This window comes from Oppia nitens, unplaced genomic scaffold, assembly GCF_028296485.1.
Source record: "Oppia nitens isolate AA-2021 unplaced genomic scaffold, nextdenovo-longstitch-racon4-pilon3 scaffold12_pilon_pilon_pilon, whole genome shotgun sequence".
NCBI classification, from domain to species: Eukaryota; Metazoa; Arthropoda; class Arachnida; order Sarcoptiformes; family Oppiidae; genus Oppia; species Oppia nitens.
Window position 1 is genome coordinate 507551 of NW_026533191.1, and position 72089 is coordinate 579639.

Genomic DNA, 72089 nt, shown 5'->3' on the forward strand with positions numbered 1-72089 from the left:
AAAAGTCAATAATTTTCTATTTAAATAATAAATAGTTTAACAAAATAAATAAATAATTTATTTTTTAAGCTAAATATTACTGAATATTGAAACTTATGCTTAAAACAAAACTTAAACATAAAATATAATTAAATCGTGTATTTTGTARATATATATATATATATATTATTTTTTTAATTAAATCAAAACTGTTTACGCACTTAGTTTTATTATTTTTTTTAATTAAAATAGTTTTTACAAAATATTACAACAAAATGTTGGGTAAATGTATCACATTTTTAAAAAAATAAATAAAAATTATTTATTTAATATTTAATCAAATATAACAAACATATAGTCAATAGCCTAAAAATATTAATAATAAGTTACAATATATTTTTCAATTGAAGTCTAAACTATAAGTATCARTAATAACTGTTTTAATAGTTTTTTAAAGTATCTAAATTTTTATTTTATTTCATCCAATCAATTTGAAATAATATGATTAATTAATTTTATTTATTAAAAAAAATTATATATATATATATCAAATAACAATATTATTCAGTTTAATATTACATTTATATTTATGCCATTTTTTTAATTATTTTTATATATATAAAGTATAGTTTAATACAGATATTTAATAAATTTAAGTCAGATTTTTAAAACAAATAGAGTTTTAATTTCAGTAATATTATGTTAAATAATAAAAAATAATTATATATAAAATAAAATACTTTAAATATATTGCTTAATATTTGGTCTATAATTTATTTGTAGTATCAGTGATACACAAAATACAGTGATTGAAAAATACAAAAAAATATTTAATTTATGAAAAACATTAGTTTTTTTAATTATATATATATTTATTTAATTATATTATTTTTTAAAGAAATTAATAATAACTTTTTTAGTTTTGTAGATATTATACAGTATTAGTAAAATTATTTTAGTATTATAATAGTAACAAAAAATATATATAATCTTTAATTAATTACTTATTTTTTGTAGTTTATTTTGGTAAATGTTTTTTTTATAAATTATAATTGATTGTTAAATATAAATATTAATAATAATTTATATTTTTATAGATAAACAATTAGAAAAATAATATATATATAAGTAGACTATAAAACCAGAGATATTTAATTTAAATAGTCATCAATAGATAATTGCAAAAAAATAATAATTTAGTTATAAATATAATAATATATGATATTAAATAGTCTCAAAAAATATGAGATCAAACTACTGTATATTAAATACATTAGATGTGAAAAAATATTTAAATTTTTATATTATTACAATTTAAAGCAAAAAAAATTATTAATATATTAGCTATTTTTTAATATGATTTTTTGATATTATATAATTTATTATATAAATACAAATGTATGTATAAAAAAAATTATATATGTATTTAATACACATAAAACATGTTTTAAAGGCCTACAATATATCTATAATTTTTTATATATATATATTAATTGATAGGCCTTATAGACAAAGAAACCACCAAAAAAATACAAAAAAAAATTAAACAAAAAATTGACCTAAATATTAGTGATATCTTTTTTTGTTGTTGTTGATGTCTACTAAAATCAAGGGCACAAATAGTAATTATATAATACACTACTATAAAAAAAATTTATGTAATTATACATTAAGAAAAAAATTGAAATATTTATATATATTTTATATATATTTATATAATAAGTAATGATTTTCATCAAAAAACTTCCCTTAAAAGACAAAAGCATTTATAGTACAGTTATTATCTAAAAAAATAATAATTTTTTTTTGTGTGTGTATTAATATGATATATAGATGACATTTGAACTTTTTTTTGAAGTTTTTACACATTTTTTTTTTGGTTTGTTTTTGTTATATAATATATAACTTATATAATTCAATGACAAAAAACACTCCCAACTGATAAACAAACAAAAAATAAATTTGCATTTTTTGATCAAAAATTTTTTTTTGGTTGTTTAAACAGTATATAAATGGCACACAAATTTCACTTTCATTCAAAATCAAATTCATTGCTTATTTGAAATTGTTTTAAATAACTTTCAATTTTGTTGAATAAAAAAAACTTTTTTTGACCAAAAAAAAATGTTGAGAGTATGTGTAATATATGCCTATTAAATGCTATTTAAAAAAAATAATGTTTAAAATATAATACTAAAAAATTATTTATTATTTTTTTTTTAATTTTCATTTACATTACAAAAACAGTTGACTGTCTTAGCCCTAACCGTTTGCTACGTATGCGCCTATGGAGGCGCACCAGTATTCAGAGCCAGTGCTGGCTATGGTGGAGGCGCTCCTCTATTTAGAGGAGGTGTTGGCTATGGTTTAGGAGGTGGTCTACCGGTTGGTCGGGTGCTCAACAATTTCGGTGGTCCGATCAATGCTGCCGTCCACTCCACCCGTACCTACGAAGTACTGCCCGTCCCCGTCCACTACGAGGCTGCCATTCCCCAGACCATCGAAATACCGGCCAATGTCCAGCCAGTAAACATGATCTTCCGAACCCAATCGAGTCCATTGAACTTACAACAAGTGCACACACCGTCCGCTCCCGTCTACCAGAGTAGCCGTTCCGAAGATCAGCCGTCGGTGTTGACCCACGAAAACTATAAGCCCGTGATTCAGGAATATCGGGAAACTATTCAGCCGTTCCGCCGAATTGAACAACGCATACAACCGGTCATCGAGACAGTACATACCGTAGTGGCCAAAGGTGACCACTATAGACAACCCGAACCCCAACTGTTGGCCGGACCCGCAGTCCTACCGTTTGCTGGCGGCAGAGCTGACTACAAATAATTAAATATTTTAATATTTAATTTTATAAAAAAACATTGAATTTTTTCGACACTAAATTTGTTATTGTTTTTTATAAAAAAAAAATATTTTCATATTATATACAAGTTAATAGTATATATATATTTTTATAAAATTAATTTTACAAATATTTTTATATTATTATATTATATATATAAAACAAAAATATCTAATTGAAAGAAATAAAATATATTTGATTTAAAAAAATCTAATTTCTATTTTTATTTACTTAAAATTTAAAGATTATTAATAATATTAAAAATGATTTGATTAAACCAATTGATTTATCTTTTTTTTATTAATAATTGAATATATATATGATCATATATAAAAATATTAAACAATAAAAATAACATCATCAAATAATACAGTAATAATATTTTTATCATTAGTAATTTACTGTATATATATATAAAAATTTACTATTAATTATCACTCAATATAAATTAATGTATTTAAAAGTACAGTTATATTGTACAGTATTGTAATAATAATAGTAATGACATTAGATTATGTAAATTATAACTAAAAACTTAATTATTATTATTATTTCTACACATATTTCAATTTAATAATTTGTTAATGTATTTTAGAGTAATAGTAATAGTTATAAATTTTTTGAAGCATAACTATTAATATAGATATAACAATTTATGCATATTTTTATAATTTGATGATAATAGCAATAATAATAATACTTTATATTATAATTAAATTTATTTTATTACTTTTTTTATATTATATAATTTTAAAAATTAAAATATAGAAATATTTCAAAAACAATTGATACTTTTTATATTGTATTTTTTACATAAATTTTATATATTAAATAATATATATATATATATAATAAGTAATGATTTTCATCAAAAAACTTCCCTTAAAAGACAAAAGCATTTATAGTACAGTTATTATCTAAATAAATAATAATTTTTTTCTGTGTATTAATATGATATATAGATGACATTTGAACTATTTTTGTTGTTGAAGTTATCACAAAATTTTGTTATATAATAAATTCAATGACAAAAAACACTCCCAACTGATAAACAAAAAAAAATTAAAAAAATAAATTTGCATTTTTTGATCAAAAATTTTTTTTGGTTGTTTGAACAGTATATAAATGGCACACAAATTTCACTTTCATTCAAATCAAATTCATTGCTTATTTGAAATTGTTTTTAATAACTTTCAATTTTGTTTAAAAAAAATTTTATCAAAAAAAAATGTTGAGAGTATGTGTAATATATGCCTATTAAATGCTATTTTTGAATTTTTTTTGATTAATGTTTAAAATATAATACTAATAAATTTATTTATTATTTTTTTTAAATTTTCATTTACATTACAAAAACAGTTGACTGTCTTAGCCCTAACCGTTTGCTACGTATGTGCCTATGGAGGCGCACCAGTATTGAGAGCCAGTGCCGGCTATGGTGGAGGCGCTCCTCTATTTAGAGGAGGTCCAGGCTATGGTTTAGGTGGTGGTCTACCAGTCGGTGGTCGGGTGTTCAACAATTTCGGTGGTCCGATCAATGCTGCCGTCCACTCCACCCGTACCTACGAAGTACTGCCCGTCCCCGTCCACTACGAGGCTGCCATTCCCCAGACCATCGAAGTACCGGCCAATGTCCAGCCAGTAAACATGATCTTCCGAACCCAATCGAGTCCATTGAACTTACAACAAGTTCACACACCGTCGGCACCCGTCTACCAGAGTAGCCGATCCGAAGATCAGCCGTCGGTGTTGACCCACGAAAACTATAAGCCCGTGATTCAGGAATATCGGGAAACTATTCAGCCGTTCCGCCGAATCGAACAACGCATCCAACCGGTCATCGAGACAGTACATACCGTAGTGGCCAAAGGTGACCACTATAGACAACCCGAACCCCAATTGTTGGCCGGACCCGCAGTTGGTCTACCATTTGCTGGCGGCAGAGCTGACTATAAATAATATGTTTTGTTATAATTAATTAATGAAAAAAACATTTTTTCGACACTAAATTTGTTATTGTTTTTTATAAAAAAAATAATTTTTAATTATTTTTTTACAAAAATATTTTCATATTATATACAAATTATTAGTATATATATAAATATATTTTTATAAAATTAATTTTACAAATATTTTTATATCATTATATTATATAAAAAAATATCTAATTGAAAGAAATAAAATATATTTGATTTAAAAAAAACTAATTTCTAATTTTATTTACTTAAAATTTAAAGATTATTAATAATATTAAAAATGATTAATTTTTGAACACTAAATTTGTTATTGTTTTTTTAAAAATATTTTTTATATATAAATATTTTTATATTATATACAAGTTAATAGTATATATATATATTTATAAAGTTAATTTTACAAATATTTTTATATTGAGAAAATATCTAATTGAAAAAATAAAATATATTTGATTTAAAAAAAACTAATTTCTAATTTTATTTACTTAAAATTTAAAGATTATTAATAATATTAAAAATGATTAATTTTTGAACACTAAATTTGTTATTGTTTTTTTAAAAATATTTTTTATATATAAATATTTTTATATTATATACAAGTTAATAGTATATATATATGTTTATAAAGTTAATTTTACAAATATTTTTATATTGAGAAAATATCTAATTGAAAAAATAAAATATATTTGATTTAAAAAAAACTAATTTCTCTTTTATTTAATTAAAATTAAAGATTATTCATAAATGTTAAAATGATTTGATTAAACCAATTGATTTATTTTTTTTATTAATAATTTAATATGTATATATGATTATATATAAAAAAATATTAAACAATAAAAATAAAATCAAATAATACAGTTATAATATTTTTATCATTAGTAATTTACTATTAATAGATATATATATAAATTTACTATTAATTATCACTCAATATAAATTACTGTATTTATATGTACAGTTATATTGTACAGTACAGTATAATAGTAATAATAATAGTAATGATATTAGATTATTTAAATTATATTTAAAAACTTAATTAATAATATTATTTCTACACATATTTCATTAATAATTAATCTCTGATTTGTATTTTAGTGTAATAGTAATAGTTATAATTTTTTTGAAATATAACTATTAATATATAAATTTATATAAAAATTTATACATATTTTTATAATTAAATGATAATAATAATAAAATTGTATTTTATAATTAAATTTATTTTATTACGTTTTTTATATTATATAGATTTTTAAAATTAAAATATAAAAGTATTTCACATACTATTGATTATATCTATATTGTATTTTATGCTTAAATTTTATATGTTAAATAATATATATTTATTTATTGAAAATAATTAAATTAAATTGTTATTTAAATAAAATTTACAACAAATAATAAACAAATTTAAACAAAAATAATGTTATATACAATTAATTAGACAATAATTGACTTTTTAATTTTAGTAAATATATATTGGATATTATTTTAACAAAATAAAAATTGCCAAATAAATAGATTAATTAGTAATAAATTTTAATATATTAATAAAAATACTAATTTTTAGTTTTTTTATATAAAAATAATAGGTGTATTATCTAATATATATATATATTAATCATTATATAATACATATTTTGATAACTAATTTACAGTTTAATAATTTATTTAATGATCAGATATATAATATATTATAAGTAAAGTAAAGACACAAAAAAACAATATTATTATTGGCATCAAAACAAGTATTTTTAAAAATATTATTATTATTATTATTATTAATGTACTGTATATGACGTCTATGAAAATTATATAATAATATATTAATATATATTAATTATAGTTTAAATTATTTAAATGATAGACAAAAAAAATTAAAATAATAAATTATTCAAAAAACAAAAAAATTATACTGTATATTAAAACTAATAATTATAATTATTTATTAATATTATATTATATTTTTTAATGCATTAAGTTAGAAAATAATTAATAAAAATTATTGATTTTATAGCCATATAATATATATATGCAAAATAGTAAACAATTTTTTTATATATAACAATATACTGTATATAGATACAGTATATTATGTATATTTTTATGTACCTAATAAATAATTATCTTTTTTTAGGTAAAATATTTATTGACGATATATATATATAAAACAATTAATATATTTTAACTTTTATTATTATTATTATTATTATTAGTAAACATAATAATTACAAGATATAAATACAATATTTTATTTATCAATAATGTCATTATATTAATAATATAAATGTTTTCAATAATATACTATAAATAACAATTTTATTTACAATATTTTTACACAAAAAACTGATAATACAATAAAACACAAAAATAAATAAATAATTTGTTAATAATAATATTTTTATGTAATATAGTTAACTATTTATAAATAAATAGTTTTTTATATCGTTTATCTATAACAACAAATTGATTTTTATTAATTATATAATTACTACTATTATTATTATTAGTAGATTTATTAAATTTATGACATATATATTGTAAAATTATCTTGAACATATTTTTACAATAGCGTCGCCATATATAACTAAATATTGATATTTTCAACAACAAAAAAAAAAATTATAATTAACTTTATTATTGAATTAATTAATTTTTTAAATAATGAAAAATATATAAATACTTAATATAAAATTGCAAAATAGGTTTACGTAATTCCCATAAAAACAATATCATAGCAATAGTATAGCCTAGAAATATAGTCGATAGACATCCCCTATAAAAGTCGCCTAAAGTTATAATATTATTATCATCTAATGAAATGTCAGTCAATTGAAACTCATTTCCATCTAATATTTCCTTAACATATGTTTGAATGATTAGACTTAATATTATTGATCGCAACTGTGTTTGATGTCCTATTAGTTGACATTCAAATGATCGATGCATACTATGATATATAAATATATAGCATATTATATATATATATAATATTAATTTTATACCAACAAAAACAAAATTATTTAATAAACATATATATATATACAGTAGTATTGCAAGTATTGGTATATATATATACCCTATGTTGTATACATTTTGGGGGAGACTATTAGGGTTAGAGACAGGTATTACATTCAATTAGTTTATATATTAATAAATATCTTGATAAACCATATATACTGTATATTGAATTTAAAATTGATCAAGGGCATAATTTGTATAGATAATATTTAATAACTCAACATTATTCTAATTAATCAATTTTTTTTAAAAAAAATTAATTAATTAATAGTAAAATTATAATTAGATAATATAGCATCGACATAGAAAATAGTTGACTATTATCTAGTTAATTTTTCAATTAATTTAAAAAATGACAATTTTTTTACAAATTATGTACTTGGTCATTTTTTCAACAACAAAAAAATTGAATGTATGTTTAATTAAGATATTTAATATATATATATATATATATAAACTCCAATACCTGTCTCTAACCCTAAAAACTATTCCCCAAAAAATACATACACCATATCTATACCCATACTTGCAATACTATATACAGTACAACACCAAAAAAAAAATGATAAAATTTATAATACATTTTCCTAATGATTGGCCAATAGTTGCTACGTTTAGATACCGGATAATTGCCATACGTTTGCATATATTTCCGATCACTTCGGACCAAATGCGAGCCACGGAAACAGTCGACATACATCTGTGCCAATTCGGATGACATCAACAAAACCGTCCGACCATTAAACAGATCCATAAGCAGCTGATTGTTAATCCAATCCATATAACCGGTTTTCGTATCGATTTCTATGGATTCCTCGTAAGGTATGAGCCGAAAATATATGGATGCATATAAGTTAATGTCTAACGATCTGAGATCGGCCAGCGATGGTCGGCCGGCAATCATCAGACTATCGTCGGCTACCAAATCATCCAATGTATCGACCAATCGGTTGGGTTTTAGTTTGAAAAACGAGTTCAATAAAACACTTGAATAGGATTTGGCCATAAAATTGGCACAAATTATCCACAGAAATACCAGACAGTATAGCGCCTGGCGTTTGTAGACTAACTGAGTCCTGAAATGGGAAAACCGTTTCAAATGGACGTCCGTTTGGTTCAATAGTGTCCGATAAAACTCCATAAATATACTAATAAATGTTAAACGATTATTGCATAATAGTTTGATTAGATAGGCGTAAATTGTTTGTAACATTATTAGCATAATCCAACACTATAAAACAAATAAATTAATTAATTAAAAATAATAATTTTAATAATAATAATGTACTAATAATAATATACTAATAATAATGTACTAATAATAATGTACTAATAATAATGTATTATTAATAATAATGTAATAATAATAATACTGTAATAATAATAATAATTTAATAAAAAAATTTTATTTATAATATACTATATAATTATAATATTATTAAAAAAATTATATACATATATATATATAATATATAACAATAATTGTTTTTAACGTGTTTTTTAAAAAAAATTATAATTTTAATTTACAATACAATATATTTAGTTAGACAATGATTAGTTAATTATTATTATAAGTTAATTTGACTAATATATATATTATATATAATAAATATTTTAATAATTAATTTTTTTATTTATTTACCGTAATTGATAGCATAGTAAAATAGCTGAAATATGTGCGATCCTCTGTATAAATCAATGCTGAAATCATTTCAATTTGAAAATATTCATCAAACTGTATCATATCTGTATCTGAATAATTGAACTGGCTAAATTTTGTTGTAGATAAACAAGTACCATTTGCCTGGGGGTGGTGGGGGGGGGTAATTAAAATTTTATTATTACAAAAAAAACAAATTTTTATATAATATAAAATAAATATTAAATACAGTAATTATCAATATGAAATTATTAGCAATATTTTTAAATAATAATAATAATAATTAGTATTATTTATTAGGGGGTGGAAAATAAATATTAAATACAGTAATTATCAATATCAAATTAATTATTAATATTTTAAAAAAATAATAATAATAATTAGTATTAGTATTATTTATTAAGGGGGAATAAATATTAAATACAGTAAATATCAAAATATTATTAATATTTTAAAATAATAATAATAATAATTAGTATTATTTATTAAGGGGAAAATTTTTTTAATTAATTAATTATCAATACATACATGTATAGCATCGGCACAATGTTTTTCAATTGTAACATTCAATTTGTTTTCGCACATTAAATATTTTAGAAATGTTGCATCAAATGATGTAAAATGAACTTGCTAAATTATTTTTTTAATTTAAAAAAAATTAAATAAATAAATAAAAATAAAAATTATACATAATTGAAAAATATATATATATAGCAATTAATTACTTTTAGCATTATTTCTATATTAACAAAAAATATAATAATAATAATATCATACATCATGTCTGGCCATTGCACCGACAGCTATATTATCTATACATTCAATATGTTTGCCGCAAATTTCATCGATATTATAATTTTCATATGTTATCCATTCAATTGAAAATTTATTAAATAATGGTCGGGCATGACGTTCAAAATAACCCATTATTTATTATATGATATATATATACTATATATATATATATATATATTAATAATAAAATTTATTTAATTAATTTAAATTTAAATAAATAGTATGTTTTATTTTAAAAAGTAATGCAAAAAAATAATAATATTAGTAATAGTAGTAAATAAAAAATTATTATACAAGATATTTATAGGATTTATATAAATAGTTATTATTTTATTTATAATAATTATTTTTATAATAATAATACTTTTAGATTTATATTTTCTATTATCATATGATTAGTATTTTTTGAATATCAAACAATAAATTCATTGAATAAAAAATTATAATATTATGTAAAAATAAAGTTACATTTTTTTATGATACTGTACTCTACGGTACAATACATTGATTTAATATATAAACTTATAACTGAAAACCGATAAATTGATTTTATTTTTAGTTTATTTTAAATAGATTTATTTAATCATTTATTTTATACAATAATCATTAAATTCAAACAACAATTATAACAATAATATTAATCATAATATTAAAAAAATATATTAAGTAATAAAATCATTTAATTAACATAAATTTTACTAAAATATTATATATTTGAATAATTTCATTGAATGATTAAATATATGTATTGCTATATAATAAATAATTAATAAATATATATTATTATTGCAAAAATAAAAATAAAATGGATATTCAATATTAAAATACTAAATTATATTATTATAAATATTTTAATTTAATAGTAATTAAAATAATAGATTATTTTTATAATTAAAACTACTATACTGTATTATACTGTACAATATTTTTTTATTATTAAATAATTATAGTAACTTTAAGTATAGCAATATTATTATTATTACTTTATTAAAAATGTAATTAAAAAAAATATGTAATTAAATAAATACTTTTTCAACTAAAAGTCATGTGACTTAATATATAATTTTAATTACATATACTCGTAATATACTGTATATATATATATATATCGTATATATAAATATAAATAATAATAATAATAATAATGTCTGTAATTTTTTTCAAATCAAGTCATGCATTCAAAACATTTATTGATAAAATGCACAATAACTACATTAATGTTTACGATAGGTATCGGTATTTAATAGATATATATATATATATTATTTGCTATTTTAAAAAATAAATTAGATATATTACAAAACAATAAAGATAATTATTATAAAAAAAATAATTATATGCTATCCTAATTAGCTCAGGTATATGGCTATCGACAGGAAACACTGGAGGACAGGATGATTGATGACAATGATATCATTGATTATAGATATTCAAACGGTTAGCAAACAATATATATATATATATATATATATATATATATATATCTGTATATATATATCTGTGTATATATATCTGTATATATATCTGTGTATATATATCTGTGTATATATATCTATATATATATCTGTGTATATATATCTATATATATATATATATATATATATATATATATCTGTATATATATCTGTATAATATCTGTATAATATCTGTATAATATCTGGATATATATATATATATCTATATATATATATCTGTATAATATCTGGATATATATATATATCTGTATAATATCTGGATATATATATATATATATATATATATATATATATATCTGTATATATATACCATTAAATTTTAAACCTAACTGTTCATCCATAGATAAGTAAACTTTTTTGTTTTGTTTAATTGTTTTTGTTTTGTTTGTTAAATAAAAGGGATAAATAATAATAATAATATCAATGATATACCAGTGATTGATATATTCAATGATAACGGTTGCAACAATCAGGAGGGGGAGGACTGCTATAGTAGTATAAAGTCGTCGACAATTGTTTCATCAGATTGTCTGACAATCGATTCAATTGATGATAAATTGGTGACAACTACTACTACTACTACTAGTAGTAGTAGTAGTAGTACTGATTATATTGAACTTGGTGCAAAATCAATTACCAAAAGTATTTATAATTTTTTTTTTATATAAATAAAATTAATTTTAAAAAAAACTGTATTTAATTAACTAATTGAAGAAAAAAACTCTTCAACAGAATCTTCGACTGGAAAAGAGTTGACAACAACTGAGAAATTGTCGACAGATATGACAACAACTGAAGAATTGTCTGCAAGTATAACAACAACTGAAGAATTATCGACAGATATGACAACAACTGAAGAATTGTTGGCAGATATAAGAAAAACTGAAGAATTGTCGGCAGATATAACAACAACTGAAGAATTGTCTGCAAGTATAACAACAACTGAAGAATTATCGACAGATATGACAACAACTGAAGAATTGTTGGCAGATATAAGAAAAACTGAAGAATTGTCGGCAGATATAACAACAACTGAAGAATTGTCTGCAAGTATAACAACAACTGAAGAATTATCGACAGATATGACAACAACTGAAGAATTGTTGGCAGATATAAGAAAAACTGAAGAATTGTCGGCAGATATAACAACAACTGAAGAATTGTCTGCAAGTATAACAACAACTGAAGAATTATCGACAGATATGACAACAACTGAAGAATTGTTGGCAGATATAAGAAAAACTGAAGAATTGTCGGCAGATATAACAACAACTGAAGAATTGTCTGCAAGTATAACAACAACTGAAGAATTATCGACAGATATGACAACAACTGAAGAATTGTCGACAGAAATAACAACTGAAGAATTGTYGGCAGATATAACAAAATCTGAAGAATTATCTGCAGGTATAGGAAAAACTAAAGAATTGTCGACAGATATAATAACAACAGAAATAACAACAACTCAAGAATTGTCGACAGATATAACAAATTCTGAAGAATTGTCGACAACTGAGTCGACAACAGCAGAAGTGTCCGATCTTATGGCTGAAAACAAGAAGAAATCAGTGGAAAAACAGTCAAACAGTGACAGTGAGAGTGACATCAATACCACAGTGACAGTCAGTAGTGAACAGTAAGAAAATTATTAATATTATATAATATAAAGTATATTAATATATAGATAATAAAATAATTTTTTTAAATTTTTTTTTAAATATATATACTTTTAGAGACATAACAACAACAACAGATCAGTCATCAGACATCAGTGGTGTCTTAACAAAGAAGAAATCACTAGAAAATTACTTAATTAGTGAACAGTAATTAATTAATTTAAAAAAATTTATTTCAACCAAAAAAAATTACTAAATAATTGATTTAAAATAATTTTTTTGTGTATATTTAGTGAGACATCAACAACAACGACAACAACAATTGAATCGCTGATAACAACAGCAACTGATGAGACAAATGGTTTTATGGCAGTAGTCGTGAAAAAATCGGTGGAAAATCAAACCGGAAGTGATATCGTTGATGATATTACAGCCACTGATATTGAACAGTAAAAAACACAGACAAAACTTATATTAGTTATCAAAAAAAAATTTTTATACAAAAAATATACATATTTTTTAGAGACATAACAACACCAACAGATGAGTCGTCAGACATCAGTGGTATCTTAACGACGAAAAAGAAGAAATCACTAAAAAATTATTTAATTACTGATAGCGAAGAGTAATTAATTAATTAAAATTTTATTTCAAAAAAAAATTATTAAATAATTGATTTAATATTTTTTTTGAGTATATTTAGTGAGACAACAACAACAACAAAGACACCAACAATTGAACCGATGATAACAACAGCAACTGATGAGACAAATGGTTTTATGGCTGTAGTCGTGAAAAAATCAGTGGAAAATCAAACCGGAAGTGATATCGTTGATGATATTACAACCATTGATGATAAACAGTAAAAAACACAGACAAAACTTATATTAGTTATCAAAAAAAAATTTTTATACAAAAAATATACATATTTTTTAGAGACATAACAACACCAACAGATGAGTCGTCAGACATCAGTGGTATCTTAACGACGAAAAAGAAGAAATCACTAAAAAATTATTTAATTACTGATAGCGAAGAGTAATTAATTAATTAAAATTTTATTTCAAAAAAAAAAATTATTAAATAATTGATTTAATATTTTTTTTGAGTATATTTAGTGAGACAACAACAACAACAACAACAACAAAGACACCAACAATTGAACCGATGATAACAACAGCAACTGATGAGACAAATGGTTTTATGGCAGTAGTCGTGAAAAAATCAGTAGAAAATCAAACCGGAAGTGATATCGTTGATGATATTACAACCATTGATGATAAACAGTAAAAAACACATACAAAACTTATAATATGATAATAAAAATTAAAATAATTAAATTGTATTAAAAAATATATATTATTTTAGAGACATAACAACACCAACAGATGAGTCATCAGACATCAGTGGTGTCTTAACAATGAAGAAGAAGAAGAAGAAATCACTAAAAAATTACTTAATTACTGAAAGCGAAGAGTAATTAATTAATTAATTAATTAATTAAAATTTTATTTTTTAAAAAATACTAAATAATTAATTTAATAATATTTTTTGCATATTTAGTGAGACATCAACAACAAAGTCACCAACAATTGAACCGATGATAACAACAGCAACTGATGAGACAAATGGTTTTATGGCTGTAGTCGTAAAAAAATCAGTGGAAAATCAAACTGGAAGTGATATCGTTGATGATATTACAACCATTGATGATAAACAGTAAAAAACACAGACAAAACTTATATTAGTTATCAAAAAAAAATTTTATACAAAAAATATACATATTTTTTAGAGACATAACAACACCAACAGATGAGTCGTCAGACATCAGTGGTATCTTAACGACGAAAAAGAAGAAATCACTAAAAAATTATTTAATTACTGATAGCGAAGAGTAATTAATTAATTAAAATTTTATTTCAAAAAAAAAATTATTAAATAATTGATTTAATATTTTTTTTGTGTATATTTAGTGAGACAACAACAACAACAACGACAACAACAAAGACACCAACAATTGAACCGATGATAACAACAGCAACTGATGAGACAAATGGTTTTATGGCAGTAGTCGTGAAAAAATCAGTAGAAAATCAAACCGGAAGTGATATCGTTGATGATATTACAGCCATTGATGATAAACAGTAAAAACAGAAAAAACATATTAGTTATCAACAAAAATATTTATAATTTTATTTTTATTTAGAGATTTAATAACAACAACAATAAAAACCAGTGAAACATTGATAACAGATTTATCGACAAATCAATTGACAAATTGTATATATTTTTTAAGTTTTTAATTTTTGTTTGTTTGTATTTCTATTGTATATATCATTTAAAATGTACACAAAAAATATGATAATTAATTAATTTTTATAAAATAATATATTTTTAGCCATCGATGAGATAACCACCACAACAACAGATCAGACAAGTCTTATAATAGCTTTAGTGAAGAAAAAGTCAAGAAAAAGACATTCAGGCTATGATAAGACCACCGATGATGACGACGAAGACGACAACAACAACCGTGAGGACAGTCAACAGTAAACTAAACTAAAAAAATTAATTTAATTAAAAAAAATTATATTTTTTTTCTTTTGTTTTTAGAGACTTAACAACTATTGAACCACTGATGACAACAACGACAACAACGACAGATGAAACTGAATTTATTGTTAAAATGAAGAAAAAATCCATAAGAAGTTATAGCACTTCCGATGACGACAACACCGATACCGGCGAAGGTATTGAAGATATTACAGATCTTACAGATATAACAGCTATTGTTGGACTAAAAAGTAAAAAGTGTGTTATAATTAATAATAATAATAATACTAATAATATTGTATATAATTAGTTATTTTTATATATATATAAAAAATCAAATGATTTTTTTGTTGTTGATATAATAATACACTTATAATTATTATTATTATTATTATTATTATTATAACTCTCAGAAAATCTAAAACCATTTCGACAGATGATTCAACTGTAGAGTCAATTGAAGAGTCAATTGAAATAACGACTGAAATCTCAACCGAAGAGTTTAGTCACGAATCAACTGAAGACTCAACTGAAGAGTTAACTCAAGAGTCGACTAAAACATCAGCTGAAGAGTCGACTAAAACATCAGCTGAAGAGTCGACGACTAAAACAACGGAAAGTATGTATGAATTAATGTTAAATATATTTATATATAATTTTTTTTTTGATAATTATTTTAATTATTAATAATTTTTATGATAATTTATTATAAAAAACAAAAATTATAGCTAAAATAGACATTAAAACAATGACTACTACTACCGATGAATCAAATATTATGGCCATAATCGGCGACAAGTCATCAAATAAAAGTCATCATTTARACAATGATATACATAACGACATCAATGCCCTAAACCAGTAAATTATTAATAATTAATTATTATATATATATAWATATATACTTTCATTAAGAGATTTTTTTCTCCACCTAATAATAATAATTATAATTATATATATATATCAGGGTTAAGCAAGGTTTTGGATTTTATGGGAGGGGGGGGTGGTAGATTTTTATTGGATTTTTAAACAGCAATTTTTTCAAAAAAAAAATCAAGGGGGTGTCATTAGAAAATTCCCGAATATTCCCGTATAAATTCCCAGGAAAACTAGATAAATTTTCTCAAAATATAAATAATTTTTAAAAATTTTGATCTTAGGGGTGGGTATTTTCGACCTTCCCCCCCCCCCCCCCAATGCTTAACACTGATATACTGTATATATATATACTTTTATTTAATTATGAAATTTTTTTCGCCACCTAAATAATAACAATACTGTATATATATATATATATATATATATATATATAATAGTAATTCAACGACTAATGCGGAATCGTTACATAACGTATCAGTTGATGACATTGTCGTCGCTGACGATGACGGCGGAAGCGCTGATGGAAATACTACCACAACATCGACAACAACAACAACAGAGCCTCAAAGCAAGTTTGAAAAGTTAAAGAAATTATTTAATCAAAACAAACAACAAAAACAAACTGAWAAWMAAWTACMAGAAACTAATGATAATATCGCCAACAAAGACAATAATAACAATATTATAGATAAGCTGAAGACAAAAATCAATAAACTGAGTAACAGTATCATCGGTGGTGGTGTCGGCGGTGCTGGTGGTATAGGTGGCAGCAAATTGATGCCATCGTTGATGAGACGATCGCTGCTGGACTTCATCCGCCGACTCTATCATATCATGAAGAATGTCGTACTTCAGGATCTGAAACATATCGACAAACTAACSAAACATAAGAAGACATCGCCGGCCGCATTGGTGGCCGCMCGAAAAAAATGGCCAACAATTACGTACAGATGGCCAATGTTTCCYTRCAAATGGTCGAAAGTATTGACATCACTGATAAACGTTATCTACCGTCGCTGACCGTCTCGGTTAACGATACTATCGGTGCATTGAGAGCCGTCCGACGGGCCATCGAAACATCTGTCGGTAGTCTACGGCTGCARTTGAARGAAGCGCTGATCGRTAGCGATATCTTGGCCCAGGAAGGCGTCCAATTGGTGGCCGCCGTCTCGAAATTGATGTCCAAATCRCCGAAAGAATGGAAAGCCTCAGCCGACGGTACAGATCTGGTCGACCAGTTGTGCGAAGTATGCGATCAGCTGAAGGTGACAATGATTAACGAAGGAGTGGCCGAAAGTTGGATCAATTTGATGGCAAAACGTAGAGAAGAGTTGGATTTTTTGTAAAATAATAAATAAATTTTTTTGTAAAAAAATAATAATTTTTATAATAATATATTTTATAAGTATTTATTTTTTAGTATATATATATACAGTATATATTGATATTATATGCGATAAAACTGGTAATACTGTTAGTTAGTATTTAATTAATTATATAAAAATTATTTAGAGTTAAAATTTAAAAAATAATTTTTATAATAATTTTTAAAGTATTTATTTATAGTATATATTGATATTATATGCGATAAAAGTGGTAATACTGTTARTTAGTAATTAAGTAATTATATAAAAATTATTTAGAATTAAAATTTTATAAAAAAAATTAATTATTAATTTATTTTTTTCAATCAATAACTTATATATGATATTATTTGTTAATATACCGTAAGATCAATATATATTGTTTGATATATTAGCAGTTACTGTATATATATATATATATATATATATATATWTTTTAATTATCCAAATTAAATATATTTACAGTATATACTGTATATATATGAAATTTTAATCATTTTCATAAAACAATTAAAATGTTTATTGGATTTTTAATTATTAAATGTTTGAAATTAAATCGATAATAAAAATAATAGAAAAAAATTAATTATATTTAAATTATTTTCATAAATCATTTAATGTATATAAATGAAAAAATATTTTTGCATATAAACAATAATATTGAAACAAAATAGTAGTAGATAAAGGTGCTGATTGACCTTGAACTTGACCTCTAAGCCACGCCCCAAGGTCGTCAAGGTCATTCAAGTCCTATAAGAATGACGTCACTTTGATAAGGTACTCACATAAATAATGTGACATTGGAATTAACGATGACGACATCCTAATGACCATCACGGTCATCACTTTCTAATTTTAAATTTAATATAGTACTAATAATACTTCTATTGCATAATTGATTAATAATTACAACTACTTCTACTACTACTACTACTAAATAGCTTATTTCATTAATAATAAAACTACTACTACATTTCTTTTATTTCATTAATAATTACTACTACTATTACTATTACTATATATACCATATTTCATTAGCAATAAATACTATTATTATAAAAACTACTAAGCTTTTAATTCCTATTACTTATACTACATTGCTTACAATAAAGTAATAAAGTTATAAATTTTTGATACATTCTATATATTTACTTAAAATTATTATAAATTCTACTATTGTGTGTATATTTTATTAATAATAATTTAGATTCGTACTAAATTGCTTATAATTCATTATTTATATATAAAAGAATACTATAATAATGCCAAATGTATTTCATTTATAAATATATATACTAACAATAAAACACATGTATTTTACTAAAACTTATTTTAGACTAATATTTATTAATTTTACTATAATAATGTTTATATTTTATTAAAGATAACTTACAATTCTTATTCTTATTATATTATAATTATAATCATTTAATACTAATATTTTACATTTATTTAATAAATATTAATTATTCCATTGCAATACTTATATTTTAATAAATTTTTATTAAATATTACTACTACAGTCTCTATATTTTTCAATATACTACTAAAAATATTAAGATAATGTTTACATTTCAATAATAATTACTAATATAGTCTCTATTTAATTAAAGTTACTAATACATTTTTAAGTTATCTTATATTTTATTTATATTAATCTTTTAAATACTAATAAATTTTCTATATTTATTTTAAAAAATCAATAATATTAATATAATCCTTATATTTTAATAAAAATTATTAGTACATTGTTAATTTATTAAATATTTCTAATATTTGACTTATATTTACTAATTACTGATATGCAATTACTGTTATGTTAATTATTATTATACTTTAAGAACTACTAATGATAATAGAATGATTATATTTTATTAATTATTAATTAATTAATACTATTACTTCAACTACATAGTTTAAATCTAACTAATAATTACTATAAATAATTATAAAATAAGTATATTTTTAAATATTTATTATTAATGCTATTATATTGATTATATTTTTATTAAAAATTACTTATACTTAATTAATTTTACTATTAAATTACTTGACTTATACAGTACTAATAGTAAATTACTTTATTTTTTAGATTATTAAACACAATTACTACATCTAAATAACATATATTTTACTTAAAATTATTATAAATAGTAATAACTTCATTATAAATAATCTACTTTTTAAATAATAATAAATAAATAGTTTATATTTGTTTACAAAAATGTAAACAAACCATAAAAATAGTTTGTTATTGTATCCAAAAATGTAAACAAACCATAAAAATAGTTTGTTATTGTATCCAAAAATGTAAACAAACCATAAAAATAGTTTGTTATTGTATCCAAAAATGTAAACAAACCATAAAAATAGTTTGTTATTGTATTCAAAAATGTAAACAAACCATAAAAATAGTTTGTTATTGTATCCAAAAATGTAAAAAAAACCTTAAAAATAGTTTGTTATTGTATTCAAAAATGTAAACAAACCTTAAAAATAGTTTGTTATTGTATTCAAAAATGTTAACAAACCTTAAAAATAGTTTGTTATTGTATCCAAAAATGTAAACCATAAAAATAGTTTGTTATTGTATTCAAAAATGTAAACAAACCTTAAAAAAATAGTTTGTTATTGTATTCAAAAATGTAAACAAACCATAAAAATAGTTTATTATTGTATTAAAAAATGTAAACAAACCATAAAAATAGTTTGTTATTGTATTAAAAAATGTAAACAAACTAACCCTACTTTATAACTACTCGTAAACAAACTACCCTACTGTATAACTACTTGTAAACAAAACATATAAATAGTTTGTTATTGTATTCAAAAATGTAAACAAACCATAAAAATAGTTTGTTATTGTATTCAAAAATGTAAACAAACCTTAAAAATAGTTTGTTATTGTATTCAAAAATGTAAACAAACTACCCTACTTTATAACTACTCGTAAACAAACTACCCTACTGTATAACTACTTGTAAACAAAACATATAAATAGTTTATATTTGTTTACAAAAATGTAAACAAACCATAAAAATAGTTTGCTTTTGTATTAAAAAATGTAAACAAACCATAAAAATAGTTTGTTATTGTATTCAAAATCGTAAACAAACTACCCTACTTTATAACTACTCGTAAACAAACYACCCTACTGTATAACTACTTGTAAACAAAACATATAAATAGTTTGTTATTGTATCCAAAAATGTAAACAAACCATAAAAATAGTTTGTTATTGTATTCAAAAATGTAAACAAACCATAAAAATAGTTTGTTATTGTATTCAAAAATGTAAACAAACCTTAAAAATAGTTTGTTATTGTATTCAAAAATGTAAACAAACCTTAAAAATAGTTTGTTATTGTATTCAAAAATGTAAACAAACCTTAAAAATAGTTTGTTATTGTATTCAAAAATGTAAACAAACCTTAAAAATAGTTTGTTATTGTATCCAAAAATGTAAACAAACCATAAAAATAGTTTATTATTGTATCCAAAAATGTAAACAAACCATAAATATATTTGTTATTGTATTCAAAAAYGTAAACAAACCATAAAAATAGTTTATTATTGTATTCAAAAATGTAAACAAACCATAAATATAGTTTGTTATTGTATCCAAAAATGTAAAMAAACCATAAAAATAGTTTATTATTGTATCCAAAAATGTAAACAAACCATAAATATAGTTTATTATTGTATCCAAAAATGTAAACAAACCCTAAAAATAGTTTGTTATTGTATCCAAAAATGTAAACAAACCTTAAAAATAGTTTGTTATTGTATCCAAAAATGTAAACAAACCATAAAAATAGTTTGTTATTGTATTCAAAAATGTAAATAAAAACGTTAATTAACTATAAAAAAATTCATTGGTTATAAAAATGTATAAAGTATTTTATAATATAAATAAAGAAATTTTAATTAATTTGATAATTTTATTTATAAACAATAGCCATAAGGAATAGTTTGGTATACATCATGTGATTGTACTATTATACGTTTATCGGATACTGCTTGATATTTTTTATTAAATACTGCTGTGTTAATGTTATGAAATTTATCGCATCTAAATTGTTGTTGTGGTACTTGACGACTATCATAAATACCTCTACTGTATTTATCAGCAATATCTACTACTGTATAATAATTAACAATATGTTTAGCTTTTTCTGTTATTGCTAAACCTTTAACTTTCAATTTGTTTATTTCATTACCATTTGGTAACACGACTTTGTAACCATAGTTTTTTGGACCGCACGATACAAACTCCTTGATGTACGCTTCACTTCCAAAGTCTTTTTCTATTTCATCTGTAAGTTGACCCAAAAAATTACCAACTGTTGGTACACTCCAGTTTTGTGACGCGTTGTGTTTGAAGATAACAGAGTCGGTGTCAAAATATAATACACGTCCGTCAGCTTCTGATTCAATTGAATGTAGTATACTATACAGATGTAGTCTAGCGTAAGCAGTTACCATGGCAGCCAATGCCACTGATGTGTTACCAGGCTTTGATAAGATGTCGTCAACTAACTTATAGTTAACTATAAGTTTTTCACTATTGGGATGTACTTCACCTATTTATCAAATAATATAATTATTAATATATTAAATAATAACTAATTATAATATAATACCTGTTATTTTATACTTTGCATCAGTTAGCAAACTATAATAGTCATTATAATTTGAACATATTTTAACTTGACCCTGATTAGATAATTGGGCCAATTTTCCCCATAAACTATTGAGCATTAACTTAGATATTGTGCGCAAACCAGAGTTTTTAACCATATTATTGACATCTAATTCAACGTCTATATTAAAATATATTTATTAATTAAATATATCAAATAAATAAACAACATTTACCTTCTATTTCTTTAAATTCGCTGACAAAAGTATTTTTTTGCTCTTCAGTTACGCAATTGTCTGGCCATCCCGATGCCTCAGTTTTAATTTTTAAAAAAGTTTTAATATATGGAGAAAAAATTTCACTTGATTTTTCTTCGTAATTTAATACTTCAATAATTAAGTTAATTTTGTAACCAAAGTTTAATGCACATTTAAGCTCTTCACTAAACCACGTGCCAACTAACATCCGTTCACAATCTGAATGTACACAATAATCATCTGATTTCGATTCTAAACAAGTCTTACATAATGGAAAATAAAGTTTTCCATTATATCTTACGGGAAGTATTGGAATATATAACTGTTTTGGCGGAATTACGCGGCACTTAATAAATCCAAAATAATTATCAATTGAAGTATTAATAAAATCGGTTAAAACTGACGGGTGTCCAATAGGAAATAACCGTTTCGATAAGACATACGGGTAAAGACTAGTGACGTCTAAATACATTATTTTTTCATTTTGATTATTACATTTATAATTAAAGTATAAATTGTTAGTCCGGCCACCAAAAAACGCTTCTCTAATGTTTATTGGCTTGTATTTTTTCAAAGACTTGTAAACTAATTGTCTATTATTGACAAAGTCTGATATATTTTGTGGTAGACTTTCGAGTAAATCTTTGAACTGATGTCCCCATATTTGGACAACATTATAGCCACATCGCTGATAATATGAGAGCTTAAATAAATAAATACAAATTAATTTCAAAATAATAATTATATAACTAATTAATTACCTTTTTTATTGTCTCGTCATAGACTTCATCATATGATTTACGTCCTACACCGCGAGAAGCGTTTCTAATTTCTCCGTTAAAGCAAACATGACACCCATGCCAATAACACCCCCAATATTCATACACAGTGTTGGTTTCGTGACAGAAACCATCAGCAAATTCATTACCTAATTTCACTTCTCGAGCAATTTTTTTATTGATTTCATATTCTTTTAAATCTAGCCATACATTTCCGGATATTGATTTATTTCGGCGATTACTGTATCCTTCAAGTGGCGTCACTCCAATTATATTTTCTTGTAATACTTGTGTTCTAAAGTATTCCAATCCAACACCAGCTAAAGTAAACTTTCGAGTAATTGGATCTAATCCGGTGATATCTTTAAATAATTTGCGGAACTCCATTAAAGCCATAGTTAATATTTTGACGTCATTTTGACAATATTTAACTATTTCATGTTTAAAGTCCCATTGTTGACCTGATTGTATGTACTCTTCGTGCCATTTTTGACATGAATCAGCATTTGATGGTGACATGTGATCAATACCAAAATACTTAATATCAGGTATTCTACCTATGTATTGTGTTGGTATAAATTCTTCAGTGGGTTCAGTATTAAATAAATGAGGAAAATATCCTTTTGTGACAACGCTTTCAAATCCAAATGATTTCGGTAGCGATGCTAATGGTTGTTGAAACAAACACAAAGAGTCAATAAACTCAATATTGTAGTAAACCATTTTCAATATTTTCATTCCAGTCATAATAAGTTCGGGTTGTTTTTTCTTGTAATTAGAGTTAATTAATTCTTGCAATAAAAAATGACTATCATAGCCTTTAGCATTGTGTGCGAAAACATAAACTTTTGCATTGTTGTGTGAGTCAGCTGTTTGTGATAAGGATATTAGATAATCAAAAAACGACTTAACGCAACTTTTGTTCTGAAAAACTTGTTGACCTAAACCACATGTATTGCAATTATTTGTTGATTTTTGACGTGAATTTACATCCCAACAGTTATCGCAAACACATTCTGATAATAAATAATGAAATTAATAAAAGTATTTATATATATTTATTTATTAAAAATGTTATCCGTTACCACAAGACTTGATTCGATATCATAACAAACTATAAATTTAATTTTGTCGTCTTCTTTCTTAAGTTTATCATGATTTAAAGGATTAATCATACAATTGTGTTGAGTCCATGAATTGTATTTGACACCACAATTGCGACACTTGAGATAGTTGCATTGATGTTTATTGATTTTGTCCACTTTATACCAAACATCGCAGAGTTGACATTGTTTTCTCTCAAGACATATATTGTTGTTTATATGTTTATCATAACAAATATTTCCATTGAATGTTTTTTTACATACATCGCACTCGATTAACTGATCTATTGCTACTTTATCACATTTAACATTTGATCCACATAATGTACAATTTGTACATTTGTGATCAATTACATGATGTCTTGTATGACATTGATTGCAAACTTTTGTGTCATTTCTGTATGCATTAATGTTTTTAATAAAATTGTAATGACCAACTTTATTGAGTATAATATACTCAAGCCATATCTCATTGTCGGTGATTATATCTTCAGACTGATAAATAATGTTTTCATCATCAGAGGCATCAATAATCATAAGTTTATAAGGACCGATATTATTTAAATACTGCTGAATAACAGGAAAGTTATTAGCTTTAAGCGGTTGGTTGTAGTCTAAATTAGCGTTGAATTGACGATTTATTTTTGCCACAAGATCTTGAGCTCCATTACGCTGTGGTAAATCTCCATAACTTTGACCAATTAATCTTTTCCACTCTTGATTGTTATGAAGTCTTGAAGTATTAAAACCCATTGCAAACCATTGAATACCCACATAAATAGCTCTATATCCGCAGCTATTATCTATATTGGTATTAATAAAAATTTAATAAAGTAATTATTATATAATAAAAATACATACCACTATTGTTAATTGAGACCACAGAGCGCTTTCTAATGCTTTTTTGGACTGTTGTCTCTGGAGCTTTAGTTTTGCGTCCACTTCCCTTAAGCGTTTCCGTTACATATAAAGTAATATCAAAATTACTCATATAAAATGTTTGATTCGATTGAGCAATTTTGCTAATCAAACTCAGCGGTTCGTGTCGATCAAAGTTTTCAATTTTTCGGTTACCTTAAAATTAATGTTTTAATTAATATCAATTTTATTATAATTATTTAAATTACCGATAAATATTGGTTTGTTGAGGTCTTCATTTGACATAATTAATGTAAAGAAATCTTCACCAGAATGTTTTTGAAATATCGGTAAACAAACATCAGCAATGGCTTCCGAAAACTCTTCTTCAATATCGTTAAATCCATTCAAATCTCTTAAATTGTGGTTAAATTTAATTCGCTGAGTGTACTGTTTGCGCTTGAATTTGTCATAAGATTGGATTTGAGGTTGACGGTTAAATGAATATACTAATTGACCTTGTGGTTCATTATTAGTCATCAGATCTTCTTCATCTTCATTTCGAGGGTCAGGAGCTCCGGAAATCATTGCTTCATTATCATCATGAGAGTGTTCACCGCCATATTGTGTATTGACTGATATATATATAATTATTAAAAATTTATAATTATAATTTAATAATTAATTACCTCTGGGATCCGGTTCAGCATCTGAATTTTGTGAAACATTATTCATATAAGTACCATTGCTGTCATCTAATCGAGGGTCAACACCGTTATTGCTAACAATGCTTTCATTTCCACCATTTTCTTTGTTATTGTTTTGAACATCAAAACCATCATTTTTGTCTTGTTTCACACTTTTTAACCACTCGTTAACATTAGCGCCTTCAGGCATTGTACTTAATGAGTCTAATGCCTGACCCCATGACATACCATCTGGTATGTCGTCCACGTGTTGACTTAACAACTGAAACACTAAATAAAAAATAATTAGTTAATTATTACATTAATTATAAAATTATCTGCTTACATTCACCCATACGGCGCTTATTACTTGTATTGACATCAGATGCTGATCGTTTCGACATAATTACAAAAACAATTAAAACTCAAACAATTATTATCAAAAAGTAATATTTATAATAGTTGATGTGAACACTACAAGAGCACAAAAACAAGTGTGTAGTTCAAGTTCAAGTGCAGCTTATATATTGAAACCTGTTATTGACATTGACATTGACTGCGCAGTAAACAAAATACATCTACATTTTTTATTATTGTAATGCTTGTTATTAGAGAGCTACATGTATATTATTAGTATATTGTAATTTTTATTTATAAATAATATATAAGCTAAATATTACTTAATTATTATTTTTAAATTAGATAATTATGAATACAGTAAAAATTCAAACAAAACATTTATGTTTCAAACATCCATTTACTTGTATGACTGCAGGTCCTACAAGTAGCGGGAAAACTGTACTAATACGCAATATACTAGAACATTACAGGAAATCATTATATTTTGAAACTACACCTACAGTGTTAAAAGTCATGTGGGCTTACGGTCAGTGGCAAAACTTGTATGAAAAACCTATAAATAATTGTGACGTAAAATATATAGAAGGTCTACCTTCCGAAGATGACGTCAAAGAGTATGGACCTCATATTATTATAGTTGATGATCTTATGACAGAGTTAGGCAATAACATTACATTAGCAAATTTATTCACTAAAGGGAGCCACCATTTAAATATAAGTGTTGTTTTTATTGCACAAAATATTTTCCACCAGGGGTCGCAAATGAGAACAATTAGCATAAATTGTCATTATTTGATACTTTTGAAAAATCCCAGAGATAAGCGACAAATAATATCATTGGCTTCACAAATATATCCAAATAAATCTAAATTTTTAATTGATGCTTATAATGATGCAACATCTATACAATATGGTTATATAAGAGTTGACTTAAAACAAGACACTCCAGAAAAATATAGAATACAGACAAATATAATACCTGTAGATAATATATTGGCTCCTATTGCTTATGTACCTAAATAATGTCTGAAAATTTAAAAAAGTATTGTCATGACTTGAAATTTATTGCAAAATTACAGTCACCTAAAGCACAAAAATATATATTAAAATATATGTCCCGCGACCGTAATTTTTATTTAGCACTTAAAGAAATAGTCGTAAATATTATAAAAGGTAATATAATATTGGATAAAATTAATGCATCTAAAATACTTAAACATAAAAAATTGTTTAATAAATTTAATAAACCTAATAAAATATCAGTGTCAAAAAAGTTGGTTGTGCAAAGCGGCGGTTGGTTGTGGTTAATACCGATAGTTACGTCAATTATTGATTTAATTACATAATGTCATTTCGAAAAATTCAATTAGTATCAGATAGTGATCCTATTACTGAAACTAAACTTAATAAAGTAATTATACCTCATAAAACAGAAAATAATATAAATGAAAAGTTTATAAAAATAATTGAAGATATTGTACAAAAAATTTTATTAAAAAAGTCTTATAAAACATCTGTTAAATCAATAGTAAAAAATACAATATCTAAAGTGAACCCTACATTATCAAAAAACAAAAAATCTATTAAAAATAAATTTATTAGTAAACTCAAACCTACTAAACATTTAAAAAAAGTTATACCAAATAAATCTGTAGATAATTGGTATAAGTTATGATCGATCAAATACTATCAAAAATTTATTATAATACTAAGCATAATGCATCATTTAGTTCAATTAATAAATTATTTATAGCTGCTAATAAAATAGATAGTAGTATAACTCTAAAAGATGTAAAAAATTGGTTATCTAAACAATTAACATATACACTTCATAAGCCAGTGATCAAAAACTTTAAACGTAATCGTATAGTAGTTAAACATATTAATCAGCAATGGGAGGCTGATTTGGTTGATATGAAAGAATTTAGCGGTACTAATAAACACTATACATATTTATTAACTGTTATTGATTGTTTTAGTAAATATGCTTATGCAATACCGCTAAAAAATAAAAATGCAAAAACAATAACTAGTGTTTTTACAAATATTTTTAAAAAACAAAAACCTTTAGCTTTAAGAACAGATAAAGGTAAAGAGTTTATTAATAGCGATTTACAAAAATTACTGAAAGAGCTAAACATTAACTACTTCACATCTAATGATCATCGAATTAAATGTGCTATTGTTGAGCGTTTTAACCGTACACTTAAAACACGTATGTTTAAGTATTTTACTGCCAAAGGTACACGTAAATATATTGACGTCATTAAGGATTTTGTTGACACATATAATTCATCATATCATCGATCAATTAAAATGCGCCCAATAGATGTCTCTACTACTAATGAAAAACTTGTGTATAACAACCTGTTCTCTAAAACTAAATTAACCCCAAACAAAATAAATACTGGTGATAAAGTAAGACGAGTATATGACATGAAAGCATTTGATAAAGGATATTACCCTAGTTGGACAGACCAAATATTTACTGTTGAAAATACTATAAAAGGTGATAAACAGTATGTTTTTAAGCTAAGAGATGAACAGGGAAATATACTTGAGCAGCGCTTTTATCCCCAGGAATTGCAACAAATTACTGATAATCTGTACAGAATTGAAAAAGTTATTAAAAAACGTAAACGCCGTGGAAAAACTGAATACTTTGTAAAGTGGTTAAACTATCCGGAAAGCTATAATAGTTGGACAGATAATATTGAAAATGTTTCGTAACAAAAAAGTTTGTCCATCAGACTTAATATTATTTTCAATACAAGTATTTTTAATAACATTAGTAATTGTCGTTAGTTTAGTTAATCTATCATTTGATTTCGGCAATAAAAATTTGTGGACAATCATATTGACCAGCGCATTGGGATATATATTACCTAATCCAAGATTACGTATTTGCAATAAAGTTATAAAAGATGTCACAAATAACGATTTGTAAAATAATATCTATTTTAATAACTTTATTAATTATTGTTTTAGTTTTAATTATTTTTTTATATAATAATAAAATTCATCAATCCAAGTGGAATTGTACAAAATTAAATTATACTATAATTTGTGAATAAAATGAGTTCATATATTACTTTGAGTTCTAATGTTAGTACCGGTGACAATACATTAAGCGATTTCCGAACTAAATTAGGTGCTGTAATGAAATTTGATCCACAAAATGATTTATTGACAAGTATACCAAAATATACTGATTGGTTAGTTGGTATAACAGAAATATCATATACAAAATCATGGTATAATATTTTAAATGACTATAAAGTATCTCTATATGATGAGATGGGTAATATCTACAATAATGACTCCAATATTTATACAATTAAAGCCGGTTTTTATGAACGACCATCAAATTTAATTAGTGAAATAAATAGTATATTTGCTAAATTTAAAGGAATTGTACCTCCAAAACTGATATATAATGAATTAAATAATTACGTAACATTAATATGTGGGAAACTTGAAGACTCTGTTAGAGTATTTGTTAACTTGGGTGATGAGATTGAATGTTTGTTAGGACTTAAAAATAGAAATAATTACTATAATTATTATAATACTGAAAATGCAATTAATGATTATACAGTTAATAATGTATATACAAATGATGAAGTGAAAGCTCATCATCCAGTAGAAATATCTGGTGGATATCATTTATTATACTTATACACTGATATTGTATATCCATCTCTTGTTGGTGACACATTTGCACCATTGCTACGTGTAGTTGAAATACCACGTAAATCTAAATTTGGTGATACAGTGCACTTAAATTATGAGACACCACAATACAGACCCGTTAGACTAAATCAATTTGACACAATTAAAATCTATATAAGAGACGACAGTGGAAGACCTATACCATTTAAATTCGGTAGAGTTACATTGACTTTACATATTAAAAAAGTATAAAAGATGGATAACCCATACATTGATTATTATAAATCGCAAGCCGGTAACGGTATAGTAGTATATAGTGGTCACAGATATCAAGGTGGTAATGGTATATTTGGTAAAATTTTTAAACACATACAACCAGCACTAAAATATATAGCAAAACAAGGTTGGGAAGCATTTCAAGGTATAGGTAGTGAAGTATTAAGAGGTAAATCACTAGGTGACGCCAGTAAAAACCAATTACTTAAAACTGCTGATACAGTACTCAGTGACGTAAGTGATAAACTCAGTACAATGAAGCGTCAAAGAGGTATGGGTATTAGAAGAAGAAGACGCAAGCGCAGAATAAATAAATCTAAACGTAAAGTCACTAAAAAAGTATATAAAAGACGTAAACGTAGTCGTAAATCAGGAAGAAAACCAACACTAATATAATGACTACTATTCATCCATTGTCGTCTTTAATGACTTTACCGGAGTTGGATATATTTGGTGTCCCTCCAACTCAATTAATGATTGAAAAAGATATACAAACAGATCACAGACCGCTAACTACAATAAAAGCTGATTCACCCATTGAATTTGAAATAACTACTGGAATCAATGAATATATCAATTTAAATAAATCTGAATTGTACCTATGTTTGCAAATTGAGTTAACTAAAACTGAATCACCCGATATTACGGCTGACGATTGGAAAAAAATATCACCCGTTAATTATTTATTAAACTCATTTATAAAACAAATAGATGTAAAAATAGGTCAAACAACTATCACCAGTTCATCTATTAATTATCCATATATTGCTTATTTTGATGCATTACTTAATACATCTTCTCAATCAAAGTCAACACATATGCAAACATCAATGTGGGTTAAAGATAGTTACCCATTTAATGATCATAACTTAGAGCGACAAAAACGGTTATCACCAAAAGGTAAAAAACTAGCAGTTAGCCGTCATATTGAATTGTATGGAAAATTACATTTGGATTTATCTCAACAATTAAAATCACTAATAGGTGGTGTAACTATTAATATAAAAATACATCCAAACTCTCCCGATTTCTACTTAATGTATGATAAATCTATTGTTCCAAAAGTTAACATTATAGATACTAGACTTTATATTCATCGGTCAATTGTTCATTCACAAGTAGTACTAGCACATAATAAAATGCTTGAAGAAGATAAACCTGCACTATATTTTATTACCCGCCGTGAAGTAAAAACATGTACTATACCAAAGGATAGTATTGATTATTGTTTGAATAATGTTGAGAGTGGTGTTCTACCTAGGAAGCTGTATATATCATTTGTTAGTAATGATGCTTATAACGGCTCTCAAACACTTAATCCATTTTATTTTAAACACTATAGTTTACGGCATATTGCTTGTTATTTAAATGGTCAACAGTACCCGCATAAACCGTATACACCTGACTTTCAAAATGATAAATATATTAGAGAATACTTTAGTTTATTTGAAGTTAGTAATCAGCTGAGCCATACTACTTGTGACATTACAAAAGATGAATTTGCCGAAGGTTTTTCAATATTTGCATTTAATTTCATACCTGACCTATCAGATGGCGTTGCAAAAAGTGGTTATGTATCTCCATTACAAAGAGGTGGACTTAGAATTGAATTAAAATTTAATTACCCTTTAGCCGAACAAATAACTGCTTTAATATATTGTGAATACGATAGTTTAATTGAAATACAGAAAAACCGATTTGCTGTTAAAGACTTTTCATGAATACATTAGAAATAAATAAATATTTTCGTAGCTGTATCAAGTATTATGGCACCTATCCTAGAGATGAATTACCTAATACTATACCTAATAACAGTGGATTAATTGTAAATACAGATAAAGCTAATCAACCAGGAGAACATTGGGTTGCAATATATAAATATAATAACAGTGTAGTTTATTTTGATTCATTTGGCTTACCCCCACTACACAAAGAAATCATAAACTTTATAAAAGACAACAGTAGTAGTGGTTGGTTCTATAACACTATTAATTTTCAAAGTGTATACTCAACTACATGTGGAAAATATTGTGTATTTTTTCTATCAAATTATTTCAATGGCGCGAACTTTGATAACTTTTGTAAAATATTTACTTTCAGTAGTGATATTAATGATAAGTTGGCAGATATGTTATACAGATGGCAGCTGTAGCTTATCACATTTGTATAAAGATATACGTCAGTATAGAGTGGTTTATAAACAAATGGAGAAACTATATGACGAAAAACTATTGATAGTTTTGAGTGACGCAAATCTACACGCGCCATATTTGGTTGAACCGTCAACATATTTTTCAAAGGAAATTAAAAAATACTTTATAGAAGAAGGCAAGCAATTAAATGATATAAAAGACTTGGAAGAGTTGCTAAAATTGCTAAACTACTTAAACTTTAGTAATTTTCGTACGGAAAGACATAATTTTTTAGTAAGTAATGGAAAAAATTAATCAAATATGCGGTGTTATGGATGCACAGGGTTTCACTGTTGATGGCGTGTTTTATCCGCGGGAAGTATGTGTGTTATCACATACACTTAAACAGTGTGAACTGTGTGACACAGACCTTCGCTTTGTTGATATGGACCTTAAAGACCGTATAACTAATTTATATTTGGCTAACAATCTGTTTGGCTTTTCATTGAGAGCCCACAACACCGATATCACTCACAACTCATCTCTCGAACCTAATCAAGTGATATATATGATGTATCATAAAATTAAATCACACGATAAACCATATTTGGCCATAAAAAACCAACAATTGGCAATTATATTGGACTTATGGAAAATACCGTATATTAATCTCAATGAATACAAATGTCCCAACTATTCAAAACTTAAACAATTTTATGGTGGTCTCCCGTGTCATTTTCACAATAGAATTGTTCCCGATCGAAAACTCCTGCGCTGCGCTTCAAATAAATGCAATTTATTATGGAAATGGCTAAATAATTATTATCAATCACATTAATTTTTTTATTCAATAAATTTATTTATGTAATTACAATATTGTCTTTAATTAATTTAGTATAAGTATATATAATTAAATTATTTTTACAGTATTTATTCAATGGAGGTCCAAACATTGATACAGTAATTGTTTTGTCGGGGTAAGTCTCAGCTTTAAGTACCAATAAATCAAATAATCGTTGATTAAACCCGTATTCCATTAAAACGTATGTGGTTATATTTGGTTTCATTATTAGCGGCTTTAGATATTTGTCAACATTTAAATATATGTTTATACTTGTGTTGAGTATAACGGTTTCACAAATATCCATCATTTTTGTCTTAAATATATTTATACAAAACGGCTCTAGCATTCTGTGAGCAATAAATAATTTAAATTTTCTAACATAAAGACATTTGAATCCTGAGTTGACAAAATCAAACGGTGACAAGAAGTGTCCTTTTATGAAAAGCATTTTCAATGAGTACCGAACCATCTTATAATCGTCATACATCTCAATATTGTGTGATGAATTTAATGTAAACTGAATTTTATTTGGTGTAGTAGGCATAACATTGTACAGTTCTATGGCGTTGTAAAAGTCGACAAAATTCAATCTTAAATTAGTGATATTTTGATTATTTATAATTGACTTCCAATTTCCTTGACATAACTTTTGATCCACACTGAGAACTTTTAGTTGAGGTAGAGTCGCCAAATGGTTACATACAGTATTTCTATCAACTGATCCACCTACGTGTAATTCAATGGCTTTAGAACCGAATTTATTAATAAACTCAATAAACTGATTCATATTCTTGAAATTAATTGTGTTCATATAACGTATAGCTTTTATCCGTTCTGGAAAGTTTTGACGAAGTATCCCCCGAACATTCTCTATTGCTAAGCATTGAACGGCCGTATAAATATTAATTTGCTTCAAATGACGAAACGAATTAAAAAACGTCTCATTAAATCGATAAAACACATCAAATTCCAATAGTTTGATTTGCTTAAAATCTTGTGATACTTTTTGTAATGATTCTCGATAACCATCTGACCAAAGACTTATACTATTGTGGTCTACATCCCATTCATCATCAAACTCAGCAATTCTGAGTGTTTGTTGATTTGTAAATATCATTCGTTGCCATTGTTTACTAACAGTAAGTAAAGTAACTTTACTTTTTGCAGGTAAGTGTTTTATTATTAGTCCACACAAGTCGTCACCATAACGATCAAAACTATCGCGACCATACACTTTAGTCATTTTAAAGCAACTAAACACTTACTTGAAAAACACATTTGCTTTTATGACAGTGAAACTCAATAAAATAAACATTGATGAAATTTAAATCTCTTTATTTAATTATTAGTATACATTTTAAATATTTCATCATTAAGTATAATTATATTTTTGATCTCATATGACGTCAAACTAACACTAGCATATGTTAAGAGGCATTTTACAACAATAATGTTGTAAAAACCTTTATCATCTTTCTTGAACTTAATAGTCCTATCAATATCTCCAATGTCTTCAATATTGCCATCAATCCCTTTTGCTTTAATATCTTCAATTAGATGACGAAACTCGTCCACATTTAAGTTAACACCGCGTTTCGTATATTGTAATTTCTCATCTTCATTAGCAAAAGCCAGTCGTATATCCACACGCATTTGGTCTTCTGATTTACTCAATCGAATAACTTTTTTGAAATTAGATTTTTTATTTGTAATAATATGAGTGTAAACGTGCTCATAGTTAAAAACTCTTTTAGGCGTATCAACAATACTTGTAGACATTTTGATTGTTATTTGTATTGCTTTTGACTTTTACTTTTACAGTCTTATATATAATGCTACTTATATACTGTTATTTATTTTTAACTACTATATAAGACTAATTAATGTTGATGTAGTATATCTCTCATCAAGTATAATAGTACTATAATGAGCACTAAAATAATTCCCGGTTGTGATGGCTACGCTAAAGTCATTAAATTAGTTGCTGTTAAAAATAAAAATAGTGTAATACAATTAATTAAAATAACTCAGCATAGCCCTAGTTATAGACCATTATTGAGTGTTTGTCTAAAATTAGATCAATATTTATGGCTCGTGGGAAAACTAAAACAACGAAATAGTGGTTATCGTAATGAGAAAAATAATGAGCTATACATCACTAGAGACCCATATTTAAAACTGACAATACTTTATCAAAAACAACTGAAAATAGCTGCAATGATACTAACTAGAATGGATATTAAACACATAATTAAATTAAAACCTTGGATATGGAATAAATTTGTAGCTATTGAGTCAACGATTACACCTATTCAGGAAATAGTACCTGAAGAGTCAATGGACTTGGAATCAGAACCAATCACTATTGAGTTAACATAATAAATGCATATATCATTGTATTTATAACCAATAAAAATAAGTTTTAATTACATCAACATTTATTTACTTTGTATATAAATACAGTAGTTAACTTTTATTTTACCATTGAAAATGTCTCACACAGAAGTTTCTGGTTTTTTTCTAACTCTTAGTACTACTAATAATTTCAAAAGAGTAGTATCAGTAAAATGTGTTTTACATTTGAATTCAACACTTTTTTATATTATCATAACCGACCTAAAAGATGGTAAAATGTTTGATGATCTGCTGGTAATTCAATCCGACGACTTTTTTAATCTTATACGAGAAATTGTGTTTAAAGAGAAAAAAGTTGGTACCGTCAATGTGTCCTTTGGCTCACTTCAATTTGTTACAGACAATCACAACAATAGTGTATCAATTTTTCACCGCAACTACAGCAAAAATAATTTGGTGAATTTGCGATATAAAGAGCTGGAACTACTGTTTAACGAAAAAGACAATATTCTTAAACAAATTGACGACATCGCGGATAAAACATCAAAATTTGTCAATCATCAGCAAAATACACGATCGCTTCTTCCAACGCCACCTGGAATTAAAACTAAAAGCTATTTCGATGAAGTGTGGTCTTGGCCTGAAATTCCGGTTTCAACCAGCACAGGTATTGCGTCTACAGAAAACACTGGGAATGACGTATGTGGTATTCACCCTATGCCCATCAAACGTCCAACAAGTTTACCTCTTAGCAGTAGTCTTAATATTCTTATGAATAAAAATGTTAACAAATAATGATTTACAAATTACTAATGTATCTATGACTGCTAATTTGTTTAATTTTAATAAAGTATTGAATTTACGAAAAATTACAAATTGTTTGAATAATTGTGTGTATGATAATAAAAAATTTGTTCGCTTAATTGTGCGCTTAAGAAAACCAAAGGCAACAATTATGTTATATCAATCGGGAAAATTAATATGTATTGGGACTAATTCAGTTGATAACGGTAGAATAGCCATAAGAAGATTTGCGCGTATGATTCAAAAGCTCGGTTTTGATGTCCAACTAAACAATGTTACGGTAACTAATATGGTGGCTACTTTTGCACTTAACCGATCAATAAATCTGGCGGACTATGGATCATTTATTGGTATTCGGGCCTATTATCAACCTCAGAGGTTTCCATTATTGATCATTAACTACGGTGACAAGAAAAAAGCAAACATCTCCCGTACGGGTAAAGTTAATTTTACTGGTGTTAAATCATTATCTGAATTGAATGATTTATTTTATACATTTTATTTAGATTATTTAATTTATTAGTTTTTAAAAAATGTAAAATTTATTTATTTTTTGCATGTAAACAAACAAGTGTTTAGATGTAAACAAACCATTGAATAGATGTAAACAATCAAGTGTTTAGATGTAAACAAACCATTGAATAGATGTAAACAAACCAATGTTTACATGTAAACAAACCAATGGTTACATGTAAACAAACCATTGTATAAATGTAAATAAACCAATGTTTACATTATTTATTTATATGAAATCCTAATTGTATATTAAATTATTTATTAAATTATTTGAAATTTAATAAACTGAATTTAAATAAAATTAAATTCAACAAAATTAAATACAACTAAATTAAAATCAACAAAATTAAATTCAACGAAATTAAATACAACTAAATTAAAATCAACAAAATTAAATTCAACGAAATTAAATACAACTAAATTAAATTTAATTTAGTTGTATTTAATTAAATTTAATTCAATTATCGCGCGATGGTTATACCACGTGGTTATCGAAATGGTCACGTGGTACGTTAGATATTTTAAAAGGGGGGGGGCGAAAAATTTTACGTTTTTTATGTAAGTACCCGAAATAGGGGGCGAAAATTTTTGGGTCGTAATTTATGTGAGTACCCGCGATAGGGGGCAAAAAATATTGCAACGTTTTATGTGTGAGACCCATTGAATTAATGGACGTCATTTATGCGCAGTACCATGTACATGTAAAGGTCAAGGGTCCAAAGGTCAATCAGCACCTTTATCTACTACTCAAAATAATTATTAATAAATAATTTGTTGTTTTTTTTAAATAATTTTAGTAGTATTTTTGGCAACAAACAAAAACAACCTATTAATTATTTTTATTTTTTGTTTAGTAATTATTTACAGCAATTTTATAATATTTTTTTAAAAATATTTAAATAAAATAATCAGGGTACAACATATGGATTATAAATATTTAAAATTGCCTTTGAACAATTTAATAAACAATTTAATATAARACAATGTTATTAATATTTGTAGTAAACGTTTAAAAAATAAATTGAAAAAATTTAATTGTAATAATAATACCAAATGTAAGTTTATTTATTTTTTTAGATAATTGAAAAAATTAAATTAAAATAACAAATTAATATAATATTTATATATATATATATATTTTAGATTTTGTTTGGTTTTTATCAGACATTAGTCAAACATATATCGTGTAAATTGAATTATCAAATTAAAATAAAGGTAAATAATTGTTTAAATTTTTAAATTTTTAAAATACATAATAACAAAATAATTTTAATAWACAATTTAAAATTTTWAACTTTATGTGTTAACTATAAAAAATTTCAAATAATTAATTAATAATTTTGCTTATATTCTATATTTTTAATAAATAAAAAAAATTAATTTGATTGAAACAGTTTATTGACTGTGAAATTTAGATAGTATTGCATATTTTTAATTTAAAAAATCATTAAAAAAATAATATTAAAATTTATATATCTTGTAAATTAAAATATAGTATATTTTCTATATAATATTGTAAATAACATTCTAAAAATATTACAAATATATATATATTAGAAAAAAATAATATTTTTTTTGTTATTTATTATAGGATGATTTTTCTTGCATTAACTATATTAACAAAAAAACTATCACATGTATTGATTTAGATTATAAAATATATCATAATTACCAATTGAATCATCGTTTTCATCAAATACCAGTCAATCARATAAATATGTTTGAAATTATAACCACAAATGTTGTGGACATTGATCACTCATATTTCAAATTTATTTATAWGTTTGATAAATGGGTAAATTATAAASATAATTTTTTTTTAATTTGTTTAATTGCTTAAAATACTTGAAAAATAACATTAATATACAATTGAATGTTAATTAATAGTTTTGGKCGCTTTCGTTGACAACAATTGTAATCAATGCTCTGTTAATGCATTTAGTAAGCAATAGGWCGATATAGTGTTTGTAWKAATATTAWGATTATGTTTAAAACATTGGTCAGTCAAAYACCCAAACARTTTACTAATTTGAAAATACTAATCAAACAATTTAGTACTTAYTGGACGTATATATTGACAATAGTWATGTGGATATTATTTTCCACACTATTTGTTATGCTWTTTAAAWGTTTTATATTAAGCCAATATTTTAATATAAAATTAGTACCGTTTGTTCAATCAKTGGATGATATTGTTRGCGATCGGATTGAAATGATTACCAGTATAGCACACAATCATATATTCAGTGATATTATCGATAAAAATCAAAATCGTATTATAATTGAAAAACTAGAAAAATATGTGAAATATACTGAAACATTGAAATTGGATAAAGATAAAATTTCTGATCAATTTCACCTGGTCAATATGGTCATGGACAAAAAAGCAATTACAATAGTAGATTCAGATACAGCCAAATTAATAAGCATTTATTTTCCCAATTTAAATATTATTTCAGTTAATTTAAATTTCATAAACACTTTTAAAGTAATTACAATTATGTATTCAACTAATCAAACAAAAMTTGACAAACAATTAACACTTATGTAAATATTTTTTTAATAAAAATTCTTGATATTTTTTATTTATTTAACTATTAAAATATTTATTGTTATTTAATTATTTTAGTGTAAAACGCTGTATTGAAAGTGGTCTACAAATTCATTACGATTTTGTTAATCAATTATTGGGTAAAATAATTGGAAACATTGTTTTTTATAAGTTTGATAACTATTATAATCTGGAAAAAWTTACAATTAATCCATTGGATAATCCCATTAAAATTGATGACTTATTTCATTCAGTATTTCTAATACTATTAARTGGTTATGYAATCAGTATTTTAGTATTTATTTTTCAAATAATTAAAGTCTATATATTATTTTTATAAAGTTAAATCATAAATATAAACATCGATGTTAATACTGTACTAGTAATAGTATTTAATTAATTATCTAAATTATTTTTAGTGTATTTAAAGAATTAATAATCAATTTATTTTCTATCATTATTATTATTATTATTATTTGCTAATATATTGATTTATATAATTACAGTTAATGTATATTTTTTTTTATAATTATATAATTAAAAATTTTTTTTATAATATTTAAAATATTTTAAWTTATAAGTTTGKATAAGTAATGTTAATCTYGRAAAAATTAATCTACTATTAATATATTTGGATAATCCCATTAAAATTGATKAATTTATTTTCATACAGTATTTGTAAATTACTATTATGTTTGTATGCAATAAGTAGTTTTCAAACATTTAGTTTTCAAATAATAAAAGTCAATGTATTATTTTTTATAAAGTTAAAAAAATATATAMATGTTAATTCTGTAGTTGTATTTAATTATCTAAAWTATTTAGAATTAAAATTTTAAAAAAAAATTAATTATTAATTTATTTTTTCTCTATCAATAACTTATATAATATTATTTGTTTGGATATAAGATAATAGTATATTGTTTGATATATTAGCAGTTACTGTATATATATATATATTTTTGTTTAATTATCCAAACAAATATATTTAGTAGTATATGTATATAAAATTAATCATTTTTTTAATAAAACAATTAAAATGTTTATTGGATTATTAAATGTTTGAAAATAAATCGATAATAATAATAATAATATAAAGAAAAAATAATTTCAACCAATAATGTAAAAGTATTTAAATTATTTTCWTAAATAATTTATAATATATAAATGTAAAAATATTTTTGCATATAAACAATATTATTGTAACAAAATAATTATTAATAATTAATTTTTGAGTTTTTGTAATAATTACAAAATTTTAATTTTTAGTAGTATTTTTGGCAACAAACTAAAACATCATATTAATTATTTTTTTGTTTAGTAATTATTTACAGTAATTTTATGATTTTTTTTTAAATAATCAGGGTACATATGGATAATTATAAAGATCTTAAAATTGTCATTGAAACATTTAATAAACTATTTAATATAAACAATGTTATTTGTAGTAAACAATTTAAAAATAAATTKRAAAATAAAATTGTAWTAATAATACCGAATGTAAGTTAATTATTATTTTTTAGATAATTACAAAAATTAAATTAAATAATAAATTAAATTAAATAATAAATTAAATTAAATAATAAATTAAATTAAATAATAAATTAAATTAAATAATAAATTAAATTAAATAATAAATTAAATTAAATAATAAATTAAATTAAATAATAAATTAAATTAAATAATAAATTAAATTAAATAATAAATTAAATTAAATAATAAATTAAATTAAATATTTTATGTATATTTTTAGTATATTTATGGTTTTTATCAGACATTCATCAAACATATGTCGTGTCAATTGAATTATCAAATTAAATTAAAAAGAGCCACTCCTATGGTAAATAAGTTTATTTTTTAAAAATTTWAAAATTATAAAATACATATTTACAAAAAATAATTTTCATATAAAATTTATGAGTTAGTAGACTATAATATTTAAAATAATTTAAATTAATTAATTTTGCTTTTATCACTTAGTTAACTCATTATAAAAAATAATTATTTGATTTAACTGTTGATGTAACAATTGAACAAATAGATAATTTAAGTATATTTATTTAAAAAATAAAATAACAATTTTTAAAAAAAATATTAAAATATTAATATATTTAGTAAATCTACTAGTATATTTTTCTATATAATACTGTAGACTGTACATTATGTTAATATAAAATTTATTAATTAATTTAGTAATATAAGTTTAAAAAAAATAGTAAAWTTTATATATTTAATAAATTATATATATATTTTCAATAAAATAATTTACATTATTTTCAACAACAAAAAAATTATTAATTAAAACTATTAGATTAATACTATTTAGTTAATTTTATTTGTAGGATGAATTTCCATGTATTAACTATATAAACACTGGACATACATGTATTGATTTAGATTATAAAATATATCATAATTACCAATTGAATCATCGTTTTCATCAAATACCAGTCAATCAAATAAATATGTTTGAAATTATGACAACTAATGTTGTGGATATTGATAACTCATATTTCAAATTTATTTATTTGTTTGATAAATGGGTAAGTTTATTTAATTATTGTAAACTATATGAAATATTTTTTTTAAATAATATATTTAATATACAATTAAATGTTAATAATAGTTTTGGGCGCTTATGTTGACAACAATTRTAATCAATGCTATAATAATGCATTTARTAAGCAATGGTCGATATAGTGTTTGTAATAATATTTTTATTATGTTTAAAACATTGGTCAGTCAAATACCMAAACAGTTTACTAATTTGAAAATACTAAACAAAMAATTTAGTACTTATTGGWCGTATATATTGACAATAGTTATGTGGATATTATTTTCCACACTATTTGTTATGGTATTCAAAAGTTTTATATTAAGCAACTATTTTAATGTCAAATTAGTACCGTTTGTTCAATCAATGGATGATATTGTTGGCGATCGGATTGAATTAGTTTCCATTATATCACACTTAGATATATTCATTGATATTATCGATAAAAATCAAAAGCGCATTATAATTGAAAAACAAGAAAAATGTGTGAAATATATTGAAACATTGCGATTGGATAAACAAAAAATTTCTGATCAATTGACCWTGTTCAATATGATCATGGACAAAAAGACAATAGCAATAGCAGATTCAGAGACAATACAAATGGTTTGCAGTTTTTTTCCCAAATTTAATATTATTTCAGTTAATTTAAATTTGATGACCACTTTAAATGTTATAACAATTATGTATTCAACTAATCAAACAAAACTTGACAAACAATTAACAAATATGTAAATAATTTTGTTAACCTTTTTAATATTTTTTTTATCTAATGTTATATTGTAATTAATTAATAATAATCTAAAAAAAAAATCTTCATATATTTATTGTTAATATAACTATTGAAATATTTATTGTTATTTTAATTATTTTAGTGTCAAACGCTGTATTGAAAGTGGTCTACAAATTCATTACGATTTAGTTAATCAATTAATTAGTAAAATACTTGGAAATATTGGTTTATATAAGTTTGATAATTATGATAATCTCGAAAAATTTACTATTAATCCATTGGATAATCCCATTAAAATTGAAGACTTATTTTGTTCAGTAATTGTAATACTATTAAGTGGTTATGCAATCAGTATTTTAGCATTTATTTGCAAAATAATAAAAGTCAATGTATTATTTTTATAAAGTTTTATAAAGTTAAWAAATATTTATGTCCAYCTTAATACTRTAGTAATTATCTAAATTATTTAGTGTTAAAATTTTTAAAAAAAATTAATCATCAATTTATTTTTATCTATCAATTACTTATGGTATTATAATTATTTGTTAATATAATTTTCGTTTGATATTATTAGCATTTATTGTATATTTTTATTATCAAAACAATTATATTATATATATATATATGAAATTAATCATTTTTATAAAACAATTAATATGTTTATTGGATTTTTTAAGTATTAAATGTTTGAAATTAAATCGATAATAATTATAATAATAGAAAGAAAAAATTTCATCCAATAATGTAAAAGTATTTTTTTATAYTTAAATTATTTTCATTAAATCATTTAATATATAAATTGAAAAAATATTTTTGCATATATTAAAAATATTAAATTGTATTATTGTATTRTAATATATTATTGTAACAAAATWATTATTAATARTTTATTTTTTTTTTKTGTKTGTGTGTAATAATTATAGATTTTAATTTTAGTAGTATTTTTGGCAATAAACAAAATCAACCTATTAATTATTTTTTTTTGTTTAGTAATTATTTATAGCAATTTTATGATTTTTTTTTATAAAAAAAATAGTTTAATTAAATAATCAGGGTACAACATATGGATTATAAAGATTTTTATATTGTAATTGAAGCATTTAATAAACTATTTAAAATAAACACTGTTGTTTGTAGTAGACAATTTAAAAATAATTTTAAAAATATAATTGTAATAATAAAACCAAATGTAAGTTTATTTTGTTTTGTTTTTAGATAATTGAAAAAATTAAATTAAATATATATATATATATATATATATATATATATATATATATATATATTAGTATTTTATTGGTTTTTATCAGACATTCATCAAACATATATCGTGTCAATTGAATTATCAAATTATAATAAAAAGTTTCATTTTAAAGGTAATGAATTGTTTATTTTTTATTAAATTTTACAAAATACATAAAAAATAATAATAATTTTAATTTACAATTAAAAATTTTAACTTTAATGTGTTTGACTATAATAATTCAAATAATTAAAATTATATAATTTTTTTTTGTTTTCTAGGATGAATTTCCATGCATTAACTATATTAATACTACACATACATGTATTGATTTAAATTATAAAATATATCATAATTACCAATTGAATGATCGTTTTCATCAAATACCAGTCAATCAAATAAATATGTTTGAAATTATGACAACTAATGTTGTGGACATTGATCGCTCATATTTCAAATTTATTTATATGTTTGATAAATGGGTAATTATAAACATAAAAAAATTAATTTGTTTAATTGCAAAAAAACTTGAAAAATAACATTAATAAATATACTATTATATTTAAATGTAAATAATAATAGTTTTGGGCGCTTTTGTTGACGACAATTGTAATCTATGCTCTGTTAATGCATTTAGTAAGCAATGGTCGATATAGTGTTTGTAATAATATTAWGATTATGTTTAAAACATTGGTCAGTCAAATACCCAAACAGTTTACAAATATGAAAATACTAAACAAACAATACAGTACTTATTGGACACATATATTGACAATAGTTATGTGGATATTATTTTCCACACTATTTGTTATGGTATTTAAAAGTTTTATATTAAGCAACTATTTTAATGTCAAATTAGTACCGTTTGTTCAATCGTTGGATGATATTGTTGACAATAGGCTTGAAATGATTACCGATATTGAATACAATCATATATTCAATGATATTATCGATAAAAATCAAAATTGTATTATAATTGAAAAACAAGAAAAATATATGAAATATACTGAAAAATTGAAATTGGATAAACAAAAATTTTCGGATCAATTGAACATGGTCAATATGATCATGGACAAAAAAACAATATCTATTGTTGATTCAGAGACAACCAAAATATTTAATATTTATTTTCCCAATTTAAATCTAATTACAGTTAATTTAAATTTGATGACCACTTTAAATGTAATTACAATTATGTATTCAACTAATCAAACAAAACTTGACAAACAATTAACAATTATGTAAATATTTTAAAATAAAATTCTTAATATTTTTTTTATTTATTTAACTATTTAAAAAATTTATTGTTATTTAATTATTTTAGTGTCAAACGCTGTATTGAAAGTGGTCTACAAATTCATTACGATTTAGTTAATCAATTAATTAGTAAAATACTTGGAAATATTGGTTTATATAAGTTTGATAATTATGATAATCTCGAAAAATATACTATTAATCCATTGGATAATCCCATTAAAATTGATGACCTATTTCATTCAGTATTTATAATACTATTAACTGGTTATGCAATCAGTATTTTAGTATTTATTTTTCAAATTAGTAAAGTTATTATTTATAAAATTAAAATTAATGATTATCTATTTTAAGATTAATGCATTTGTTTTATTATATAAACTATTTAAATAAATATTTATTTTGCATTTTATATCATCTCTATACATCCCTTAAATTCAAAACCCTTACATGTATTGATTTACATTATARACTATATAATAATTATCAATTTAATCATCGTTTTCATCAAATACCAGTCAATCAAATAAATATGTTTAATATATTGACAACAAATTTTGTAGAAATTGATAACTCATATTTCAAATTTATTTGCTTGTTTGATAAATGGGTAAATTATAAACATTGAAATTTAATTTATTTTAATTGAAAAAATACAATATAAATATTCAAAATAACTTAATATACTATTAAAAATGTTAATAATAGTTTTGGGCACTTATGTTGACAACAATTGTAATCAATGCTCTATTAATGCATTTAGTAAGCAATRGTCGATATAGTGTTTAGTAATAATATTATGATTATGTTTAAAACATTGGTCAGTCAAATACCCAAACAATTTATATATTTGAAAATACTAAACAAACAATACAGTACTTATTGGACGCATATATTGACAATAGTTATGTGGATATTATTTTCCACACTATTTGTTATAGTATTTAAAAGTTTTATATTAAGCCAATATTTTAATGTCAATTTAGTACCGTTTGTTCAATCATTGGTAGTGTTGGCAAAAAGAGAAATTTATAAAATAATAGAGAAATTTCTAGAAAGTTTCTAAAAGAAATTTCTATCTATGGGATCCCCATGTTAATTTTGTTATTCCAATATTTTTTATCTTGTAACATTGTTATTACAAGTAATAATCAAATATTATTATTAGTATTTTAATTATTAATTAAAGTAAAAATTAATTTATTTAACTATATTTAACTATAATATAATATAATGATGAATAAAATTTTACAAAACTGATTAATTATACTTATTTATATAGGTATCCAATTTGTATAATATTATATGTGCAATATTATGTCTCATTAATATATTTATAGTATTTCCAATAACTATAGATATGGGGATCCCATAGTATAACAAAAAAAAAAGTTAAATTTCTATAGAAATTTATTCATGAGAAATTTTCTAGAAACTTTCTCACGGGAATTTATTAGTTACTTTCTATTTGCCCATCTCTAATCATTGGATGTTTATGTTGGCAATCGGCTTGAATTTGTTTCCGGTATCGCAAATATAGATATATTGTACTACTATTAAGTGATTATGCAATCAGTATTTTGGCATTTATTTGTAAAATAATATAAGTCTATGTATTATTTTTATATAGTTAGGAAAAAAACAGCCATGTTAATACTGTAGTAGTATTTAATTATCTAAATTATTTAGTTTTAAATTTTAAAAAAAATTAATCATCAATTTATTTTTTATCTATCAATTACTTATTATTTGTTAATAAAATTTTTGTTTGATATTATTAGCAATTATTGTATATTCACGAATTCCTGAAAGGAATACGTATATGCATTCTAAAAGTCTGTCTGTCCGTCTGTCTGTCTGTCCCACGAGGACATAGGTTCGAATCCAGGCTCTGCTACAAATTTTTTTTTGATTTTTTTTTTGATTTTTTTTGGTTTTTTTTCTTTTTTAAGTTAAGGTGATTGTATGGGAATGCTTTTGAAGCATTCTCAACTTTTTCACGAATTCCTGAAAGGAATACGTATATGCATTCTAAAAGTCTGTCCGTCTGTCCGTCTGTCTGTCTGTCCCACATAGATTAGTGGTTCGAATCCAGACTCTGCTAAAAATTTTTTTTTATTTTTTTTTTTTTTTTATTTTATTTTTTTATAAAGCATAAAAAATGAGCTATGGGATAAGTATTGAAATTTTGATATTTCATCAGGAACATAGAGAAAATGGCGTCTAAAAATTAAAAAAAAATTTTTTTTTTTTTTTTTAAATTTTTTGTAAAGTTTATTTTATCAGGAATATAAAGAAAATAATGTCAAAATTTTTTTAAAAAATATTTTTTTTTTTTTTTAATTTTTTTTTTAATTTTAATTTTTAAGTTTAGATTTGTTTTAGATTTTTTTTTTATTTTTTTTTTATTTTTTAAGTTTATTTTTAAGCAAAAAAACAAAATGGTGTCCAATAATTAATAAAAAAAAATTTTTGTTTTTTTTTAAAGTTTATTTTATCAAGAACATTGAGAAAATTGTGTCAAAATTTGTAAGCTTAGATTTGTGTAAATTACTAATTAAAATTAAAAAAAGTAAGTAAATTTTATATATTTTAAATGTTTATTTTAAATAATAATGTTAAATAAATTAAAAAAGTACTTGTTTAAAATGAACAATTTTATTAAATTAATTAGTATAGAATTATGTGAAAAATTAAAAATGAGTAATAAAAAATATCTTGCTAGTACTTTTCCATAAACTCTGACGTAATAGTAAGTGTAGTACGTTTATAGTAATTTTCCATGAACTTTGATGTCATAGTAATTGTCATACATTTTTTGTAGTTTTCCATGAACTTTGATGCATAATATGTGTCGAACTTTACTTGTAGTTTGGTTTGACCTCTGATGCATAATATGTGTCGAACTTTACTTGTAGTTTGGTTTGACCTCTGATGCAAAATACGTGTCGAACTTTACTTGTAATTTGGTTTGACCTCAGATGCATAATACGTTTCGAACATTACTTGTAGTTTGGTTTGACCTCTGATGATGCATAATACGTTTCGAACATTACTTGTAATTTGGTTTGACCTCTGATGCATAATAAGTGTCGAACTTTACTTGTAGTTTGGTTTGTCGTGTTGTGCGACTGCTCAGTAGACTTCCAAATTAGTATATAAAGACTGCTATTTCTGCAGTGACCATCATTCAACATTCATAGCTTGGTTGGCTAAGCATCCTCTACAACAGTAAGAGTAAGTTGTTATGAAAAATTTATAAATTATTTATTAATATTTTAATTTCTCAACAGATGGCTTTGATTGGCGAATGTTTGCTGTGCTATGACGTAGCGGAGCTGCTGACGTCCGAACTTGTGTGTGAAAAATGTGAGCATCACATTTGACTGAGATGTTTGTACAATGTTTAAAAACGGAGCGTCATAAAGGCTTCATTAAACTTGTTCGTATTGTGTAAATTTTGGGTGGAACTAGAAATATTGGACGTCATCTTTGACACCAATGAAGAGCAATAACTGCAAGACGTTTCGGACGACGCAAATACAGTTCATCTATAATACGTCTTTGAGAACGACTGGGTGAATCCATACGACTCCAATTGATTATAACATGTACTATCCGCATCCTACATATTGTTCTGAATATGAAGAGCTAATATATGCAAAAAACGACGATGACACTCTGTTTACACCAGTTGATGATGACACCAATGTCGAAGATCAAGAGATTGTCATCGACCTAGGTGAACAATGCTCTTCTTCAAAAAAATTCATTTCTATTTGAAGAAGATATTGACTTCGCATGGGTTAACGATATCTTGGTTGTAACCATTGAAGACAACAATGAAGTCATAACTATTGATGGCGCTGAAAATGATGTCATTACTTCAAATTAAATGACTTATTTATAATTATTTTTTTATTTTTGTCATTTAAATATTGTGTTTAACTTATATATAACAAATATAAAAAAATAAAATTTTACGGTATTCTTTTTTTGTCTAAACCAATTTATTTTATGCTTATCGGATTCCTTGACCTCAAAAATGGTTAATTAAATTTTTTAAGTCCCATTTTTTTTAAACTGCTAAGTCCCGACTTATTCAATTATAAAAAAAAATTTTTTTTTAAAAACTAAAATTCACTTAATTTTACATATTTAATAGTTTCAAAAAATTAATAATAAAAAAATATAATTAGACAAAAAAAAATAATTTGATCGTACTTTTCCATAAACTCTGACGTAATAGTAAATGTAGTACGTTTATAGTAATTTTCCATGAACTTTGATGTCATAGTAATTGTCGTAATTTTCTTGTATTTTTCCATGAACTCTGAATTCACAGTAAGTGTCATACATTTTTTGTAGTTTTCCATGAACTTTGATGCATAATATGTGTCGAACTTTACTTGTAGTTTGGTTTGACCTCTGATGCATAATATGTGTCGAACTTTACTTGTAGTTTTGTTTGACCTCTGATGCAAAATACGTGTCGAACTTTACTTGTAATTTGGTTTGACCTCAGATGCATAATACGTTTCGAACATTACTTGTAGTTTTGTTTGACCTCTGATGATGCATAATACGTTTCGAACATTACTTGTAATTTTGTTTGACCTCAGATGCATAATGTGTCGAACTTTACATGTAGTTTTGTTTGACGTGTTGTGCGACTGCTCAGTAGCTTCCAAATGAGTATATAAAGACTGCTATTTCTGCAGTGACCATCATTCAACATTCATAGCTTGGTTGGCTAAGCATCCTCTACAACAGTAAGAGTAAGTTGTTATGAAAAATTTATAAATTATTTATTAATATTTTAATTTCTCAACAGATGGCTTTGATTGGCGAATGTTTGGTATGTTATGACGTAGCGGAGCTGGTGGAGTTCGAACCTTTGTGTCAACCATGTGATCATCACCTGTGCCACAGATGCTTCATCCAATGCCTCAGGACGGCGCATCAAAACGGACTCTCTTATACGTGTCCATACTGTAGGAATCTTTGGGTGGAGTTAGTAACATTGGACGCCATCTTTGACAACAACAATGAAGAGCCACCACAGCAAGACGTATTGGACGACGAAAATCCAGTCCACCAACAATACGTCATCAACAACGACTGGATCAATCCCTACGCGCCAATTGACCACAATCCGTACTATCCGTCTCCAACTTATGGTTCTGAACATGAAGAACCAATGGTTGCAGAAAACGACGACGATCCTCTTTTTGCACCAAATGAGGATAACATCAGAGTCGACGGTCAAGAAATTGTCATCGAAGAGGTAAACAATATTCCTCTTCAAAACAATCCATTCCTTTTTGAAGACGATATAAACTTCGCATGGGTTAACGACATCCTGGTGGTAACCATTGAAGACAACATAGAAGTCATAACAGTCGATGACACTGATTATGAAATCATTAACTTAGATTAAAAAACATATATTTATAAATTAATTTATTTGTAATAAAAAATTGAATATATTAATAAATTAAAAATGAATAAAATTGAAAATTTGTTAAACAATTACTTTATTAATCTTTTTTTTATATAAAATTTAATAAAATTATTTATTGACACTTACAAAAATTTACTAAAAGTTAAAATGCTGTAGTAAATTACTGTAATTGTTAGTAATTATTTTTTAATAAATTTTATATAAAAAGATTAATAAAGTAATTGTTTTAAAAATTTTCAATTTTATTCATTTTTTATTAATTAATATATTCAAATTTTATTACAAATAAATTAATTTATAAATATATTTTTTTAATTAATTTTAACTGATATTTATTTTACATCGCAATATAATTAATAAATGAATACATCTATATAAAGTAAGTAATTTTTATAATTTAATATAAATATCAGTTATTAGAAAGTTTAATTTTCTTCATCATTAATAAGATTTACCATTTCGTCGATGCTTAATTCTAACACTTCATCTTGATTTATATTTAACAAATTATTAGGATTTATTTGTGAAGTGATATTTCCATGAATATCAAAATTGAAATCTTGTATATTTTCATTCAAATTGTCAAATATTTGATATTCTGAAGTTTCTAATGCGTTTTCTATCACTACATCAAAACTTGAATCAATTTCTTGAGAGTTGTCCACTTCTTCAAGGTCTTGATTCACTAAATTTTGCGATACTGAGGTAGTGATATCTGTTGTAATATTTCCATGAATATCAAACTTGAAATCTTGTATATTTTCATTCAACTCGTCAAATATCTGATATTCTGAAGCTTCTAAGGCGTTTTCAATGATTTCATCAGAACTTGAATCAATTTCTTGAGAGTTGTCCACTTCTTCAACGTCTTGATTCACTAAATTTTGCGATACTGAGGTAGTGATATCTGTTGTGATATTTCCATGAATATCAAACTTGAAATCTTGTATATTTTCATTCAACTCGTCAAATATTTGATATTCTGAAGCTTCTAAGGCGTTTTCAATGACTTCATCAGAACTTGAATCAATATCTTGAGAGTTGTCATCTTCGTTTTTAACATTTAAGTTTATATTAGTAGATGCCATAATAAAAATGTATAAAAAGCTTTTATAACAAATTAAATTTTATTAAATAATATTAACACAAAAATAATACAAATTTTATATTTATTAACACTTATTTTTTTAATGTTTTCTTGTTGAGAGCAGAAAACAAACTGAAAATCTTTAGAAAATGCAAGCCCTTTTATATACAGCTAAGACTAATATAAAACTTATAGGTGAAGTTAAATTTTAGCTAAGGTTTATGAATAATTTGCAATCTGATTAAATTTTTCTAAAATTTTGAACTTAATTTAATAATTACTAAACAAATCATTTTCCAAATTATAGTAAATGAGTTATATGGAATATGACTATGTTAATTAAATATGTTTAGTAATTATTAAATAAAGTTGAAAATTTTAGAAAAACTTAATCATATTGCAAATTGTTCATAAACCTAAGCTAAAATTTAACTTCACCTATAAGTTTTATATTAGTCTTAGCTGTATATAAAAGGGCTTGCATTTTCTAAAGATTTTCAGTTTGTTTTCTGCTCTCAACAAGAAAACATTAAAAATAAATATTAAGTACTATGTGATATGCAAATATAAGTACAGTATTAATAATTATAAAATAATAAGTTTTAATAATTAAAAGTTTAATTTTATAAAAAGTAATTTAAGTGATAATAATGGAATCAGATGGAGATCCACAAAGTGTAAAAGAAAAAAATCGTATTCGAAAAGCAAATCAACGCAAAAATTTTCAATTCCGTGATCGTGAAAGAAAAGCTGATAAGGAACGCCGAGCAGCTAAACGCCAATATGAAGAAATACGTGATCGTGAAAGAGAAACTGATAAGGAACGAAAAACAGATAAACGACTAAACGAAGAAATACGTGAACGTGAAAGAGAAGATGATAAGAAACGAAAAGCAGATAAACAACTAAACGAAGAAATACGTAATCGTGTAAGAGAAGCTGATAAGAAACGAAAAGCAGATAAACGACTAAACGAAGAAATACGTGATCGTGAAAAAGAAGCTGATAAAATAAGAAAAGCTACTATTCGAGAAAAAAACAAAAAATTACTAAATGTAAATATAGAAAAATTTAATATTTCGAAGTTGTGTGGTCCCACAGAAATATGTTCATGTTGTGGATGTCTTTGGTTTAAAATGCAAATAAAAAGAATAAATATGGAACAACTACACCTAAAAGATAAGTTTAAAAATACATCGAAATCTGCTTATGAAATATTTGTGAAAAATGTAGTAAATATTGATAATAATAATAATCAGTTCTGTAACACTTGTCATATGGACATAATTAATGCAAAAACACCACGTCTTGCTCTTTCAAATGGTTTGCATTTCCCAGAAATACCAGAATCACTTCAAAGTTTAAACGATCTCGAAGAACGCATGGTATCTGCAAGAATAATATTTGAAACAATATTATCATTACCTAAAGGAGGCCAGTATCAAATGAAAGGAAATGTTGTAAACGTTCCAGTTGATCCAAATGTAACATTACCTTTACTTCCGCGACTCGAAAATGAACTTCATATAATCCGTGTAGAACTAAAAAAACGAATAACAGATCCGGATAGACGAAAAAAAGAAAATCGAAATTTCAAATCAGTAAGACCGGAATTTATTCGAAAAGCACTCGCTTATTTAATTAAACAAAACGCTTATATAAATGCCGGAGTAAAATTACGAGATGAATGGTATGAGCGATTTCCAAACGATTTCTCTCAAATGAGCGACACGCAATCTGCAGATGAAAATTATCAAAATATTAATGAAGAACCAGAAGAAGAAATTGTAGGATGTTTAGATACACTACTTGATTACGAAGATCCACAAGCAGCTGTGGCATATGCTCCCGGTGAAGGTAAGAGACCTTTAAACATATTAATGGATATTAATGCAGCAGCCTTAGCATATCCAAAATTATTTGCCGGTCAAGAACGTAAACTAAAAGCATTAAAACAGAAACTGAGTGTGACTGATTTAGCAAAATCAGAACTACGAAGATATGATAGAAGATGTGCTGAATGCATACCATATCTTTTTTTTACCTTTAAAATTAAACAATGTCATGAAGCAAACAGCGCTGTTAATATTTATAAAAGAAAAGTTAAAGGAGTAGGAGACAAAAATTGGACTGTAAGAGATGCTTTAAATAACGAAAAACTCAATCAAGCTATAGCGTCAGATAAAGCTTTCAAAAGTCTAGTAAAATTAAGAACGAGTCCTTCTTATTGGGAACAAAAGAGAGACGAATCTATAGCAATGATAAGACAACTTGGGTTACCCACACTATTTTTCACGTTGTCTGCTGCTGAAGTTTCATGGGATGAATTAATAGTTATTTTAAGCAAAGTCTTAAACAATGTTATTATAAGCAATGATGAAGCAAAAGATTTACAAAGAAATGAAAAATTAGATTTAATTCGCAGAGATCCGGTAACAACTAGTAGATACTTTGAAAATAGATTTCGAGAATTTTTTAAAGATATTATTCTACCTGGAGTCGCATTTAAAGGACGTCGTGTAACTGACTATTATTATCGCGTCGAATTTCAACATCGAGGATCACCTCATATTCACGGACTTTTATGGATATCTGACGCGCCAAAACTTGAAAAAAACAATTCGACTTTTTTTTGTGAAGTTGAAAAATTTATAGATGAAATATCTTCAACTTCAACTCTTGATTATATTGAATGTGAATCTGAGGAGGAGACGCAAATTATAGATGAAGACACGACACATCTGATAAATACATTACAAGTTCATAGACATATGGAAAATTGTATGAAAAGCAAAAATACTTGTCGTTATCGTTTTCCAATGCCTCCAATGCCAGAAACAAGAATTCTAAAACCGTTAGATGATAATGTATTACTGACTGAAAAAACATTACACAAGATTAATTACAAATTAATTTCATCAAAAATTGAAGAGCTTTCTGTTCCTATTGCATAAGGAGAACTTAATCACATGACTTTTTACGATTTTTGTAAATGCATACAACAGTTTATGGGTAAAATTATGGCGTGCAAATCATGATATTCAATATTGTTTACATCTTTACGCTTGTGTTACATACCTATGCGCATATATTAGCAAATCTATGCGAGGAATATCTTTATTATTAAAACAAGCTAATGATGAGGCAAAAAAAGGAAACAAAACACTTCAACAACAAGTAAGACATTTGGCAAACACTTTAGTAAATGGTACTGAAATTTCAGCACAAGAAGCTGTTTATCATTGTTTAAGTATGACTATTTCGCGTATGTCTCGTGTATGCACTTTTATTAATAATGGACCGCCAAATGAAAGATATCAAATGTTAAAGTCAAAAAAAAGATTTGGAAAATTTACCTAATGATTCAACAGACATAACATTTAAAGGCATCTTAGAACAATATTCAGCTCGTCCAAATACTCCAACTTTGAATAAATTGTGTTTAGCTGAATTTGCCGCATCATACACATATCACAAATCTTTAAGTGATAGACAATTAATGAATATAAACAATGATGAAGATGAAAATGAAGAAAGTCTTATTAACGATGTTAGAAATGTTTTTCCACAAACATTTGCGCTCAAAGATAAAATGGGTTTTATGAAAAAACGAAAGAATATGAAAATAATTAGATTTATCAAATATAACCAGACAACAGATCCAAAAAATTATTATCGATCGCTAATATTTCTCTATTTCCCTTGGAATAATGAAGAAAAAGATATACAAGTGGATTTGTGTCAAAAGATCTATGAACGAAACAAAGAGATAATAGATAGTAATAGGGAACTATTTGATCCTCAGTCTTTAGAAAATCAATTATTAGACGCACAACTTGAAAACGAGAACGAACTTAAAGATGAAACAATTAATTATGTGAACGAAACTATTGAAAGTCAACACGAAATTCTTGCACAGCGATCTCCAATTTACAACATATTTGACGAAGATGATGACATCAAATAGGATAAATCAAAGTCATATATGGAAAGAATATCTGTCCCAAAAGTAATTGGAGAAGAAGATTATCGTAAAATGATGAGATCGTTAAATATTCAACAGAGAAATTATACAATGAATATAATTTATCAATTTAAAACATTAAATCTACCTCTTTATAATATTCTAATGGGATCTGCAGGCGTTGGAAAAAGTCATGTCCTTAAATGCATTTATCAATCAGTACTTCGGCTAATAAATTCACAACCCGGAACTAGACAGGAAACAATTAAAGTTTTAGTTACTGCTTACACAGGAAAAGCGGCATGGAATGTAGACGGTGTCACATTACATGGTGCACTTGGATTTCCACATATACAATCAAGAGGTGGTTCTCTAAACAAATTATCTGCTGATATCGCTAATACAATGCGAGTACAACTTAAAGATTTAAAATTATTAATTATTGACGAAATAAGCCTTTGCATCAGTAAAATATTTAATTGGATTGATGAACGACTTAAAGAAATATTTCAAAATAACTTACCATTTGGCGGAATCTCAGTCTTATTAATTGGAGATCTACATCAAGCAAAACCAGTTGCAGGTAATTGGCCTTTTATTCCCGATAAAAACAAAGCTTACAGTTATCTATGTGGTCCATATCTTTGGAATAAATTTAAAGCATATGAATTAACACAAGTTATGCGTCAAAAAGATGATTTAAAATTCGTTAATTGCTTAAATCGTTTAGCCAAAGCACAATTGGATACCTGTGATCTTGACATTCTTGAAACTCGAGTTAATGTAATTGATGGAACAAAAGATGAAGCGGTTTGTTTGTATTTCACAAATCGTGACGTATTTGCGCATAATCAAAAAGCAATAGAAGATAAACCTGGAAATTTGCTAAAACATATGGCCACAGATATTATTGTTAAATCAAATAAAGACGATGAAAAGAAAATACTAGACAAAATATCAACAATGACATATCAAGAAACTTATGGTTTGCCAAAAGAAATAGACTTTAAATTAAATTTAAAATATATGATTACATGCAATGTTGATGTCACAGATGGCTTATTTAATGGAGCAGTTGGTGTTTTAAGGAAAATAGAACAGGATCGAATAACCAAAAAAATTAATAGAATTTGGATTCAATTTTCTGGAAATTCTGGCAGTGAAATGAGAAGAAAACATCAACAATTAATTATTAAACAAAATATTTCTAAATTATGGACTCCTATTGATGAGGTAGAAAAGACTTTCCAAATTGGTGGCTTTCTTAATATATCAGTTTCTCGTACTCAATTTCCTATTGTTTGTTGTGAAGCAATGACAATACATAAAAGTCAAGGATCAACATTTCACAAAGTTTTGGTAAATTTAACTCCAGGATTGCCGCGTGAACTCATTTATACAGCTTTTTCTCGTGTAACATCTATAAATGGATTATATATCGAAGGAGACTTTAGTATTCTAAAAAATCTAAAACCTAAAGTAAGTGATAATCAAATTTTTGAAGAAATTGTAAGATTACAATCAGAAGCAAAACTTGATTTAATTATTGAACCTCAAACTAATTTTCCAAAGAAGGATTGTTTAATAGCATATTTAAATGTGCAATCGCTTAGAAAAAATCATTTAGATTTAAATTGTGATCAAAATATAATATCTTCAGATGTTTTAGTTCTAGTTGAAAATAGAGTTAAACGAAAAGATTTACCAAATATTGGAGACTTGAAAGTTGTGTCGCATATATATTCTGAAAACTCTACAACTGCTGAAGGTGGAGTTGCTATTTACGTTAAAGAAAATATTAAGGCTTCTATAATTTACGAAACTATTGATAAACATATAAATCCTAATTGGCATTATGAAATTACTTGTGTTAAAATTGACAACATAGCGGTTGTTGCATTATATATTTCATCTAATGTTCCAATTAAAATATTAAAAGAACTTTTAAGTAATATTGCAAAGAACACCTGTGACTATGAACACTTAATTATTTGTGGAGATTTTAACATTGAATGCAATTCAGATAATGGAAGAAGATTGACTGAGTATACTATGAAAACATTTAAATGGTTATCATTAATACCGAAAAATGTGCCTACCACTAAATACGGAAGTCATATTGATTATATTTTCACTACAAATCAAAATGACAAAATTCACATAATGATTTTTACGGTTCAGATCATATACCGTTTTGGATAGACGTATCAAATGATAGTTGTATTGCAGATTTGAATTCATTGTCAACTTTATCATCATGGAATAGCATAGACAAAGAAAATGATTTAAACTCTGAATTAAATTCATCATCACAACGGAGTTTAATAGCTGATACTTTAAAAGACATAAAATTAGATAATATTAAAGAGACTAAATTAGTTATTCCTAAACTAAGCCAAGAGCAAATTGATATGCATTTGTCAATAAAGGATTCAAAGGTATCTCTAATAAAGTTGTCTCAAACACAAATTGAAGAGCATTCACAATCACAAGTATTTATAAACCAAAACATTTGGCTGTCGAAAGCAACACATACGTATTTATTTGAAAATTTAGAATTAAGAGAGAAGAGAATACTTGAAGGATTAGAAGATAATGGATGGTTAAATGATACACATATTACTAATGGAATGTATATAGCAAGATCTCTATTATCAAATTCTAATGCACTGGAATTTGAGCCGTCATATTTATTTCATCATTCATACAATTATCTTAAACCTCGAAATTACTTCAGCTATTTTGGACAGAATATGCATCACATAATTAATCCTGGTGGTCATTGGATATATATACACGTGGAATATGAATCAGATATAATTACATGTAATGTCTACGATTCATTGAATTCTTTATCTACAAATAATTTTATAATTCGCGTTGTGAGTGCTTATATTAGAAAAATAGTTATTACTCCTATAATATATTATCGGATTTGGAAAGTCACTAAACAACCTAATGCTAAAGATTGTGGAATACACGCTTTAATAAATATGGCCTATAACTGTTCTAATATTAACCCAAGTTCAAGAAAAATTTTAGATTCCAGCGATGTTTTAAGAAATTGTTTGCGTCAATGGTATGAAACAGGAAATCCATCATTGCCAAACTCAGAGGAAATTGAAGAAACTATATTATTATCAAAAGTTGTCAAATCATTACATTGTACATGTGCACAAACAGAAGATAATAATATGATTCAATGTACAAATTGTGGTGAAAAATATCATCAAAAATGTTTAGATGTAACTATCACTGCAATTTCTGAAAATTTAATTTGTAACAACTGTCAAAATATTGATGTCGATTTTATTGACATATCTAATTAATTATATAAATTATTAAATGTTGTACTATTTGAATTAAGTAAATATAGAAAATAGTTATTTTTATTATATTTGTAAATTTTTTTGATTAATAATTTTAAATAAAATTTTTTAATTTTCATGTTGTCTATTCTTACTATTAGTAATGATAAATTAAGAAATGTCAGGGAATTCGTATGGAAATGCTTTCTAGCATTCTCAACTGGTTTTATTATCCAAACAATTATATATTTTTGTTTTATTTATATATTTCATGGTATAATTAAAATGTTTATTGGATTTTTAATATTAAAAATGTTTAAATTAAATCRATAATAATAATATAAAAAAATAATGTAAAAGTATTTTTTTATATTTAGATTATTTTAAAAAAATCATTAATAACTTAATGTAAACTATTTTTGCATATAAACACTATTSTATTGTAAAATATTATAACAACAAAAAATAATTATTTTTATAATAATTAAAAATTCAATAATTTAATAATAATTACTTAATTTTTTTATATAATAATTATTTTAGTAATTATTGAATATATATATATATATAATATAAATGTCAATTGAATTGAATATCTATTAAATCTTAAAAAATAAATCGATATTATAATAACAATAATAAGTAAAAAAATTCCATTTAATAACATTTAWGTATTTTTATTTTTAAAAATAAAWATATTTTTAAACTGTTACTAAGTTAATGAAATATATATATATATATAAATTAATTTAGGTTTATTTTTTAAAAAAAATTTTAATAAAAATATTAATAGATTTTATTACTTATAAAATAAAATAATCAGGGTACATATGGATTATACTGATCTTACTAATATAATTTCAGCATTTTATAAACTATATAAAAATAMTGTTATTTGTAAACAATTTAATAAAACTTTAATAACAAATATTATTGTAATAATAATACCAAATGTAAGTTTGTATTTTTKTTGTWTMATWATTATTAKTAACAAAAAAAATMATAATAATAWTTAACAAATTAATATATAATTAATATTTGTTTTATTTTTTAGTCTATTTATGGTTTTTATCAAACATTAATAAAACATATATYGTGTCAAYTGAATTATCAAATTAAATTCAAAAAAACTAATTTAATGGTAAATRATTTATTTTTTAAATTATRATAATCTWAAATAAATAAATAAATAATTTTTAATATAGAATTTAAGGTTATCTTTATATAAATTAAYTATAGTTAAMTTTMMAATAATTTATTAATTATATCTTATTTTAATTAATTATAAATAATTATTTGACTTTTAACTATTATAAATTTAAACATTTAGAKAATAYTGCWTATTTAAATAATTCATAATTCAATCATTAAAAATAAACCTTATAATTATATTAAATTATAACATGTAATGTWTATTTACWATTTTTTTTATTAAAAATTTTATATTTAGTAGATCTACTAGTACAATTTTCTATATAATACTCTRATACTWTATTTTGTTAATATAATTATCGTATWATTATTATTTATTTTTTGGTACCAGGATGAATTTCCATGCATTAACTATACAAACACTGGACATACATGTATTGATTTAGATTATAAAATATATCATAATTACCAATTGATTAATAGTTTTCATCAAATACCAGTCAATCAAATAAATATGTTTAATGTAATGACAACTAATGTTGTAGARATTGATMRCTCATATTTCAAATTTATTTGYTTGTTTGATAAATGGGTAAATTATAAWRATAACATTTTTTTWTAATGTAAAAATACAATATAAATATTYATAATAACTTAATATACTATTAAAAATGTTAACAATAGTTTTGGGCGCTTATGTTGACAACAATTGTAATCAATGCTAATATAATGCATTTAGTAAGCAATGGTCGATATAGTGTTTGTAATAATATTATAATTATGTTTAAAACATTGGTCAGTCAAGTACCCAAACAGTTAACTAATTTGAAAATACTAAACAAACAATTTAGTACTAATTGGACGTATATATTGACAATAGTTATGTGGATATTATTTTCCACACTATTTGTTATGGTATTTAAAAGTTTTATATTAAGCCAATATTTTAATATAAAATTAGTACCGTTTGTTCAATCAATGGATGATATTGTTGGCGATCGGATTGAAATGGTTTCCGGTATATCACACAGTGATATATTTATTGATATYATWGATAAAARTCAATATCGTATTATATTTGAAAAATATCTRAAATGTATCAAATATACTGAAAAACTACGTTTGGATAAAMAWAAATTTTCYGATCAATTGCACCTGGTYAATATGATCATGGACAAAAAARCAATTACAATAGTAGATTCAGAGACAGCTAAMYTAATAAGCATTTATTTTCCCAATTTAAATGTAATTTCARTAAAATTAAATTTGATGACCACTTTAAATGTTATAACAATTATGTWWTCAAYTAATCAAACAAAACTTGATAAWCAATTAACACWTATGTAAATATTTTAAAAAAAACTTTTTAATAATTTTATTTATTTAGCTATGATTATATAATATATTAATTAATTAACAATATAGTAATTAATATCTTATTATTTGTTATTTAATATTATTTTTTAGTGTCAAACGCTGTATTGAAAGTGGTTTACAAAATCATTACGATTTAGTTAATCAATTAATTGGTAAAATACTTGGAAACATTGGTTTTTATAAGTTTGATAATTATGTTAATCTCGAAAAATTTACTATTAATCCATTGGATAATCCCTTAAAAATTTATGACTTATTTCGTTCAGTAATTGTAATACTATTAAGTGGTTATGCATTCAGTATTTTAGTATTTATTTTTCAAATTATTAAAGTTAAAGTATTATTTTTATAATGTTTTTTTATATTTATAAAAATATAAATATCCATGTTAATACTGTAGTAGTATTTAATTATCTAAATTATTTAGAGTTAAAATTTAAAAAAAATAATCATTAATTTATTTTATCTATCAATTACTTATGGTATTATTATTTGTTAATATAATTTTTAGTTTGATATATTAGCAGATATTGTATATTTTTATTATTCAAACAATTATATTATATATATATATATATATGAAATTAATGATTTTATAAGATAATTAAAATTTTTATTAGATTTTATATCAACTTTTTAAATTAAATCGAAAATAATAATAACTATTATTATTGTGTATTAATAATGAATTGTTTAAATAAATCACAAATTAAATTAGATTTCTTTTAATTAAAATTTATTTATAAAAATATATACACCTATTGTTATTACTTATACATACACTAAATATGATGGAAAGATATTAATTTAGTAAATTAATTTAATTATATATAAAATTTTTATTTATTATTATAATATATATGCAAAAAAATATATTACCAAATCATCATATTATTTGATAATTTAATTTATATGATATAATATCGATCAATAATAAATGAAAACTATATACTAACAGAAAATATTTATTTAATAATTTTTATTTTAAAAAATTAATTAAATAAATATATAATTATCATTTTAATAGACTTATATTAGATTTAATTACATAAATCAATAGTCAATTGTCTGTCAAAAATTATCAGTTAAATTATAGATTAATTTTATTTTTTAATAATATTATTTTTGTTATATTTACTAAAGTTTTTTTTCAAATGTAATTATAAACACAATAATAGAAATGCAATTGTATTTTCATGTAAAATATATATATAATAATTTATAAACTAAATATACTAAATGTTGTAATAATATATTTATATCTATTATACTTACATATATTTCTACTAAATGTATAATAGTTTGATATATAATTATAATGATAATTAAAAAAATTGTTTCAAAAAATACTATATAAATAATTAATAATATATTTAAATAAAATATTTTTAAAACAAAATAATTTTCTTTAATATCATTTTGATTTAGAAATACATTAAAATATTGATCAATTTTAACATTGATTTTAACATTTATAGCAACTTTTGATCTGAAAAAATAGATACATAGAAAACATTTATAATATAATAAAAATAATATATTTTAATATTGTAGTAATTTTTTTAATAATATCTATTGCTATTAATTAATAGTTTATAAAAAATAAAATATTTATAAATATATTGAGATTAGTTTAAATATTTCAATTAGTTTTAATTTTTTTTGATAATGATTAATAGGTTATTATGAGTGTTAGGATAAATAAATACAAGATAATTTTGTAATTATTATTTTTATTGTCATTTTTTTTATTAATTAATAATCATTTAAATATTTTTTTATTGTTTTTATTAGTTTATATAATTATATAAATGTAGTTTAAATATATTATTTAAAATATATTATTTATATTAAATTACCAAGGTTAATTTAACATATTATTTATGTTATTATTATTTAATATTATATTACATTTTTTATATATATTAGGATTCTGTTAGGAGATATGGGAGGTAGATGGGTATGGGAGAAAAAGAGAGTAAAAAATAAAATGTTATATTTTTTTAATAGTTAATTAATGTATTATATAATTGTTTTTTTCTAAGTCTTTTAAAAACAGTATTTGTTAATAAATATAAATAAATAATAAGTTGTTTTAAATAATAGTTTTTTTATTATACAATTTTATTTAACTAATTAATATGAATATAGACTATCTATTGATGTTACTCTTAAGTGTTTGTTTAATAATTATTTTGGTTAAAATCAACTAAACTAAACGACTTTTGCGTAACACTTGGTGGAGATAAGGATCGGTTGTCCGTACTCTCGGAGTCCAAGGAAACCCCGGAATTAGTAAGAAAAATGACTAATTTATTTAGTAGCGGTCTCCCAATTTTAGGGGAGGGAAGTAACGGTAATAATGGTAATAATGACGAAAATAGTGATAATGAATCTGTTATTACTACTATTGCTAACCCTACAGTTAGTAGAGGTCAGAGTGCATATTTAGACAAACCACCAGTTATTAACTGGATTACAATGTATCAGTTTGTCCCAGATTTTGTTTCTAGTGGACTATTCACTGATTATCATCTAGACATAGACAATTATGAGCTATCATGGCTTAAATTATATGATATTATGAATATTGATGATATAATTCACTTATATAATTTGTACAGTAACTCTATACCTAATTTAATAAACAGTACGCCTACCACTGCAATGCAGTCATTTAATGCTGACTCACACTTTAATAATTTATTAGTATCTAATATGTCTGTCATAACAACCGGTATAAACCGGTCTGTACCTATATATACTAGTAGTACGTCCGCGCCGGTCACCACTATAACTAATACAGTGTATACAACACTTAATAGACCGCATGTATCGACAAGTATAGGGCTTATTGGCCAACAGAATGACAGGACACGGTCTCCTCTCTATAATAGACCGCCCCGTTATACATACAGTAATTTGAGTCATAGACAATCTAACACTCCTCACAGTAACAATACTGGCGATCAATTGATTAATGCATTAGAGCAGTTAACAATTAATACAAACACAATACATTCACCACCTAAACTAACCTATGATATTGACCCTAAAGTTTGGCTTAAAAAATATGAAAAATCGGCACTAATAAATGGCTGGAAAGACAACCATAAAATTAAAAATTTTGCTAAATTTGTTACAGATGATGTGATCAATTGGATCACAGAAACATTTGCAAATTTAGATTTTATTAATTGGCAAACATTTAAAAATGCATTTTTGAGTGAGTTTCAGGCAAAGGATCAGGGAATAACTAACAGAATGCGTTTAAATACATTGAGACAATACAGTAATGAAACAGTTAGGATATATATTAGACGTGGATTAGATTTAATAGAGTCTGTAAATGATAATATGAGATCTAAAGAAAAGGTTGAAATATTAACATTTGGATTAAAACCAGAGCTTAGAAATCGCATACTTAATGTAGGTGTCTGGCCATTCCAAGGGGGTGTTTCTGAATTTAGACAAATGTGTATAAATGCTGAAAACTTTATTGAAATGAATAGAATAATTGATAGTAGTTCTCAATCAAAACAAAACTTAAGTACTACTTTTAATGATAAAAATAATAATAAATCTATTACTTATAATAATCAAAGAAATAATTTAAAAAATCCCAATAACCAATCGTTAAGCCCAACAAATCGTCCAAATATCCCACAATTTCCTGGTCGTTGCTTTGCATGTGGTGATGCTGGACACAAATCGTATGAGTGTCCAAACAAAGATCGTCAAAGCAAAGGTTATAACACAGATAATAAACAATCTCAATCAAATAATTTTCAAATGCGTAAATTTAACAACACTAACAATAATAATAGAAATTTCAATAATAATAATAGACATCAAAATGACACTAATACTAATAATTATTCTTATAAACCAAATAACAGACAAAACTATTCTAGAGTTTACTATAATAGAAATAATAAATATGAAAATCGTTTTCAAACCAATGGCCAAACCTATGGCCGAACCAACGGCCAAACCAATGGCCGAACCAATGGCCAAACCAATAGTAGATCGATAAATAATCGTCAAAATCTTATAGATACAAACAGAAATCAAACTATACCTAAACAAATTGATACTAATCAGACAATTAGACAGATAAATAGTACACAACCAGATATCGACAATAATGTCGAAAATTTAAACCGTTATCGGGATGTGAACGAGGGCCCATCCCAACAGTATATAAACCCCTCGAATCATTAAAATTTGATTTATATAAATACAATAATTTAATATATATACCTATCTTAGTTAATAATTATAATTGCTTAGCAAATATTGACACAGGATGTAACATTACGGCTATTTCACTAAAATTAGCAAATAATTTAAAACTAAAAATTAGAGATACTTCTATAGAATCGACAACTATTGATGGATATGAATTTAAACCTATAGGTGAAACTAATATTACGATAAAAAATAATGATAATAATTATAATTTAGATATAGTAACTGTTTGTCAAAATATTGTTGACGAGATTGTTATAGGATCGGATTTTTTCATTAAATTTAAAATAGATATAAGTTATAATACTAACACTATAACTATAAATAATTATTAGATAAATGATAACATTTATGATAATAATATAAGTATAAGTAAGTTAAATAAAATTAAATTTCATAGTAATGATAATTATAAAATACCACCAAATAGTTATAAATTTGTTGATATTAATTGTAATTCAAATGAATATATTTTTTGCGATATTGAACCCACAATAAATTTGACACAAAAACATGACTTAAGTGCTGCAAATTCATTATTTATATCAAATAATAAATCTACTCACAAAATGTTGATAGCAAATTATACACCGTTTGAAAAATATGTTTATAAAAATCAAGTTTTAGGCATTAAATCTACTTCAAATTATTTTGTTGAGCCAACATTTTCATTAGATTATTGCCAAAAATCTATGAAAAAACTAGTTTCTATGAAACAATTAACTAATAATTTTGAAATATATAATTTAAATAATAATGAAATTATTACCAGAAAATCCCAAGTAATAAATAAAATAAGAGACTATTATAATAACAAATCAAATAAACAAAACAATGAAATTAATTTTATTTTAGGAGAAAATTTAAATTTATTGCAAAAAAATCAGTTAACAAACCTATTAAATAAATATACAGATATTTTTAGTAAACATCCATTAGATATGGGTTACTGTGATGTAATGAAACATTCAATAATTACAGAAAATAAAATAATTAATATACCTAATTATAAGTTATCACCGGTTGAAAATAAATTTATTAGAGAACAAATACAACAATTTGTTGACGCTGGTATAGTTATCGAATCTACTTCACCTTATAATAGTCCAGTATTATTGTGTCCAAAGCCTGACGGTGTTAGACTTGTATTGGACTACCGTAAACTAAATTCTATAACTAAACCAGATACATTTCCTATACCAGCTATAAAAACTGTACTAGATACATTTAGTGGTTCAAATTATTTTGCAAAAATTGATCTGACTAATTCATTTTTTCAAATTGCCCTTGATAAAGAAAGTCAAGAAAAAACTGCATTTTCTACTGATACGTGTCATTACCAGTTCACTGTTTTAGCACAGGGTTTACGTAACTCCCCGTCTGCTTTTTGTAGAACTATTAATAAAGTGATGTCTGGATTACAATATAATATACTAGTAAATTACATTGATGATATAACAGTTTATGCCAATACATTTGAACAATTTTTATATCGATTAGAAATTGTATTCAATCGATTTAGACAATATAACCTTAAAATTAAACCAAGCAAATGCATATTTGGATCAAATGAAATTAAGTTTTTAGGATATAAAATCAATGAGAATGGTATATCATTAGATGATAAAAAAGTAGAAGCAATAGTTAAGATGCCTAGACCTGTAAATACAAAAGAATTACAAAGTTTTTTAGGTCATATAAATTTTAATAGAGATCATATAAAAGATTGTAGTTTAATTAGTAAACCGTTATATGAATTATTAAATAAAAATACCAAATTTAACTGGACCGACAAACAACAAGATGCTTTTATAAAATTGAAAAATTCATTAATAAATGCCCCAATATTGTCCCATTTTAATGACGATTTAGAGGTCATATTAAAGACTGACAGTTCAGGTTATGAATTAGGCGGCACACTGTGTCAAAAAGACAAAGATGGAAATGAATATGTTATTGCATATGTCAGTAAAACATTATCTGGTTATCAAAAAAACTGGCCAATTTGTGAAAAAGAATATTTTGCAGTATATTATTGTTTAAATTATTTTAGACCATATTTGATAGGCAGAAAATTCACTATAATTACAGATAGTTCAAGTATTTGTTGGTTAAAAAATAGTACTAAGGTTAATTCTAGAATGTATAATATGACCCAATATATGACTGATTTTGAGTATGATATTGTTTATAAATCACCAAAACATACTTGTCAACCAGATAATTTATCTAGATTACCAATAGATAACGATAAAACTGAATTTGATTGTCCACATGTAGGGTTTAAGATATTCAAAAATAACCAATGTAAATCGATAAATATGGCCCAGGAACAGCGCAAAGATATTGAAATTAATGATATTATTTTAAAAATAGAAAATAATAATAACTATAATAGTAAATTTATGATAAATATTGATGATAATATTTTATATAAAAAAGTAATTATTGATGGTATTGCATACTATTGTATTGTTTTACCAAATATTTATAGAGAAAATATAATAAGTAATTATCATTGTCACCCTATGTCAGGTCATTTTAGCCCAGAAAATACCTATCAAAAAATAAAAATTAAATACTACTGGAAAAATATGTTTAATGATATTAGTGAGTTTGTTAAAAATTGTCATAATTGTCAATTAAATAAAATAAATAGAAAAAAACTACCTGGATATTGTGAGTTAATAGAAGTTGATAAACCGTTTTCACGGGTCCAGATAGATATTACCGGCCCATATAGACTGACTAGTAGAGGCAATAAATATATAGTTGCTGCTATAGATAACTTCACTAAATATGTTGAAATGAGAGCTATACCTAATCAAGATGCATTTTCAATTGCAAATTTCATATACGAAGATATTATTAATAGACATTCACCTCCTATAGTCTTACAATCAGATAGAGGTACAGTATTTTTAAGTGAAATCGTACAAGCAATTATATCTATTAATCCCCCAACAATTCAAAAATTTAGCACGCCATATAACCCTAGTTGTCAGGGTCAAATTGAACGCGCTAACGCTACTATTAAAGAGTATTTACGTACAAATATTAAAAATGAAAAAGATTGGGATTTATTTGTACCTAGTTGTAAATTTGCTTTAAATACAATGAGAAATAGTACTACAAATAAAACCCCATTTGAATTGTTATACAACCGCTTGCCGTATACTTTTACTGACTTAGATTTAAATTATAAACAAAAAACAGAAAATATAACAAACTTATTCACAGATAAAACAAATGACTTATATAAGAAAGAAATTGAAAAAATTAAAAATAGGATAAAATCAAAACAGATAAAAATAGCCAAAATATATAATGAAAATCATAGACAACCTATATATTTAATTGGTGATTTAGTTTTAGTTAGAAACAAACATTTAGACCCAAAAAGACACAAATCTCTACAACAAAAATTTTTAGGTCCATATATTGTTATTATGAAATGCCATAATAATGTTTATGTTATACAAGATGTATATAATTATAATATCCACAAAAAGGTTAATGTAAGACATTTAGAACACTATTATAATAATGATTATAAATTTCTTGAGACTCACAAATTACCTAGACAATATTTAGCCGATATAAATCAAATTGAAAACTATAGCGATGGCAATGAAAGTGATGAAACCGAGATATATGAATTGGATCAAAATGATGGCAACACAGGAGATCAAGGTAATTTAATTGATAATAATTCAAAAAATAATGATAATATAATAGATAATAATATTTTAGATAATAATATAATAGATAATAATATAAAAGATAATAATAATGTAACAAGATTAATTTCTAGACCTAGACGTCAGCACAAAAGGCCGTATAGATTCGGTAATAATATTTATGATTAAATTAATTTTTAGATAAATTAAAATATATTATAATTATTTATAAATATTATTTAAAATATTGAATATGATATTAATATATTGTTATTTATAATGTTTTTAAAATTACGGCAATTTTCATTAATTATAGGTTTAAAATTACATATAATAATAATATTTTATAACTAGTATATAGTATTTTGAAATTTAATATATATTTGTTTAATATATTTTAATTTTAATTTAATATAATATATATATAWAAAATTGAACTAAATTTAGTAATAAAAATTTATACTAAATATCTTTATTGTATATGAAATTAACTATAAAAACTAATTTAAAATATAATTTAATTAAATTAAATTTTACATAATTATAATTACATTACAGTTATATAAATATATAAAATAATATATATTAAATATGATATGTATTTAAATTTACTATTTATATATATTTGCTTTTTAATTGATATATTATACTATTGAATCTAATTATGTAATAATATATTATAAAATATTTTACTTTCATTTTTATTGAATAACACTTAATTGATAATTAATATATAATTTTATAATTATATTTTATTATATGGAGTTAAAATTTAATATAATAATTCAATAATATAATTGATATTTTGTTTACTAATTTTTTTTGGAATCGATTCAAATTTATTTTTACATTTACATATATTATATTTTATATGCTTAAATCGATATTTAATGGGTTTATATCGATAAATAATGGTTTTAATTGGTTAAAAATATACATAATGCGTATATTTTATATAATAAATGAGCATGCTCATTCAATGACATGTCTACTAATTGGCCAATAATTATGTTTAAGGTTAAAATACCTGTACTGTTATGTGTTTATTATTGATTTGCGCAAAATATTTTAAACATTTATGGTTTATTAATGTGTGCACACAAATAATATAAAATTGCAATTGTTTTAATAATGTATACCTTAAAATATAGTGTTTGTTTACTATTTTTTGTATATTTGAATGTATATACAATTAAAATATCGCCCCTAGAGAATCAGACTTATCTTTTAGCTACCGGTTCTCATGGATTACGTATATCTCAATACGGTAAAGCGATGATATTCAGTGGATATTGGACTCAAATCATTCAAATCGATTTTCCGGCGATTTTGGACAAAGAATTCAAGATACCAGAGATGTATTTTGATTGTCACAATCAATCTTATAGATCATCGCTAAGGGCCACATGTGACAACTTTAATGATATGATTAGCCTCGTTTTGAATGCATCAAATGGATTTAACGGTATTTTACACGATAAATTTAACAGTATTTTACAGCAGCAGACGGCGCATAGTTGGCTATATAGGCAAAAGCGTGCCTTGATCCCATTTGTTGGAGAGGCGTTGAGTGCAGTATTTGGTACGTCTACATCACGTGACGTTACTGACCTTCAAGAGAAATACCTGCTATTGTCGGAGCAAATCAAACTACAAAACGATAAGAGTTCTCTATTAAAAAATAATTTATTAGGTTTAACTAAATTAGTTAATCATAGATCTATTAATGTAAACAAAGCACTAACGCAAATAGGAAACCACATTCAAAGTTTAGATAATGTTATGAATTCCCATATAAATACTTTATCAAAGATTAAAATGATAACCCAAGATTTAGAATTGTTTGAGAGAATACAAGTCAAACTTAATGATGTAATCATTAGTGCTTTGGTTGAGTTACATAATATGTTATTATATGGTTTTACTGTTGAAGACTTAGAAGAGAGTCTAATCCAAATGAGACGAGGATTAATACCCTCTACTCTAATATCACCTGATATTTTAAAAGATAT

At 24.0% G+C, this 72089-nt stretch overlaps 4 protein-coding genes and 1 long non-coding RNA gene across 5 annotated transcripts; 4 read left to right on the top strand and 1 right to left on the bottom strand.

Annotated features, from left to right (window-relative positions):
• Positions 1–11443: 11443 nt before the first annotated feature.
• Positions 11444–12313, top strand: LOC128956036 (uncharacterized). The gene is made up of 3 exons (XR_008484502.1): positions 11444–11521; positions 11645–11728; positions 12166–12313. It is a non-coding gene; the product is annotated as an uncharacterized LOC128956036 (long non-coding RNA).
• Positions 12314–12352: 39 nt separating this feature from the next.
• On the top strand, positions 12353–16800 carry LOC128956537 (mucin-22-like). The gene is made up of 17 exons (XM_054302261.1): positions 12353–12408; positions 12499–13402; positions 13500–13589; positions 13676–13831; positions 13906–14007; positions 14086–14244; positions 14319–14420; positions 14501–14668; positions 14751–14858; positions 14946–15101; positions 15175–15276; positions 15356–15526; positions 15589–15662; positions 15781–15931; positions 15996–16193; positions 16349–16554; positions 16664–16800. Exons 2-17 carry the CDS (start codon positions 12549–12551, stop codon positions 16798–16800), a joined length of 2934 nt encoding a protein of 977 aa, XP_054158236.1. The 5' UTR covers positions 12353–12408; positions 12499–12548.
• A 5323-nt stretch (positions 16801–22123) lies between these two features.
• Positions 22124–26907, bottom strand: LOC128956547 (uncharacterized). Its single transcript, XM_054302273.1, has 10 exons — positions 26850–26907; positions 26507–26794; positions 26087–26452; positions 25821–26033; positions 24950–25762; positions 23839–24872; positions 23609–23780; positions 23057–23539; positions 22822–23001; positions 22124–22761 (listed from the first exon to the last, which is right to left on the bottom strand). The coding sequence occupies exons 1-10, from the start codon at positions 26905–26907 to the stop codon at positions 22124–22126; spliced, it is 4245 nt and encodes a 1414-aa protein (XP_054158248.1).
• Positions 26908–27268: 361 nt separating this feature from the next.
• Positions 27269–29593, top strand: LOC128956558 (uncharacterized). Its single transcript, XM_054302284.1, has 2 exons — positions 27269–27524; positions 28935–29593. The coding sequence occupies exons 1-2, from the start codon at positions 27269–27271 to the stop codon at positions 29591–29593; spliced, it is 915 nt and encodes a 304-aa protein (XP_054158259.1).
• Positions 29594–31206: 1613 nt separating this feature from the next.
• LOC128956568 (uncharacterized protein F54H12.2-like) lies at positions 31207–32532 on the top strand. The gene has a single exon (XM_054302294.1). It carries the CDS (start codon positions 31207–31209, stop codon positions 32530–32532), a length of 1326 nt encoding a protein of 441 aa, XP_054158269.1.
• The last annotated feature ends 39557 nt before the right edge of the window (positions 32533–72089 follow it).

Bases quoted from the DNA above. Each gene is read 5' to 3' on its own strand.
- LOC128956547 (XM_054302273.1), bottom strand. From the start codon at position 26,907: ATGTCGAAACGATCAGCATCTGATGTCAATACAAGTAATAAGCGCCGT. The intron at 25,763-25,820 runs GTATGTATTTTT...ATACCAATATAG, and splicing joins GGTCTCAATTAACAATAGTG to ATAATAGCTGCGGATATAGA. The intron at 23,781-23,838 runs GTAATTAATTAG...TATTTATTTAAG, and splicing joins ATGACGAGACAATAAAAAAG to CTCTCATATTATCAGCGATG.
- LOC128956558 (XM_054302284.1), top strand. From the start codon at position 27,269: ATGACTGCAGGTCCTACAAGTAGCGGGAAAACTGTACTAATACGCAAT. The intron at 27,525-28,934 runs GCAATAACATTA...AAAAACCTTTAG, and splicing joins TGATCTTATGACAGAGTTAG to CTTTAAGAACAGATAAAGGT.
- LOC128956568 (XM_054302294.1), top strand. From the start codon at position 31,207: ATGACTACTATTCATCCATTGTCGTCTTTAATGACTTTACCGGAGTTG.